Raw genomic sequence first — 60,948 nt, 5'->3', positions numbered from 1 at the left:
AAATGAATTTCTTACCTCGCTTTCCCAATATACATGGAGTGCATAGATTAGACTTTTGGTATGATAAATTGGGTAGACCACGAACAAGCTGCTTTGATGAGATTTTGGCTAATCTTCATATTAACGTGACCAAGCTTTCGTGCCACAAGCTTGCTTCGTCTTGAATTGAAATTAAGCATTGCGAGTTCATCCGGTTTCACATCCGTAAGATAGATATTTCCATACCTTCGACCCATGAAAGACTCGAGTAGAGTCTTTCTCGGTTCCGTAACATATTTCTTCTTGAAAGAAGATCTTAAAACCAAGATCACATGGTTGGTGATCCGAGAAGATTGTAATTGAGTCATTCTACTAGGGAAACATTACTTATTGTGAGATTTCCAATTTTCACAGTTCCAAATCCCACAATCCTTCCTTTGTCAAGTTTCCTCAAAATGAGACTTTTCCACCATTTACTTGAACGAGCTTTATAAAGCAATTTGAGTCTCTTGTCATATGTCTTGAGCATCCACTGCCCGTATACCACTTTACCTTTTCTTTAACGGAGACTCCGCATTTAAAAGAGAGTCTCAAGCTTTCTTTGGTACCCATATTTTTGGGTCCATTGGTGTTAGTAAGATAAACAGTATTAGCCCATGTTTTCTTAACAGGTTTCCAAACCATAGGGCACTCTTTTTCAAAATGATCCAGGCTATTGCACTTTGAACACTTGAGAGCATTTCGACCTACAGCCTTTACAAAGACCTTCTTAAAATGATTTTTGTAGGCCTCTCTTGAGGGTATTTGCTTAATTCTTTCTTTTACTTTAGGAAAATCAATCAAGGGAATAGTTTCCGCAGTCATACCTAAACCAGATTTATTGAAATAAGGTCTTTGAGCTGAAAGAATTTTTTCAAGTTTCTCAAACCCTATTGAAAATTTCTTTGAAATATTTGATGAGTCAATTTTTAAAAGAGCATTTTCTTTCAAAAGATTTTCCTCACTTTCTTTAAGAGTAGAAACATTCATGTCTAAACATTTAACTTTTTCCTTCAACACATTTTCCTGTTGTTTTAGAACAGTATTTTCCTTTTTAAGTTCGGAAATCCTTTTAAGAGAAGTCTTAAGGCTAAAACACAGCTCATCAATATACTTAGAAACCTTGACAGGAATTTTAAAATTACTTACCTCAAATTCACTATCCGAGTCCGATTCGAGTTTGAATCTGAGTCTGATTGCGCTATTAGACACAAATTGGCATATTCATCATCACTTCTTCGCACTTTGTATCACTCCGTGTTTTGGCTTTGAGAGCCTTTCGAGACTTTTCAGCTTTTCCTTTCTTCTTCTTTAGAAGAGGACGGTTGGTCCGATGTGTCCTTTTTCTTACATTCAAAGCAAACTATATCTTTGTTTGATTCATCATCATCAATAGACTTGGTCATTTGTCTTTGAAAACTTTGTTTCTTTGAGTTGAATCTTCTTCCTTTTCTATTCAGCTTTCGAATCTTCTTATCATGAGAGCAAGCTCCTCATCGTCCATATCATCTTCGGTAATCAGAACATCGAATCATCATTTGATTTTAATGCAATGGATTTTTACCTTTTGGATCTTCGTCTTCGTTAATTCGTTCCACTTCATAAGACTCGAAGAGTTCCAACCAGCTCATCGACGATAATGGCATGATTCTTTGTGTCTCTCTTATTGAAGTATTTATGTGATTCCAATTCTTGGAGAGTCCACGCAAAGAGCTTGTTTACCTTCATGGGATCAGAAATTGGTTGTCCTTGATTTTCAAGACCATTTACAATTTCTGTAAAACGGCTAAACATATCAGTTATAGATTCTCTAGGTCTCATTTTGAAAGCTTCATATTGACCGAGAAGGATGTTGATTCTGGTCTCTTTTACTCGATCAGTTCCTTCATAGGTAATATGTAACCTATCCCGAACTTCTTTTTTGTAACACAAGAAGATATTTTGTAATATTCAAGTAGGTGACAAGGCACAATATAAAGAATATATATCTTTTGCATCAAGAGTTTGTCTCTTGATTATCTCTTCCCGAGACATTCTCATTGGTCTCAACAGATTATTTCCTCTTTCGAGACGGATGCAACTTTAGGAGTGATTCTTTTTCTACAACGTCCCATTCCGAGGATCCTTTGATCGAAGAAATGCTTTCATTTTGTTTTTCCAGATGTTGTAGTCATTTCCATCAAAGTAAGGAGGTCTCGGTATTGCTTTGACCTTCCACCACCCGGAGCTAGTATACTAGCCATGGATCTTTTACTCTGAAGTAAAACACTTCAAATAAAGTGAGTACACGAGCTCTGATACCAATTGATATAGCTAGTATAAGTACCTAGAGGGGGGGGTGAATAGGTATAACGAGTAATTTCTAATGATTATCGCACAATACTAGACAATTGATAGAAATGAGACAACTTTTCCTCATCAACAAACAACGATCAAAGTAAGATTGAGAATAGGGAAGAGAAAATTGAACACGAGATTTATAGTGGTTCGGCTTATTTCAAGCCTACGTCCACTCTTCTGCATTGACAGCCCACTGGCTGGATTCCACTATGAACAAAGAGATATTACAGCACTGTTCTTCCTTGATTTTTTGGTGTAGAAGATCTACCACACTCTCTCAAGGTATCACTAAATATAAACTCTCTTTATGTGTACAGTTTCGCTCAATATGAATTGACTAATAATCAAGGAGTTTCAGACTCTGGAATTTTTCTATCGAGTACTTACTAGAATAACTGGAACGTCTTCTTTTTATACTCCTTTATGCCATCATACCCGTTGGCACTTACCAAAGGAATTCTTCCAATCTTCCCGTTGGACAGAATCAATTAAGAAGGTCATTCGAGCTATTAAAGGAACATGTTGATAGCCCATCAATCCTGTTCGCCTATACAATCAGGATCTTGGTTTCCAAGAATAGAACATTCCAAGAATATTTCGTCAATCATCGGATCTTCAAACGATCTTGATTTCAAATAAATAATCCTTTGTATCAAATCCAGCCAAGAGATATTCTCCAGTCGATAAGACCAAATCCTTAACCAAACACTTTAGCTCTGGATTGTCTTCGTCGCTAGATTAGAAACTGTCAAGGAGAATAATCTTGAGTCTTGAGTCTTGTGTGCTGAGTCTGGTGATCTGAAAGTCTTCAGACTCAAAGTACAAGGGTCTGCATAGCTTCTAGACTAGACTGATAGAAACGTTTTGTCAGCTTCAAAACACTCTAGAGAGATTTCTCCAACAGATTACAAGTCCTACACTTTGGGTATAGGAAAGTTACTCATAGATGTAAATGCTTATACCAACGCCATAGATGATTCGTCTTGTTACTAAGCTCTGTCTTTATATAAGTTTGCACCCCTTCATGCCCTGTAGCAGTTCGGTTATGGTCAAGGAAGCACCTGCACTTGGCCCCTTACTTTTGCCTTAGCCTCCGGTGACAATGAAAAACATTTCGACGGAGCAAAATGGAGCATATAACTATAATTTCATTGAGTAATATATCCGGAACTTACTTCGCAAGCTCATCTCTAACCCCCTCAAACTATATAATCTGCTATTTCCATGAGAAACCCCTCGCTGGCATTTCTTCAAACAACTCGCAAGCAAACCGAAAGAACTACACGAATTCCAATCTCAATACCTCCGAAACACCAAAAACCAGAGCAATCTCAGCGGACAACCCAAACTACGACGAGAACCGCGCTTACCCAAGCGATTCAAGAGCCTACCAGTTCACCCATCAACCAATCGAAACACCCAAAAATGCTAAACCAAGAAGACCATGGAACGTGCTACGGATCAGCAAAGATCCCGGGCAAGAAGACCGCGGAATCAAGAACCCATTTGCAAATGCGAACGTATCTCACCAGAAGGAGATGAGCGGCGGCAACAGCGGACCGAGAGAGGCAGCAGCCCGGTCCTTCACCGCCGAGATCAGATCGAGAGGAACCCTAGAATGCGAGGAGCAAGAAGAGAGCGGCGGCGGAATCGACGAGACGGCGTAGTCATCGACGGCGGCAGCGGCGGCGGAGTCGACGACTGGAGAAGTGAAGAATGTTTGGGTTTGGGTGAAGACTGAAGAGTTGAAACTTTAAAGTGTTTGGGTTTGGGACTTTAGGTGAGAGTCTTGTTTTGCTTGTGTTGTGTTCACCCTAGCCTGACCCAAAATATATTTGTTTTCTTATTTCATTATAATTACCTGAATAATTTTAAGACCCGAAACATGTACTCAACTTATTTCGTGTTTGGGTTAGGTCGGGACAGGTTGCGTTTTTGGACACCCCTAATATAAGCCATCTTTTCACGGGAGCTTTGCTAGCATTGCTGCTTATAATCAATGACAGTTACTCAAGGCTCAAGCTCATGTGCTAAAACTACTCACAAGCAGATTACATATACTGAGCCATTCTAACAATTCAATTCTAAAACAGGAGGAGAAACAGTGGCGATATCATAAAAGCTTGTCCTTCCTCATTCCAATTGCCCTATTCATAGATTTGCTAGAATGTCATTGTTCCCTCAATTCAGGTTGAATAACTAAGGTTTTGATGGTATTTCCAATACTCATTCGCTTATTTTATTAAATTGACTACTTAATACACATTTTATAGGTCAGTTCCCTTGCTGGGCATTGAGATTTTTAAATGCGACACAGAACTTTTTGTTATCTTCAATAGAATAACAGGAGAGCGAGAAAAAGATCAAACACCTGTGCCGGTCTAGCGTGATGCTTCTTCAGCCACGACCACTCATTAACACGTGTTTGGGCTAGTAATACCTGCAGAAGGATGTTGAGACTTATTGATCCTCACAAATTCACAATCGTCAGAAATTGATGGAGAATGGTAAAATCCGGCGAACCTGCTTATCCCAATCAGTTTTGCAGGTAATAACAATCAATACTACAGTCTGAACAAAAGTTCCGAACAGCATTCCAATCCACACGCCCTGCAAGATAAATGATCAAGTGTTAGGAATTTCAATTTTACAGGTGCAGGTCAAGAACTTCAGCCCATTTTGACATGTCTCACTCATTGACATGCAAATTCGCCAATGCAGACGGTCTTAGAAAAGATACTAGCAGCTCACCTTCACTTGCATATTTAGAAAATAGGCAAGCGCCACTCCCACGGGAATCCCCACTAGATAATAGCTAATGATGTTGACATAGGCTACAATGCTTTGCCAACCAGCTCCAACGGCTACTCCTGATAAACATATGTTGAGACTATTGTTCAATCACCATCGGGTACTAATGATTTGATATTAATTCGCCACATGTTGCTCATGTAATACAATGGATCACCATATTTCTCAAATTACGGGACCTCAATGAATCCCACAAAAGAAAAATATGATTGCCATGTGAATCCTATGTATTGATTGATCAGGTTTATGTCCACTCATGTCAGTGATAAATGAAAGCCATGAATAACTTCTTTGAGGAATATTGTACTTTTATTCATTTGATTAGGAGGGAATAGTGGAGAAGAAGTACCAGAAAGCACCAGTTGGACGCTATTCAAAAGTATGGAAATAGCCAGAAGAGGAAATAAATCAGTCACGGCATTGGCGACTTCATTGCTCTCAGTGAAAATATAAGCCAGACGCCCCCTGAAGAAGAGGAAGAACACAAAGAGAACAAATCCAATGGCGAAGGATGTGAGCACTACGATCATGATTGAGAACTTTGCTGATCTTGCGCTCCCTCTTCCAAGTTCATTAGATACTCGAACACTGAAAATACGTACAAAATTCAGAATTGATGGTAAAGTGCAAGTCCAGAGGAGGAATTTAAAGTCGATAGGTGTCATGACTCATTTAATCATACCTTGCTGCAGCCAAGAAACTGAAAGAGATCATCATTTCCCAACCACTAACGTGGAGGCTGTAAGTAATGAAATTTTGCTTTCATTTTAGTGAACAGGCCTTTGACAGGATTTCTTTATAACTCAAGGCATTTCCCCAACACTGAAGAGCAGAAGGAGCAGAAGTGCATGAAATTTACCAGATGGCGAGCGCATCGAGGGAAACCTCCGCATTTTCCATGTTGCCTGTTAGAAGAACCAACACAGTGTTGTACCACAGCTCGAGACTGACAATTAGCAAAGAATAGGAGTTAAGTGAATATCTTGTATGTAAAGGAAAGGACGTGCTGCTATCCACTTCTGATGCGAGATTACTAGTTATTGCTGGTATTCAGAGTTTGCCATTTATTTGACAACAAAAGATGATCGACTTCTAAATCACACAATAGAGCATGCAGATACCAAATGGCTCCACCAACTAAACTAATGCTGATTCACATAGAAATTTAGCAATTAGTCTGATTTCAAGAATGAAATCTCATGTCCCAGTGATGAAATGCTGCCGTACCATAGCATGTGCCGGATGATAGTGAGAGCTTGATCACTGGCCATAGGTCCTTAAATGCCAAACTCGATAGACCCTTCCATGTATCTCGGCAACCTCCACAAATCACGAACACGGGTTGTCCTATATTAGGAATCCAATATGCCAAAATGGTGGAAGTCATAGCACCCAGAATTCCAAACTTGTATTTCACAATCAATAGCCACGAGTGGCACAAATGAACCACCACTGATAATGCCGATGTGTATGCAATGATCATGTTCTTACTCTGCACTTGGAGAAACATTTGGCAGGTGAAAGATATGACGAAGGCAAGGAGGATCGGGATCAACCCAAGTGAAATTTCTCCAGCGACCTCTGCAAGTTTATCTGCCTCCTAGGGCCCTTAAAAGTGGCGCAGTGAAGATGAACAGAGGAACTAGAAAGATGGAGCAGATTGTTAGGACAATCCATGATCTCTGAAGGTACACTCCAAGCATGTGGTATTGTTTTGCACCGTAGGCCTGGCCACATAGGGTCTCTAAAGCACTTGCCATGCCGAGCTGCAAGTTCCATTAAACAGAAGCATGTTTTAAATAATTCCAACACAAATTTCTGAACAACATCACGAGTTACATGACAAAAGGTTCCGCTAACAGGTGATAAAAAGCTATGCATGGAGATGTTTTTAGTAAATTCACTCAAAGTCTTTTTTTTTTTTTTTTTTTTTGGGTAAAGGTAAGAATATATTGAGCTTTAACCAAACTATACAAGAGGGTATGGTGCCAAAAACTTACACTCATAATGACAACAAGTCAGAATGAGTGGAAGGGAGCCGAAAGAACACTCAAAGTCTTGTTGGTCTTGCTCTTTTTCAACAATAGCATAGTATTGTTTCATTCAAAGCCATAGCCACAATTCAAATGGCCTAGGGCAATGCCAAACTCATTTTTCTTTTTGCTCTTTCGATTTCTGTATACCTCGTTTTTCATTACAATTTCACTGGCTCCAACTATTCAGAAAGTTGATCGAAAGTTGACTAGCTGCTCCCATGAGAAGCTGGTACTGGTGTAGTGCTTTGCAGCAGCTATTTTATGTCTTTGAGCATTATTACTTCAGGGACGCAAGACTACTTCCATAAAAATATTGTCATTTATCATTCAGTGTTGGGCTCAATGGCACCACATGCTTGAGATGCATCTGTAAACAATAGGCACAAACAAAGATGCAATGTTTTGCAAATTAGAAATGTTGATGTAAGATGAACAGCAGCAAGATACCATACCACATGATTAAATGATATGAAAAATTCCACAACTAAAGTCATGGAAAACACGCTGAAACATACCAAGATGCCATTTGCGAATCTCAGGAGGACAGTGAAGACAAGAGAATAGGCATCCAGCTCAGTGGACCCAACGTGGCCGATAAATGATTGGCTGATGACACAAATCCCAAAGGTGGAGAATCTAGTGAATATTACAGGTGCCGCGACATTCCATATCTTCTTGTTCTCGCTCCATATCCTGTCCTTCAATGGCTCATCATTACCACCATCACCAACTTCCACTGCTGCCGATTTTTTCAGCAGTTTCTGGGTGGCCTCTCCCCCGAGTGCCATGGCTAGTAATTTGATCTATGTTCAGTTATAGGACCAAGACAATGTCGCCTATTCCAATAAGCTGTAAACCAGGAACACAGTTTGAATCAAAGCAGTGAGGGAGTGGATTTCCCAGTGAAAGAGTTGCTTCAGGTGTAGAAATGCCAAGAATTATGGCTTGTGATGATGAGAACTTGCAGAACTCGCAGTAAATCAATTGATAGTGAGCTTGTGCTTATGTCAAATGTCACAGTAATCAGACTCTCATAGCTTGGTTCAGCAAAAAATTAAGAAGACCCTCTTAGCTTGGACAGATTGTACGAACTTATAAAGGAGTAATAGCACCCAAAACTCAACTGCAGATACACCAACATTCAAGAGTCACGAGCCTTAAGTTTGTGGAGTGCAGATCTAAAATGGCATGAATAAGACAAACCTGTGCTAGTACAGAGGCAATCATGCCCAGCTCTATATATCAACAAATCATCACCAAAATTTGGTATGGTGAAACATATGGTTGATGACCTTCCGTATTTTGTTCAGTTATCTCTAGAACAGCGTAAATTTCAATATCTGCAAGCAATGTTCATGTCGAGACATTGTGGCATGACATTTTTAATAGTGAAGATGAAGCGAATCTAATGCTAGTGATGGACATGAGGACAAGCATAGGTATTTTGCACGAATCTAAAGCGAAGTTTTTCTAACAATTAAACTCAGATTTGACTCACTGAAAAGCCAGATTCCACCGAAAGTGGCAGAGGGAGAGTTGTGTTATGTTCTTTGTTGGCATGTTTATGCATGTAATGGCCAAAAGACATCAGGAATCTTGACTCACCCCACGACAACAATCATACCTGTTTCCACTTTACTTCCCATCCATGACTTCTGAAACACAAACTTGCTTGATGATTCGTTCGTTGAAAAAACTCTCGTCCTCTCTGGTCGAATGGGTGAGTTTTGCGTCGAGAACGACAAAAAACGTCATGGTGGAAGAAATTGTCCGTAGTTGTGAATTGATTTAAGAATAGGTTTACGTCCTTTTATATGTAAATTATACTGTCACTTCCAAGCTTCCATATTTGAATATCGATACACGTTATATGATGTTACATATGCCAACTGAGAATGTGGATTTTCTTTTGGTCCAAGAGCTGTTGAAAGAGAAATTTAAAAATTAAAGGGAGAAAAGGCTGTCGGGAAAAAGGCATCGGATCCTATGAGAGCTCAGTTGTGGTTTAGACAAAACTCACTAGCATTAAAGAAATCATTTGTGTTTCACGTCATTTCAATAAAGTCAAGCTTTGCATCTTGTAAAAAAATAGAGAATTAAAATCCTTTTGTTTGTTTTATGGGCTAATATCATGAAAAATTCTAAACTGTTACACTCGCGATAAATTTATCTTAAATTAATTTTTCAATCACCAAAAATTCAAAAGTGGTACATCTATTATAAATTTACCTATTATTCATTTCTGTTATAATTTACCGTCAAATAGCCGAGGTGAATGACACATGATAGTTAAACGATATACCAGTTTGTTGTTTTACTCTCCGTTTTGTCACGAATGTACTAGCTTGTCATTTTTGTGATATTAATCTAATTTAATGGACTAACTGAGGATAACTTCGTCATAGATGTATAGTTTAGGATTTTTTGATAGTCAAAAAATTAATTTTGAGCAAATTTATTATAAGTGTAATAGTATGAGATTTTTTACGGTAAAAAAATTAGTTTGAGATTTTTGTATTAACCTTGTTTTATTTAGAAATCAATCCAACTTGAACAGGGACTGATTTTTGTCACACAAAACAGGTGGTAGGGAAAATGGCCAAGCGGAACGAGGTGAGTGTAGGCCCACTCCGCTCTGCCACCTCCCTGATCTCATTTATCGAACCCTCAACGAGTTGAACCGTATGGGCACGCAGAGACCATAAGTAATATCAAAGTTTTATACGTATCAGAAATACTTACTTCATCAGTAATATCAAAGCGAATACAAATGATCCAATCCTTTTATCAATCTTATCATTTCATATATCAATTGTCTATTCCATTGATTCATCTCATCAAATCATATATCAACGGTCCATTATATTGACCAATTTATTGCTCAATATCAAACTATAGACATGATACTATGTAAAAGTGATCAAGATTCCCCACTTGATGATGTCTTAAATTATTATCAAGCGGTGGCTCGGCCTAGAATAATAGCCTAAAATCAATATGGTTCATAGTGCCAAAACTACTCGCAAGCAGAATACATATATTGAGCAATTACATTTCCTACATGAAATTAGGGAAGAGGAGGAGAAACAATGCATGGAAATACGTCTTTTCTCATTTCAATTGCCCCTTTAATAGATTTGTTATCTAGTCATCTTTTGAAAGGATTTCCACTGATCTGAAGTCCCTCTTTTGAAAGTACCTGTAAGCTTACCTTATCAAAATGACAATTTGATACGCATTTTACAGGACGTTATATGATTATTAAGGCGCTGAAACTGTAATCAATCAAATCAGTTCCCTTGCTAGGAATTGGAGATATTCAGATGCGACAGAGAATTCTTCGTTATCTCCACAATAATAAGAGGAGAACGAGAAAAAGATTGAATCATACACCCGTTCTGGCCTTGCGTGATCCTTCTTCAGCCACGAACCACTTGTTACCGCGTGTTCGAGCTAGTAATACCTGCAGAAGGACATTGAGACTTATTGACCCTCACAATCATCAGGAATTGACGAGAATAGTAAAATCCAGCGCACCTGCTTATCCCAATCAGTTCTGAAGGTAATAACGATCAGTACTACTGTATGAACGAAGGTTCCGAACAGCATTCCAACCCACACGCCCTACAAGACAGATGATCGAGTGTTAGGAATTTCAATTTTGCAGGTGCAGATCAAGAGCTTCAGCCCATTTTGACATGTTTCGCTCATTGACATGCAAATTCGTCTACGCAGACTGTCTTCGAAAGGAAATTAGTAGCTCACCTTCACTTGCATACTTAGAATATAGGCAAGCACGACTCCCACCGGAATCCCAACTAGGTAATAGCTCAAGATGTTGACATAGGCTACTGTGCTCTGCCAACCAGCTCCAATAGCGACTCCTGATAAATAAATGCCAAGAGTAATGTTCGATCACAATGGATAGCCATATTTCTCAAATTGTATGGGATCTCACTAAATCCCATGAAAGATAAATATGAATCCCATGAAAATTATATGTATTGATCTATCAAGTTTATGTTGTTAAATATGACTCGAGTTTGATTGCAAAACGTGATTTGCTGGAATAAAAAAAAAAAGAAAAAGAAAAAGAGAGAACAACATAAGCCTGCATAAGCACGGAAGGAAGTGATCTTCGTGGGGCCCACTTTTGGACACACATGAAAAACAAAAGCTTCGAAGGAAGCAACGTCCAAGACGTCACTGGAGAAAGGAATCAATTGGTGTGGGGCCCAGAGTCAAAGTTTGACTCTGGGCACATTTATATAAGAAAGAATACAAGTTTCCTTCCTTGGCGTGTGCGTGTATCGATCCCCTGCGTAAGAAGGAGCCGCCGAATCCTACGTAGAAAACCCTACGAAGTCTCACACGTATAAAAACAGTAGTGTTTTACGCAGGGTTTCTCTTCTTTTTTCGGGGTGTTGCTGTTGCACCCGTATGAGAGAAAAAGGAGGAGCCGCATATCTTCAAGCTGAAGCGTGATCAAAAAAATGAGTTCTTTTTCAGCGTTTGTTTTTGAGCTTGTGTGATAATTTTGTGCCGAGACTTGGGTTTGAGTTAAATTAGGGTTTGGGAAACACTGAGAGAGTGTTTGAGTGACTTGAGTGTGTAATCTCCTTATATCGCTTGATCTATAGTGAAATTCGCCGCTGCTCTCCCCGTGAACGTAGGTCTTTACAACTGAACCACGTAAATCCGGTGTCTGATTTATTTTCTTTTTCCGTCTATATTTTGTTCGATCGCTCGCCCTATGGCAACATATGTCTTCTCATAGTCAGTGATAATTGAAAACCATCAAGAACCTCTCTAAGGAACATTGCACTTTTATTCATCTGATCAGGGGGAATAGTGGAGAAGAAGTACCAGAAAGCACCGGTTGGACGCTATTCAGAAGTACGGAAATAGCCAGAAGAGGGGACAAATCAGCCACGGCATCGGCAACCTCATTGCTCTCAGTGAAAATATAAGCCAGACGCCGCCTGAAGAAGAGGAATAACACAAAGAAAGCAAATCCAATGCCGAATGATGTGAGCACCATCATTGTGATTGAGAACTTTGCTGATCTTAAGCTCCCTCTTCCTAGTTCATTAGATACTCGAACGCTGGAAAGATATGCAAAATTCAGAAATTTTCTAGTAAAGCGCAAGTCTAGAGTTGTGACTTGTGGGGTTATACCTTGCTGCAGCCAAGAGAAATCATCATTTCCCAACCATTGATGTTGAGGCTGCAAGTAATGGAATTAAGTTATTTCATTTTAAAGAACAAGCCTTTGATAAAAGTTCCTTGTAACCCAAGGCATTTCCCTAATGTAATATATAACACCCAAGAGCAGAAAGAGTGGAAGTGCAAAACAAATGCCAGATAGCGAGCGCATCGATGGAAACCTCCGCATTTTCCATGTTGCCTGTTAGAAGAACCAGCATCGTGTTGTACCACAGCTCGAGACTGACAATTAGAAAAAATGATAGGAATTCAGTGAAAGAAAGGACGTGCTGCTATCTGATATTGCTAATATGAGTACCTAGAGGGGGGTGAATAGGTGCCTAAACAATTTATCGATATATGGAAGCGATTCTTAACATATGATAGAAAGTAAATTCTCTCTTAATTAACAAAATGAAATACGATTGAGGTAGAGAGAGTGAGGAAGAGAAAATTGAACACGGGATTTATAGTGGTTCGGCTTATTCCAAGCCTACGTCCACTCTTCCGCACCGACCCCACCGGCTGGATTTCACTATGATCAAAAGAGAAGTTACAGCACAGCTTTGCCTTGATTCCACAGTGTAGATGTTCTACCACACCTCCTCAAGGTCTCTCACAAATATAGACTCTCTTTTGTATACAAGTATTCGCTCAAAGGATTTATCTAAACAAATAGGAGCTTCGGACTTTGGAATTCTTCTATCGCGCACACCTCGAACAACTAAGAACGTCTTCCTTATATACTCCTTTATGCCATCATACCCGTTGGCACTTACCAAAGGAATTCCTCCAATCTACCCGTTGGACGGAATCAATTAGGAAGATTGTTCGAGCTATTAAAGGAACGTGTTGATAGCCCATCAATCCTGTTCGCCCATACAATCAGGATCTCGGTTTCCATAAGTAGAACCTTCCAATAATATTTAGATAATCATCGAATCTTCATTCATTGAATCAAACTTGATTAATCAAAGGATTCTGATATGTTTTCTCCAGCCACGAGATCTTCTCCGATGATAAGGTTAAATCTGAACAAAACATCCAGTTCGGATAACCTTTCTTCAACGGATTAGAGAGACTGTCAATGAGGATAGACTTTGAGTCTTGGGTCCGGCTGTCCGGAAGTCTTCGGACTTTAACCAAGAGTCCGCAGACCTTCGACTAGATCGATGGAAACGTTTTGTCAACTTCAAAACACTTCACGAAGATTTCTCCAACAATCTCCCCATTTTGATGGTGACAAAACCTTCCCCGCAGATTTGGATAACTTTGACCCGCAAAACATTTCTCAAACACATATGCATATCTTATAGAGATGAATGGCTAAAAGATTAACACTAGAATCTGCAACCACAGAAAATAGGTTAGTCTAGTATATAATAAAACCATCCATAAGATATCAATGGAAGCAGTCAAGTCCAAGTCTAGTTCAGTTCTCATCCAGACACAAAACAAAGTCAAAGTCTGTCAAAAACAGTTAAACAACAACACAATCCAACAAACAGTTAAAAAATGATTGAAAGTTTTTGATCAAATCATGCATCAATCTCTCCCCCTTTTTGTCATCATTAAAAAGGATGAGATGAAGACTTGGGAATGCGGACAAGCTGGAAATCTTCCATAGACTGAACGATGCTTTCCAGCCTTTTAAAGTCTTCCTTCAGCTGTATAACCTCCTTACTCTTGGCATTGGCCGGATTCTGAATAGAGAGGGCTTGCATCTTATCATTCAATGAACAGGAAGAAGCTTGACTTTCATTCTTCAAACTTTGAACTTCGCATCCCAAGGCATAAATTTGACCTCGCATTTCCAAGAGAATATCCATGATTCTCGCGAAAATCTGCTCCATTATCGGCCCGAGTACTTGCTTCGGCTCGATCGCGTAAGATGGTAGATCGCATAATCTTGCAGATTTGGCGATGACACTTCATAACCTTCTTCCGGAAACCGAGATGCATAAACATTTTCTCGGGTCCGCGGGCGAGCAAGCGACTCCTTCACTTGCATCAGGATATGAAGACGTCACTCCTTTTCTCCCGATCTCCCCGTTTCCATGCCTACTGGTGGAGAAGAGATTTCCTCGGGTTCTCCTTCTTCTCTTCTTTCTTCTTCAGGTCTTTCTTCCTCTGCTTCTTGCTCTGCTTCTCTTTCTTCTTCTTCTTCCTTCTCCTCTGCTTCTTTTTCTTCTTCTTCCTTCTCCTCTGCTTCTTTTTCTTCTTCTTCCTTCTCCTCTGCTTCTTTCGTCTTTTGTTCCGATTCTTTCTGTGGAACAGGACGACCTAAATTCTTCAAAGCCATTGCAGAGATGGTGATGTCTTCGTCATCATCTTCATCCTCAACGAGGAGAGCTCTTCTTCTCTTTGATGGAGCAGCCATGGGCTCCTTCCCTTTTCTCTTAGCAGCAGAAAGAGAATTGATGAGATTTGGCAGAGTCTTCTCCTTGAATTTCTCCAATTCCTTGCTCGGTTCCTTCGACGCATTTTTGTTACCATTTTCAGTCCTACCACCATATGATCGCATGATCGAACACAAAAGATTTGCGGAGGCTGAATATTCGATGTTCGAATAACTTCGTAACAAGGCTTGGGTAAGGGAGTTGACCTCTGTCATTCATCACTGCTCTATACATGTGAAACATAACAGAATGAGGAGAGAAAACTTCTTTCCACAGAGGATGGCATACATCAACTTTGCCTCGAGCTTGAAACATCGGTTTGGAAGTTGATTTCGGCCGAAGACAATTAATCACAATCTTGTGAAGCAAGATGTTGAATGCATTCATCCTTGAGTAGGTGATCTTCTCATCTGTTCTCCCGTCCTTCACCGGTTCAAGTGTGGCCCGAGCAATGGAAACTTTGATTGGTTGATATCCGCCTCTCAACTTCTAACACATCTCGCCAAAGATATTCATATCCACAACATAGTCTTGTTCTTTAACGCTAAAGGAGAATCTATTCGCATCTAAAAAGCTAAGATTTGAATAGAAATATGCAGTCAATTCAAGCATAAGCCTCGGTTGAGTCGAGAGAACTTTTCAAGTTGAAGATAACCGAACTTTTCCCTCGAGTTCACTTTCACAAAGATCTAGAAAATCAAAGTCCACACTCTTAGGGTTTATTACCCCACGCTTCAGCAATTTCGAGTACATATCCTTTTGTTCCTTTGATCTAAACAAATCTCCCATTTTTCCTTGAATTTCAGCCGCAATACCCATTTTCGGTTGAAATAGACTCGAACAGATTGTCATCGTCATTCCCATCTCTGATTCGGCCCCGATCACGAGGATCACTTGGGATATTCGCAAGGGTTTCCTTAGCCACCCCTTTACGAGCGATTCCCAAACTTTCCATTTTTCGCAGAAAGATATATTCGTTCATATATCCTTTGTCTTTAAGAAACTCATCAACATAGTTCAAAGGAGTACGAATTCCTTTTAAGGCACGATATAGCTTGTAAATAAAAGCGGGCTTTTGAACTCTTACGGGGTCTGCATCCTCAATGATTTCTTCTTGATGCTGATGAACAACGCCTTGAGGACTAGATGGAGGAGACCGACGCCGCGAGAATGTTGTGGGCTCGGTTGCGATCCGGGAGTAACTTCATCTTCAGTAAGATCGAAGTGCGTAGGCCCCTCACTCATTCTCTCGTGGTCCCCTCGCTTGCGATTCTTGAGGACTTTCGTGAAGATGACATCTTTCTCAGTGTTTGGAAGATTCCTTGCTTGACTTTCCAGAAAAGATGACAACTTTTTGAAGATTGAGCGAAGAAGACAAACGGGAATTGAGGATCGATGCTTTCTAGGGTTTTTTAGAGAAAAGTGAATAGAAAAGTGAAGAGAAATCGACAAAGGCAATAATCGGTTAAAAAGAAGAGTAAACGAACCGTCACAAAGGAAATAAAAATATGCCTTTTCAAAATAATCTGTCTTTATCCGCAAAAATAGTTATTTCAAAAATAACTTCCTTTTTGAAAATGAATCGATGCAATATTTACGTTAATTAAATATAGCAACAATTTAAACACAAACGATGATCGTACCTTTTCAAGATAAGATTTGAGAGAGAAAGACTTACAGTCTGAAGGTCGAGCCAAGACAGTAGATAAAGTCTTGTTAGCCTGAGTCTGAAAGTCTTTAGACTTTGATATCCTCATACCTCAAAATGTTGAGTCTGGACCGTATAGACTCAAATTGATTTTTCTCCAAAGGCTTTGTGAGTATATCAGCCGGTTGATTCTTTGAGTTAACAAATTGAATTGAAACATCTCCATTTTGAACATGATCTCTAATAAAGTGATGTCGAATCTCTATATGCTTTGCTCTTGAGTGGAGAATTGGATTTTTGGTGAGGTTGATAGCGCTGGTGTTGTCGCAATTAATCTCCGTGCATGAGTCTTCAATTTCAAAATCTCTTAGTTGTTGTTTTATCCATAGAATTTGCGAACAACAGCTTCCAAGAGCTACATACTGCTTCGTTGTTGAAAGAGACACAAAGTGCTTTGTTTCCTTGAAAACCAAGACACCGTCCCCGTTTCCAAGCAATTGGCAAGTTCTGAAGTGCTCTTTCTATCAACTCGCAACCGGCTAGATCTCGCGTCCGAATATGCCGGAAGATTAAAGTCTCCCTTCTTAGGATACCAAAGCCCGATGCTTGATGATGAAGCAACGTATTTAATGATGCGTTTCGCAAAGACTTGTGAGATGAGATTCTCTAGGATCGATTGAAACCTAGCACAGATGCAAACACTCAACAAAATATCGGGTCTAGAGGGTAAGATAAAGAAGTGATCCAATAATGCTCCCTGCATGCTTTTGATCAACTTTCTTCCTTCTTCATCTTTGTCTATCTTTAAAGAACTTGACATTGGTATGTCGACCTTTTTGCACTTTTCCAGTCCAAACCTTTTGACAAGATCATTAACATATTTTTCTTGATAAATAAAAGTTCCTTCCTTCAATTGTTTTACTTGAAGACCAAGAAAGAATGTTAACTCTCCCATCATACTCATTTCAAACTCATCCTGCATAGACTTTGAAAATTTCTTGCAAAGACTTTCATTAGAGGATCCAAAAATAATATCATCCACATATATTTGAACAAGTAAGAAACTTTTGTTTTCCTTCTTGATAAATAAAGTCGTATCTACTTTACCTTTGACAAAACCATTTTGTATTAGGAACTTACTTAATCTATCGTACCAAGCCCGAGGTGCTTGCTTTAAACCATACAAAGCCTTTTTTCAGTCCAAGACCGAGTCCGGCTTCTTTGGGTCTTCAAACCCGGTGGTTGTTCCACATAAACTTCCTCATGGATAAATCCATTTAGGAAGGTGCTTTTGACGTCCATTTGGAATAACCTGAAATTCTTATAACAAGCAAACGCAAGTAATAGTCGAATAACTTCTAACCTTGCCCTTTGGAGCGTAAGTCTCATCATAGTCTATTCCTTCTTCTTGCGTATATCCCTTGGCCATGAGTCTTGCTTTATTTCGTACGACTTTTCCTTTCTCGTTCATCTTGTTTCGAACACCCATTTAGCTCCAATAACGGTTTTACCTTTTGGTTTGGATGTTAATTCCCAGACATCATTTATCCGAACCTGTCGAGCTCTTCTTGCATAGCTTCAATCCAGCTTTCATCGATAAAGCTTCTTCTATGCTCTTTGGTTCCATTTCGAAACGAGTGCCACGGCCCACTAGACTCTTCTCGCCTTTTGGATCTGGTGTGAATTCCTTCATTCATTTCGCCGATTATAAGATCTTTGGGATGACTGGACTTATGCTTCCAGTTACTTGTTGATTTGTCTGATTGATGATCTCTCTCTTTGATTGAATCTTCACGAACATCCTTATTCGGTTTTCAGTCCGAGATGCTTCTTGAGTTGTAAGCTTTGGAAGATTGGAGGCGGAGTTCGAGACTCTTCTTGATGAGTCGACTTGATTCATCTTGTGTTGAGTCTTGAAATTTGACATTCATTGACTCCTCCATAGACGGCTCTTCTTGTTATAGACTCTTGAAGGCTTTGCTTGATGTAGAATATCCAAGGAAGATACCTTCATCTGATCTTTCTTCAAACTTACCAACTCGATCTTTTGCATTTTTCAGTATAAAACATTTGCAACCAAATACATGAAAGTATGAAACAATAGGCTTCTTTTCTTTGAATAACTCATAAGGGGTTTTCTGAAGAATAGATCTTAAGAAGACTCTATTGATGATATAGCATCTTTGTTGAAACAGCTTCAGCCCAAAATCGAGAAGAAATTTTACTTTCAATTAAAAGAGTTCTAGCCATTTCTTGAAGAGATCTGTTCTTTCTTTCCACAACTCCATTTTGCTGAGGAGTATATGGAGAGGAAAACACATGCTTACAGCCAGATTCATCACAGAATTTTGTAAAATCTTGATTTTCAAATTCACCTCCATGATCTGTTCTTATACTAGAGATAACACATCCTTTTTCATTTTGAACCATTTTAGCAAATTTTTCAAAATACGAAAAGGTTTCGGACTTACTTGCAAGGAAATATACCCAAGTAAAACGGGAGTAATCATCAACAATTACTAGGTAATACTTCTTACGCCCAATACTTTGAGTTCTGGTTGGTCCGAAGAGATCCATATGCAGCAATCGTAGTACATGATTAGTAGAGACATAATTAATTGGCTTAAAAGAATTTCTTACCTACTTTCCGAGAATACATGGAGTGCATGAATCGGTCTTTTGGTATGGCAATTTGGGTAGACCTCGAGCAAGCTGCTTTGATGAGATTTTGGCTAATTGCTTCATGTTGACATGACCAAGCTTTTTGTGCCATAAGCTTGCTTCGTCTTGAATTGAGATAAGGCATTGCGATTCATTTGGTTTCACATCCGTAAGATAGATATTTCCATGTCTTCGACCCATGAAAGACTCGAGTAGAGTCTTTACCGATTCCGAGAACATGTTCCTTCTTGAAAGAAGATCTTGAAACCAAGATCACACAATTGACTAATGCTGAGAAGATTGTAATTGAGTCCTTCCACTAAGGAAACATTACTTATTGTGAGAGTTCCAATTTTCACGGTTCCAAATCCCACAATACTTCCTTTTGTTTCCTCCAAATGAAACTTTTCCACCATTTACTTGAGCAAGCTTTATAAAGCAATTTGAGTCTCTGTCATGTGTCTTGAGCATCCACTTTGTCAAGATACCACTTTACCTGTTTCTTGACGGAGACCCGCATTAAAATAAAGTCTCAAGCTTTCTTTGGTACCCAAATTTTCTTGGGTCCTTTGGTGTTAGTAAAATAAACAAGATTAGCCCATACTTTCTTAACAGGTTTCCATACCATAGGACACTCTTTTCAAAGTGATCCGGACTGTTGTACTTAGAACATCGAGAGCATTTCTACCTACGGGTTTTTACAAAAACTTTCTTGAAGTGATTTTTGTAAACCTCACTCGAAAGCCTTTTCTTAATTCTTTCTTTTACTTTAGGAAAATCAATCAAGGGAATTGTTTCTTGTCATACCTAGACCAGACTTATTGAAGTAAGGTCTTTGTCTTTGAAAGAATTTTCTCAAGTTTTTCAGACCCTATAGAAAATTTCTTTGATATATTTGATAAGTCTGTTTTTAAAAAAGCATTTTCTTTTAAAAGATTTTCTTCATTTTCTTTAAGATTGGAAACAGAGACAAGTCTAGACTTTTAACTCTTCTCGCTAAAACATTTTCCTTTTGTTTTAGAGCTGAGTTTTCTTTTTTCAGTTTGGAAATTCTTTTGAGAGAAGTCTTAAGACTAAAGCATAGTTCATCAATATATTTAGAAACTTTGACAGGAATTTTAAAATTACTTGCCTCAAATTCACCGTCTCGAGTCGATCCCGAGTCCGAGTCCGATTGTGCCATCGATATAGATTGGCATATTCATTATCACTTTCTTCACACTCGTATCACCCAGGTTTCAGCTTTGAGAGATTTTCGAAATTTTTCAGCTTTTCCTCTCTTCTTCTTCGAAGAGGACAGTTGGGTCGATGTGTCCCTTTTTCTTGCATTCAAAGCGAGACTTTTGGATCTTCATCTTCATTGATCCTTTCCACTTCATAGGACTGAAGAGTTCCAATCGCTCGTCAACGAGATAGTGGCATAATTTCTGCGTCTCTCTTATCGAAGTCTTTATGTGATTCCAATCCTCGGAGAGTCCACGCAAGTAGCTTGTTTACCTTCATGGGATCGAAGTTGGTTGACCTTGATTTTCAAGACCATTCACAATATTTGTAAAATGACTAAACATGTCAGATATTGATTCTCCTGATTTCATTATGAAGGCTTCATATTGACCAAGAAGAATGTTGATTCTTGTTTCCTTCACTGACTGTTCCTTCATAGGTGATATGCAATCTGTCCCAAACTTCTTTGCTGTACCACAAGAAGATATTCTATTATATTCAGTTGGTGATAAAGCACAATATAAGGAGTAAATTGCTTTTGCATCGAGTGTTTGTCTCTTGATTAATTCTTCCCGAGACATTCCGCTGGTTTCTTCAGATTTCTTTTCCTCTTTCGAGACCGATGCAAATGGTAGGAGTAATTCCTTTTTCTACAACGTCCCATTCCAGAGGATCCTTTGATCGTAGGAAAGCTTTCATCTTGTTCTTCCGGATGTTGTAATCCTTTCCATCAAAGTAGGGTAGTCCGGTATTGCTTTGCCCTTCCATCAGCCCCCGGGTGCTAGCATACTAGCCATGGATCTTTTACTATGAAGTAAAACACTTCAAATAAAGTAAGTACACAGGCTCTGATACCAATTGATATTGCTAGTATGAGTACCTAGAGGGGGGTGAATAGGTGCCTAAACAATTTATCGATATACGGAAGCGATTCTTAACATATGATAGAAAGTAAATTCTCTCTTAATTAACAAAATGAAATACGATTGAGGTAGAGAGAGTGAGGAAGAGAAAATTGAACACGGGATTTATAGTGGTTCAGCTTATTCCAAGCCTACGTCCACTCTTCCGCATTGTGACCCACCGGCTGGATTTCACTATGATCAAAGAGAAGTTACAGCACTGCCTTTGCCTTGATTCCACAAAGTGTAGATGTTCTACCACACCTCCTCAAGGTCTCTCACAAATATAGACTCTCTTTTGAATACAAGTATTCGCTCAAAGGATTTATCTAAACAAATAGGAGCTTCGACTTTGGAATTCTTCTATCGCGCACACCTCGAACAACTAAGAACGTCTTCCTTATATACTCCTTTATGCCATCATACCTGTTGGCACTTACCAAAGGAATTCCTCCAATCTACCCGTTGACGGAATCAATTAGGAAGATTGTTCGAGCTATTAAAGGAACGTGTTGATAGCTCATCAATCTCGTTCGCCCATACAATCGGGATCTCGGTTTCCATAAGTAGAACCTTCCAATAATATTTAGATAATCATCGAATCTTCATTCATTGAATCAAACTTGATTAATCAAAGGATTACGATACGTCTTCTCCAGCCACGAGATCTTCTCCGGATGATAAGGTTAAATCCGAACAAAACATCCGATTCTGGATAACCTTTCTTCAACGGATTAGAGATTTGTCAATGAGGATAGACTTTGAGTCTTGGGTCGGCTGTCAGGAAGTCTTCAGACTTTAACCAACGAGTCGAGACCTTCGAGACTAGACTGATGGAAACGTTTTGTCAACTTCAAAACACTTCACGAAGATTTCTCCAACACTATCCGCTTCAAATGCAAGATTGCCAGTTTCCAGATTTCCCCATTTATTTGATAACAAAAGATTGCCCATCTTCCAAATCGCACATCAGAGCATGTAGATAATGCATAATTTGACCAATAAAACTAATGCTGATCCACACAGAAATTTCGCAATTAGTTTGACTTCAAGAACGAAATCTCATTTCGTGGCGATGAAATGCTGCCTTACCATAGCATGGCGCCAAATGATAGCGAGAGCTTGATCATTGGCCACAAGTCCTTGAAGGCCGAACTGGAGAAACCATTCCATGTATCTCGGCAACCTCCTGTTGTAATTATGATTATAATTATGGTTAATGGATCAACAGAAGCCAATAAATTAAGATACGCTTTTTCTATTTATGTATCTCTTTTGGATTCATGAATTCCTAAATTTTTCTATTCATGTATCTATTGAATTCATGAATTTCTTAGATTCATGTATATTTTAGTTCATGTATTTATTGAGTTCATGAATCTCTTGAATTCATGTATCTTTGGATACCTGAATCTCTTGGATTTACGTATCTCTTTATTCATGAATCTCATGGATACACGCGTCTATTTAATTCATATATCTCTGTAGTACATGAACTAAAAAGCTCTATAAATAAATATGAGCATAGAGCTTCATAAGAGTTTTTTGGTTTTGGTTTTTCCGACTCGATTCCAAAAAGGCTTTGATATACTTTTCTACTCTTCTGTTTTATCTGGGTGTGTTGGTTCAATTGAACGGTTCGACAGAGTCCTATTTGCATAGTGCTAATCCAAACAGGTTCAAGGTGTTGTATCTTGGGAGGCATAGTTCGAGAATCTGCGGAGCACCATTGGCAGGAACTAATCGCCTTAAGGAGATTGGGTTATCCATATCTCACCTCCAAATTTTATGTTATTTTTCAATGATATCTTATTTTATTCTTCTCCAAGAGTTGTAAGTTTACATAAAAAGAAGAATATTATATAGCTGTTATCGTATTCTTTACATTGATGTTCTGACTACAACAAATAGTGTGTTTTCTCTGGATTAATTTCCAACAATCTTAAGGCAATTATATCACTCACTGTTTGTTGTTCTTGTCAGATTATTGAGATGGCTGAAAACAATCAAGTGCCCTTCAATGTCCCGAATGTTTTAGGAGATGTTCCTATGGTCAATTTGACCATTGCTATGGAAGATGTTCAACCCTCAGGGTCTAAATTTGTAGCAGCTAATGCTACGGGCCCTTGGGCTAATGCCAATTTTGGTGGTGTTGGTACAAGTCATACGACTGGTATGCCTGGGACTGTTTTTCAAAACAGTACAAGCCAAATGGCTTTTGGTTCCGTTTCTGGAGGAATAGTTCAACGAACTTTGCCTACTGTGATGGCAACGCCTCGAGTTACAACTAATGAGAAACCGAAGAAATTTACCGGAGTGGGCTTTAAACAATGGCAGCAGAAGATGTTCTTCTATCGACCATGCTCAATCTCGATTTAAATATTTATCGGAGGTGCGCCCGATAATTAGTCTAAACGAGCAAGATGTCACGATGCTCGGTGCATTGGAGGCTTGGAAGCATGGGGACTTCTTATGCCGAAATTATATCCTTAAATGTTTAGCAAATTCTTTTTATAATGTTTATTGTAATATTGAATTTGCTAAACAGTTATGGAAGTCCTTAGAGAAAAAAAATACAAAACTAAGGATGTTAGCACCAAGAAATTTGTGGTTGCCAAATTCTTGGACTACAAGATGGTGGATTCTAAATTTGTCATGAGTCGGTTCAAGAATTGCAATTAATTCTCGAGTGACATATCAGTTGAGAGAATGATACTTAGTGAATCATTCCAAGTGATAGCCATGATTGAGAAACTACCTCCAGACTGGTCAGATTTCAAAAATTATTTGAAGCATAAATAGAAGGAAATGAGCCTTGAATATCTCATTCCGCGCCTCATAATCGAGGAGGACAATAGAAGGAGTGTGAATCCTTTTTCTGAGCCAAAGGCCAACGTTGTTGAATCTTCCAAATCCAAGCAAGATAGAAAAAGGAAGATGTCTTTTCAAGGAAAAGGCAAGTAGAAGGAACAGTTCCAGAAATTCCAAGGCACGCGTTTTATATGCAACAAGCCTAGCCATCGTGCTAAGGATTGCAAGAAGTGCCTGAAAAAGGGCAAGAACGATGGTGCAGCCCGGCAATTGAATTTGACAGAACATGAAAACATTGAGAGACTGTCTGCTGTGGTAATGTCTGAAGCATCTCTGATGTTGAACACTAATGGCTGGTGGCTAGACACGGGTGCCACAAATCACATATGTGTAGATAAACACATATTCTCATCTGATGAGAAGGCTGAAAAAGATGAAAAGCTTTATATGGCTAACTCTGCATCAGCAAAAATTGCCGGAAGAGGAAAGGTGATTATGAAGTTTACATTTGGCAAGGAGGTTGCCTTGTTGAATGTGCTGCATGTACCGGAAATTCGGAAAAATCTAATTGCTAGCCCTATACTTGTCAAGAAGGGTTTTAAAGTTGTATTTGAATTTGACAAGTTTGTACTTTCAAAAGGAGGGATGTATGTGGGGAAATGGTACTTGTGTAATGACCTATTTAAGGCCAATGTGGCTGTCATTGATGTAAACTCAAAGTATGTGTACCCAAAGACTATTAATAAACAAAAGTCTTCAGTTTACATTATTGTGTCTCCTTATCTACGGCATGGTAGATTAGGAAATGTAAACTATGGTGCAATGAAGAGAATAACAAACTTGAGGTTAATTCCAAGATTTGAGTTGGATACCCGTTACAAGTGTGAGACTTGTGTTGAGGCCAAGTTTGCCAAGAAATCTTTCAAACCCATTAAAAGAACAAGTGAACCTCTACAATTAATCCATAGTGATCTATGTGATTCAAATTTTGTAGAAAGTAGAGCTGGAAAGAAGTATTCATCACATTTGTGGATGACCGTACTAGATTTTGCTATGTTTATTTACAAACTAGCAAAGATGAGACTATGAGCATGTTTGTCAAGTATAAAAATAAAGTTGAAAACCAACTTGATAAACGAATCAAAGTGCTTAGGTCTGATAGAGGAGGAAAATATAGTTCAATCAATTTCAAAGAGTTTTGTGTTAGTTTTGGAATAATTCTTCAAAATGACTGCACCTTATACTCCACAACAAAATGGAGTTGCTGAACAATTGAACATGACACTAAAGGAGATGGCTAAATCCATACTTTGAGTTCGGGGTTTACCTCGAACTTGTGGGGGCAGTTTTAACTACAAATTTTATTCTTAATAAAATACTCCACAAAAAGACAGGTAAAATTCCATACGAATTATGAAATGGAAAGTTGACATCCTACAATTTTCTAAAAGTGTGGGGGTGCATAATATGATCTATAACGGTAAGTCTAGACATAGTCGTCGTAGACACAATACCGTAAGACAGTTGCTCTCAAATGAAACCATTTCTTTTGACTTTGTAAAGTTAAAGGAAAATATTGCGGATCCGCTGACAAAATGTTTGTCAAGAGAGCATATAAACTGCGCATCGAGGGGAATGGGTTTAAGAGCCTTAACCCAATAAAGAGATTCCAGGGTGGAAATCTAACTTATGCGATTGAAGATCCCATGGTCTAGGTTCAATAGGATAACACAAAGTTTGGAAACTCTAGTATAAGCACTGTCTACCATTCCTATGATGCAACAATGCTTTCCTACAGCGTTATTATAACTTAGAATATAACATCCAAGTGAGATATGGTAGGATATCTTTAATAGGAATGCACTTATATGCATGGAGCTGGCCGACTCTATGAAAATCTTTAAAGGCTAGATTTTCTAAAGCACGCATGAATCCCGAGAGGTTCAGGGTTGAAAGAACGAACATAACCGAGAACCAATCTTGAATTGGAAATACTCCGTGTGAAGTTTATTGTCTAGGCTTACACAAACAACTGGTGATTCAAGGCTTAGTCCATCGACTAGTTAAGTAAGTCTGATAGACTTTCACTAAAGAAGCTTCAAAGCGAAAGCTACCTATCTTGATGCGGTTTATTTCAACGGGCATGCTCAAATTCCTCCGAGTAAAAAATGTTTTGTTGATCCATTAATGTGAGGGATTGTTGTAATTATGGCTATAATTATGGTTAATGGATCAACGGAAGCCAATAAATTAAGATACGTTTTTTCTATTCACATATCTCTTTTGAATTCATGAATTTCTAAATTTTTCTGTTCATGTATCTATTAAATTCATGAATTTCCTTGATTCATGTATCTTCTAGTTCATGTATTTATTGAGTTCATGAATTTCTTGAATTCACGTATCTTTGGATACCTGAATCTCTTGGATTCACGTATCTCTTTATTCATGAATCTCGTGAATACATGCGTCTATTTAATTCATATATCTCTGTAGTACATGAACTAAAAAGCTCTATAAATAGATATGAGCATAGAACTTCATAAGAGTTTTTTGGTTTTGGTTTTTCCGACTCGATTCCAAAAAGGCTTTGATATACTTTTCTACTCTTCTGTTTTATCTGGGTGTGCTGGTTCAATTGAACGGTTCAATAGAGTCTTTTTTTGCATAGTGCTAATCCAAACAGGTTCGAGGTGTTGTATCTTGGGAGGCATAGTTCGTGAATCCGCGGAGCACCATTGGCAGGAACTTATTGCCTTAAGGAGATTCGGTTATCCGTATCTCACCTCTAATTTTATGTTATTTTTCAATGATATCTATTTTGTTCTTCTTCAAGAGTTGTAAGTTTATATAAAAAGAAGAATATTATATAGCTGTTATCATATTCTTTACATTGATGTTCTGACTACAACAAATAGTGTGTTTTCTTTGGATTAATTTCCAACACCTCCGCACATCACAAACATTGTCCAATATTAAGGAGCCAATATGCCAAAATGGTGGAAGCCATAGCGCCTTGAATTCCAAACTTGTATTTCGTGGTCCATAGCCATGAGACATAGATGAACCACCACCAAGGGCGCTGCTATGTAAGCAATGATCATGTTCTTACTCTGCGCTTGGAGAAACATTTGACAGGTGAAAGACATGACGAAGGCGAAGAGAATCGAGATCAACCAGGGGGAGATTTCTCCAGCAGCATCTGCAATTTTGTCTTCCTGACCTAAGGCTGCGTTTCGTGGTTCGGATTTGAGTATGGATAGGATAACAAATTATCCTATCCAATGTTTGGGAATGTCCACCGGATCGGACAAACCCGGATACATCCGGATAAAATGCCGGATAAAAAATCCGGGGGAGGGGGTGGGATAAGCCCGGATTGGATAAGAATTTTTTTTAAGGAAAGAAAGAACTTAACAAAAAGAGAAGATATCATAAGCATCTACGTCAAATGGATGCCTCCGTCTCTCCGATTCATTGTCAGCCCTCTTCTTCCACTTCTTCTCCCATCTTCGCATCTTGTCGTTTTCAATGGTGGCCACAATTCCTAGATCTAGGGCTTTTCCATGGCATTTAATTAATTGAATTTTCTATTTTTAAATTTTATAATTTAATTGAATATTATATTTATTTTTTAATCTTATCCTGAAGTGCGCCAAACACTTGATAGGATTAGATATGTCCGCCTTTATTATCCAGAGGATTTAATATCCTACTTTATCCTATCCTATCCCGATTATTATCCTGACGACCAAACGTAGCATAAGGCCTTTAAAAGTGGTGCAGTGAAGATGAACAGAGGAACTAGAAAGATGGAGCATATTGTTAGGACAATCCACGATCTCTAGAGGTACACTCCGAGCATGTGGTATTGCTTCGCACCATAGGCCTGGCCACATAGGGTCTCTAGAGCACTTGCCATGCCGAGCTGCAAGTTCCATGGACAGAAGCATGTTTTAAATCATTTCAGAACTCAAATTTCTGAACAGCATCACATCAATGACACTATTAAAGGGTCCTCCAACAGGTGATGAAAAGCTATGCGTGGAGACGTTCTTAGCGAATTTACTCAATGTCTTGGCAGTCATGCTCTTCTTCATTCAAAGCGATAGCCGCAACGCAAAATGGCTAAGGTTCAACTCCAACCTCAATTTCCTTTTTGCTCTTTCATTTCTGCATGCCTCGTTTACATAACAATTTCTTTGGCTCCAACATATTCTAAAAATCAATCAAAAGCTGACGAGCTGCTTCCGTGAGAAGCCGGTATTGGTGTGGTGCTTTGGGGAAGCTATTTTACGTCTTTGAGCATTATATTTTGAGGGACATAAGATTGCTTCTCTGCAGAAAACTATCATTCCTTATTCAGTGCTGGGCTCAGCGGCCCACTATGTGCTTAAGAAGCATCTATAAGCAATAAGTACAGAGATAGAAGTACTCTTTTGCAAATTAAATAGGTTGATTTAAGAAGCATGATTATATGATGTGCAAAAAATGGACAACTAGGTAATTGAAACATGATGAAACATACCAGGGTGCCATTTGCGAATCTGAGGAGGACGTTGCAGACGAGAGAATAGGCAGCCAATTCAGTGGAGCCGAGGTGGCCGATAAAAGATACTGATGATATAGATCCCGAAGTTCGAGAATCTGGTGAATATTGCAGGCGCTGCGATAATCCACATCTTCTTGGTCTCACTCCATATCCTGTCCTTCAGTGGTTCATCCTCACCACCATCACCAACTTCCACTGCTACTGATTTCTACTGATTTTTTCAGTAGCTTCTTGGTGGCCTCTCCCTCCATTGCCATAGCTAGTAATTAGATCCATGTTCACTTTATAGGCCCAAGACAACGTCCCCTATTCGAATCAGCGGTAAATTACAAACACAGTTTGAATCAAATTAAGCAGTGAGGGAGTGGATTTCCCAGTGAAAGAGTTGCCTCTGGTGTAGACATGGCAAGAATCTTGGCCTGTGATGGTGAGAACTCGCAATAAAACAGTTGATAGTGAGGTAGTGCGCTCATGTCACATGTTCAGAGTTGCGAAACGCATCACTGCTTTGCTAACTAAACTCTCTCAGCTTGATTCAGCGAAACTATGTGATGGATTTATGAGATGGGCTTAAGGCCCGTCCGCCCATGCTGGGCCCAAAAGGCCCGGCCCACGGGAATAAGGCCCGTGGATGGGGGAAGGTATAAAAGGGAGGAGAGAGAGGGAGAAGACAACTGTTGGAAACAGAAAAGAACGTACGTCTTCTCCAACGCTTTCTCTCCCTCCAAAAGAAACAGTAAGCGCAAAGGCCACTGTTTTCTTTCCTTCAAGCGTCATCGGATCGAACAAAGGACAAATTTCTCTTCCTCTATCGGCATTGGTGTCTAATCTGTGGCTAACAAGGTACGCTCGACTCTGTGGTGTGCTTTACGATCGGTGATACGTGTTTTTCCCGGGCTTCGTCTTCCGCATTGATTTAGGGATTAGATTGAGTGTCGAATCCGGTTTTCGGGGATCAGTTAATTCCCAACACTATGAAATGACCTTCTTAGCTTGGACAGAACTTACGAACTTATAAAGGAGTGACAACACCCAAACCTCAACTGCGGATACAACAACATTCAAGAGTCGCGAGTCTTAAGTTTGTGAAGTGCAGATTCTAAAATGGCATGAACAAGATGAACCTGTGCTAATATAGGGGCAATCGAGCCCAGCTCAATATATCAACAAATCATCACCAAAATTCGGTATGGCGAAACATATGATTGATGGCCTTCTTTCTTTTGTTCAGTTATATCTAGAACAGCGCAAATTTCAATATCCGCAAACATATGATTCCAAATGGCATCTGGAATCTTAATTCACTGTTTTCACTTGGTTTCCCATACATGAACTCTGAAACACTAACTCACATGATGAATTCGTTCATTGAAAAAACTATCTTGTCCTCTCTGGTCAAAAGGTCGTGTTCTGGTCCAGAAAGGCGAGAAATGCCATGGTGGAAGGAATCTTTCATAATTGCGAATTGATTTAAGAAGAGATTAACTTCCTCTCTATATGTAAATCATTCTATAACTTCCAAGCCGCCACGTTTGAATACTTATAAAAGTCACAAGATGTTACATATGCTAACTGAGGATGTGGATTTTCTTTTGGTCTAGGAGCTGTTCAAAGAGCAATTTAAAAATTAGGGAGAAAAGGCCATCAGAATATAAATTGTCGATATAACTCATGATATTAGAGTTGTCTATTTAAAATTACAATTTTTTTTTTTTTATATTTAAGGTGCATGTTGTTTTATTACGTGAATAATTTCCATTTAACTTTACATTATTTCAAATACCACAAAAATAACCAACCGTATAATTAAACTAATATATATATATATATATATATATATATCTACTATTAATTTATCTACATCTATACTACTATTTAATAGGATGAACAAATATAAATCTTGAGTTAATAACACAAAAAACATCAAACTAGTACACATGTACAAATTGGAATATTTATGACAAATTTACTATATGTTAGTTTCCATTAAATTGGATGAATACTTGTTAAAACTACAAATTGACATAATTGTGATAAATGAAAGAAAAACTCCAAACGGGTACTTTCGTCAATTGTCACGTGTCATTCAATTCAGAAATTTGACAATAAGATTTAACAGAGATTAACAAATGATAAATTTATCACTAGTATACCACTTTTTAATTTGAATAAATTTATCACATGTATACTACTTTGGAATTTTTTCAGGATATTGATCCAAAAATTTGAGACAATCTTGGCAAAATAAAGGACAACTAGTTGGCAATCACCTCTTTTAGTATTCAACTTAACTAAAGTACAACTAAATTGTATGGTTTTATGAAATTGCGTGCAAAAATTCTAAACCTAGCTGTTAAAATAGACTAAGTGGGCAAAAATATTAGCCAACTCGATTGTCTTTTTATAGTTCAATCTTAACCATGTACAAATTACAATTTAACTCTAAGTCCTTTAATTGTTCCAATAAAATCTTAAACTTTGAGGAAAATCTTAATGTAGTCATACTAGCATAAACTTACTCAAAATTGCTGATGTTGCGGTTTAATCATTGTTGATCGTCCTTGTGGCACCTCAGAGCTACACTGTAGATGAAAACATTGTTTTGATTAATTTTTTGAACTTTCAAATTTATTTTGTTCTTCTTTTCTTTCCTTTTGGTTACTGTTCATATTTTTCTTTTCAAAGGATCGTCTTCAACATCTGAGAACGCCGATCCGGAATTGAGAACACCGGCTGTCAACCTTTGAGGACAATGATGTGCTCGGAGCATCTAGTTCAGCTTGAATTCGAGAAGCATTGGACGATATCATCTCGGCCCTAATCGATGGCCGAGTGAAGCAATGTCTAGCCGTGCTCGGGTCAACTAAATCCTTGGGCTCCCAGTCTGGGTCGCTCCACTCTAGCACCTCCCTTGTCCCGTTCATCGAACCCTTGGGGACGAGTTGAACCATTTGGGCCTCAAGCTCTATGCCACGGCGAAGGTTAAGTCGCTAGATTTGGGGCTTGAGCTCAATGCTGCAACGGAGACCGAGCCTATTAGGAATCGTTGCACAATCACAAAAAAATAGAGAGTAAAAGTGAGAAAGAGAATTTGAAATGCAATGTTTTCCTTTGGTTCACCCTTAAATTAGCCTATGTCTAGAGCTAAGAATTCTACGCATTTTTTTTAATACATACATACATACATACATACATACATACATACATATCTAGTAGCTATTCAATGGGATTCTCGTGCTTTGACGGGGAGTATGAACCATACTCGAATAGAATCACCAATCAATTATATGGCAATTTGATACACATCTTATTAAATTGGCAATTTGATACACATCTTGACGGTTCCCTTGCTGGGAATTGAGATTTGTAAATCTGATACAGAACCTTTCGCTATCTTCAAGAGACGAACAGGAGAACAATAAAATAATTGAATCAAGCACTCGTGCCAGTCTTGTGTGACGCGTCTTCAGCCACGAACCACTCATTAACGCGTGTTCGAGCTTGTAATACCTGCAGAAGGACATTGAGACTTGTTCAAAATAATCAGGTATTAATGGAGAATAATAATTTCCGGCGCACCTGCTTATCCCAATCAGTTTTGTAGGTAATAAGGATCAGTACTACAGTCTGAACGAAAGTTCCGAACAGCATTCCGATCCACACGCCCTACAAGACAGGCGATTGAGTGTTAGGAATTTCAATTTTGCAAGTGCAAGCCAAGAGCTTCAGCCCATTTTGACATGCCTCACTCATTGACATGCAAATTCGCCAATGCAGACTGTCTTAGAAAAGAAATTAGCAGCTGACCTTCACTTGCATACTAAAGAAATAAGCAAGCGCGACTCCCATGGGAATCCCTACTAGGTAATAGCTTATGATGTTGACATAGGCTACTATGCTCTGCCAGCCAGCTCCAACGGCGACTCCTGATAAATATATGTCAATACTAATGTTCAATCACAATCAGGTACTAATAATTCAATATTAATCCATCACTTATTGCTCACATCATACAATAGATCGCCATATTTCTCAGATTGTATGGGACCTCACTGAATCCAACAACAGAAAAACATGAATCCCATGAAACTTTTGTGTATTGATCGATTAAGTTTATGTCCACTCATGCCAGTGACAATCGAAAACCTTCAGGAACTTCTTTAAGGAATATTGTAGTTTATTTGTCTGATCAAGAGAGAATAGTGGAGAAGAAGGTACCGGAGAGCACTGGTTGGATGCTGTTCAAAAGTATGGAAATAGCCAGAAGAGGTGACAAATCAGCCACGGCATCGGCAACCTCATCGTTCTCTGTGAAAAGATAAGCGACACGCCCCTTGAAGAAGAGGAAGAACACAAAGAGAACAAATCCAATGGCGAACGATGTGAGCACCGTAATCTTGATTGAGAACTTTGCTGCTCTTGAGCTCCCTCTTCCTAGTTCATTAGATACTCGAACGCTGGAAAAGCATATAAATTTCAGAAACTTGCTAGTAAAGTGTGTGTCCAAAGCGGGAATTAATGGTCAATAGGAGTCTTGACTCGTGATTATACCTTGCAGCAGCCAAGAAACCAAAAGAGATCATAATCTCCCAACCACTGATGTTGAGGCTGCAAGTAAAAAAATTATACTATTTCATCTCAGCGAAGTAGCCTTGGCTGAAGAAATTTGTGTAATCAAGGCATTTCCCAAATGTAATGGAAAACATCTAAGAGCAGAAAGAGCGGAAGTGCAAACACAATTACCAGATGGCGAGCGCATCGATAGAAACCTCCGCATTTTCCATGTTGCCTGTTAGAAGAACCAACACTGTGTTGTACCACAGCTCCAGACTGACAATTAGCGAAGAATAGGAATTCAGTGAAAATCTTGAATGAAAAGAAAGGATGCGCCACTATTCACTTCTGATGTGAGATTTCAAGAATCAGATTTCTCCATTTATTCGAGAACAAAAGATCGTCAATTTCTAAATTACCCATCGGGCACATAGATACCAAATGGTTAGGCCAACTAAACTAATGCTGATCCACCCAGAAACTTATCAATTAGTCTGAACTCAAGAACGAAATCTCATGTCTCGGCGATGAATGCTGACTTACCATAGCATGACGCCAGATGAAAGCGAGAGCTTGATCACTGGCCACAAGTCCTTGAAGGCCGAACTCGAGAAACCCTTCCATGTATCTCGGCAACCTCCGCACATCACGAACATTAGTTGTCCTATATTAGGAATCCAATATGCCAAAACGGTGGAAGCCATAGCGCCTAGAATTCCTAACTTGTATTTTGCAGTCAATAGCCATGAGAGGCATAGATGAACCACTGCCGATAATACCGCTACGTATGCAATGATCATGTTCTTACTTTGTGCTTGGAGAAACATTTGGCAGGAGAAAGATACGACCAAGGAAAAGAGGACCGGGATCAACCAGGGCGAGATGTCTCCAGCGACCTCCGCAATTTTATTTTCCTGGCCTAAGGCCTTTAAAATTGGCGGGGTGAAGATGAACAGCGGAACTTGAAAGATGGAGCAGATTGTTAGGACAATCCATGATCTCTGGAGGTACACACCGAGCATGTGGTATTGTTTCGCACCATAGGCCTGGCCACATAGGGTCTCTAGCGCGCTTGCCATACCGAGCTGCGAGTTCCACGAACAGAAGCTGTTGTAACTCATTTTAAAACTCAAATTTCTGGACAGCATCAAGCGAACTACATGACGAAAGGTTCCTGTGACTGGCGATATAAAAAGAGATGCAGGGAGATGTTTTTGGCGAATTCACTTATAAGTCTTGTAGGTCATGCTCTTTTTCGACTATAGCATAGTATTGTTTCGTTCGACGCCAAAGCCACAACGCAAATGACCTAGGTTCAATTCCAAACTCATTTTGCTTGTTGCTCTTTCGATTTCTATATGCCTTGTTCTCATCACTGGCTTCAACATATTCAGAAAGTCAACCAAAGCTGACGAGCTGCTTCCATGAGAAGCCAGTACCGGTATAGTGCTTCGGGGCGGCTATTCTATGTTTGAGCATTATTACTTAAGGGACATGAGACTGCTTTACGAAAAAAAATTTCATTCATTATTCACTGTTGGGCTCAGCGACTCGTGCTTAAGAAGCATCTATAAACAATACATAAAGAGATAAAAAAGCAATTTTTTGCAAATTAAAAATGTTGACGTAAGATGAACAACAGCGAGATACCATATTACATGATTATATTATATCAAAAATTGACACCAAAATAATGGAATACACGCTTAAACATACCAGGATGCCGTATGCGAATCTCGTTAGGACAGTGAAGACTAGAGAATAGGCAGCCAATTCGGTAGACCCGATATGGCCGACAAAAGCTTGGGTGATGACATAAATACCAAAGGTGGAGAGTCTGGTGAATATTGCAGGCACTGCGACAATCCACATCTTCTTGGTCTCACTCCATATCCTGTCCTTCAGCGGCTCATCCTCACCGCCATCACTGACTTCCGCTGCTACTGATTTTTTCAGCAGCTTCTGGTTTGCCTCTCCCTCCATTGCCATGGCTAGTTTTTAGATCTAATGTTCACCTTATATACCCAAGACAACGTCTCCTACTCCTGTAAACTACAAACACAGTTTGAATCAAATTAGGCAGTGAGGGAGTGGATTTCTAGTGAAAGAGTTGCTTCTGGTGTAGATATGCCAAGAATCATGGCTTGTGACGATGAGAACTGGCAATAAATCAGTTAATAGTGATGTTTGTGCGCTCACATCACATGTTCAGAGTTGCAGGGCGCATCTCTGCTTGGATAACTAGACTCTCTTAGCTTGGTTCAGCCAAAAAAATGAAAAAGAAAAAGAAAAGAATAAGACCCTCTTAGCTTGGACAAAGCAAACGTACTTATAAAGAAGTAATAGCACTCAAAACTCGAACTGCAGATACACCAACAGTCAAGAGTCAAGATATAAAAATGGCATGAATAAGACAAACCTGTACAATTATTTCCAGCTCAATATATCAACCAATCATCACCAAAATTTGGTATGGGAAATAACATGATTGATGGCACTTCCTTCTTTTGCTCATGTCGAGAGACGCACGCACTAGAAATTTATCAATGCAGTGTGGCCATGTCATTCTTATAAATGCAAAGTTGTTTTGCGCGAACCTAAAGCCAAGCTTTTCCAACAGTTATACCTCAGATTTGACTATTCTACAAAGTGGCAGAGCGAGAGTTGTATTATTTTTCATTTGTTGGCATGTTCATATGTGTAGTGGCCTGAAGGCATCAGGAATCTTGATCGGCCCCACGACAACAACCATGTCCTCGATTGTCTCTTTGTCCATCATATATCAAATGGTTCCCATCAGTCACTCCACTGTTTTCTCTTGGCTTCACATACATGAATTCTGAAGCAGAAACGTGATGAATTTGTTCATTATAAAAAAATCTCCCTCTCTTGTCCTCTCTAGTTGAACGATTATGATGACAAACGTCATTGTAACGATCCAATCCAATGACGGGCAGGGAGTGGCTGTCAGTGCTAGAAGAGTCTGGACAAGAAGTGGCTCTTGATAGACTTCTAGGATGGTGAAGGGTGGTAGGAATACTAGACTATGTATCGAACATGAAGGAGCAATTATGGAATATATATGTGAAACCTAAATTAATTATGGAGGTGTCTTTTGATGTAATAACAATCTTTCGTTTGATTACCAGGATGGGCGACCTTATGGGAAACCTTATGGGAAAGTGCCTACCTATAGGCCAAAAGACAAAATCATGAGGCTCCGTTGGTTCACGTCCTTTCTATATGCAATTTATATTCTGTCTTCCAACCTGCCACATTTGAATACTCATACTACACGATGTTGCATATGCCGACTGAGGATGTGGGTTTTTTCCCTTTTGGTTGTAAAACGGACCAGATCTTTGCAAATATATCGGGACACACGATTGTCGTCTTTTACAGCAATGAAGAAAGGAAGTCTCCCTCAACTTGTGCAGCTCGTAGCCCCACTCCTTATTTAATGTTGCAGCTGCGCGTGCAGGGAAAACGAAGGCAGCTCCTCCTGATGCAGCCAGCGCATGGAGAAAAGTTGAAGATTCCATTTCCCTCTAGTTAAAAAAAAAAAAAGAAAAAAAAGAAGAAGAAGAAAAAAAGGTGCCGTCTAACAGAAGAGAACAAATCTCTCTCATATGAGATCCATGTCCAGCCTATAATAATTGCAGCTCATGCGCCTCCGAACATTAAACTATTTTAGATCTGGCAACGCTGGATGGATGGATCAAATTTGAGACACAATTTAACACTTTTGGTCCAAGAGCTGCTTGAAGAGCTATTTAAAAATTAGAGGGAGAAAATACTATATTGAGGCATGGACATAACTCGCCGGTATAAAAGAATCCGTTTATATTTGATGTCTCTCTGATCAAGTCAAGCTTCGCATCTTATAAAGAATTAGAGCCAAAAATATTGGTCAACTCGATTGTCCTTTTATAGTTCAATATTAACCATGTATAGATTACAATTTAACCCTAAGCCTTTCAATTGTTCTAATATAATCTTAAGAGGAAAATTTCAATGTAGTCCTCCTAACATAAATTTACATGAAATTGCGGATGTGGCAGTTTAGTCATCCTTGACCGTTCTTGTGGCACCTCAAAGATATGATGTGGACAAAAAATATTGTTTTGCTTAATTTTTTGAATTTTCAAATTTATTTTTCTTTTTCTTTTCTTATGGTTACTATTCATATTTTTCTTTTCAAGAGATCCTCTTCAACATCTGAGAATGCCAATCCGGAATTGAGAACACCGGTCGTCAACCTTTTGAGAACAATGATGTGCTCGGAGCATCTAGTTCAGCTTGAATTCGAGAAGCATTGGACGATATCATCTTGGCCCTAATCGATGGCATGGTGAAGCAATGTCTAGCTGTGCTCGTGTCAACTGAATCCTAGGGCTCCCAATATGGGTCGCGCCGCTCTAGCACCTCCTAATCTCTTTCATCGAACCCTCCGCAACAAGTTGAACCATTTGGGCCTTAAGCTCCATGCCACGGCAAAGGTCAAGTCACTAGATTTGGGGCTCGAGCTCAATGCTGTGACGGAGCTCAAGCTTGTTAGGAATCATTGCACAATCATAAAGAAAATAGATAGTAAAAGCAAGAAAGAGGATTTGAGACACAAGGCTTTGTTCTGGCTCACCTTTAAACTAGCCTACGTCAAGAGTCGAGAATTCTATGAACTTCTTTGTTGCATTCCTCAATTACAAGAAAAATAGAATATATATTTAAATTCAGTAGCTATTCAGTGGGACCCTTGTGCTTTGACGAGAAGTGTGAACCACACCCCAATAGAATCACCAATCAATTACACACATCTTGTTAAATTGACAACTTGATACACATCTTGACAGTTCCTTTGCTGGGAATTGAGATTTGTAAATCTGATACAGAACTTTTCGCTATCTTCAAAAGAACGGGAGAACGAGAAAAAGATTGAATCAAGCACCCATGCCGGTATTGTGTGATGCTTCTTCAGCCACAAACCACTTATTAACACGTGTTTGAGCTAGGAGTACCTGCAGAAGGACATTGAGACTTCTTCACAATAATCAGGAATTATTGGAGAATAGTAATATCTGGCGCACTTGCTTATCCCAGTCAGTTTTGTAGGTAATAACGATCAGTACAACAGTCTGAACCAAAGTTCCGAACAGCATTCCAATCCACACGCCCTACAAGACAGACGATTGAGTGTTTGGAATTTCAATTTTGCAGGCGCAAGTCAAGAGCTTCAGCCCATTTTGACATGCCTCACTCATTGACGTGCAAATTCGCCAATGCAAACCGCCTTAGAAAGGAAATTAGCAGCTGACCTTCACTTGCATACTAAAGAAATAAGCAAGCACACCTCCCACGGCCTACTAGGTAATAGCCATACAATAGATCGCCATATTTCTCAGATTGTATGGGATCTCACTGAATCCCACAACAGAAAAACATGAATCCCATGTTTTTTTTGTGTATTGATCGATTAAGTTTATGTCCACTCATGCCAATGACAATCGAAAACCATCTGGAACTTCTTCAAGGGATATTGTAGTTTATTTGTCTGATCATGAGAGAATAGTGGAGGAGATACCGGAAAGCACTGGTTGGATGCTGTTCAAAAGTATGGAAATAGCCAGAAGAGGTGACAAATCAGCCACGGCATCGGCGACCTCATCGTTCTCTGTGAAAAGATAAGTGACACGCCCCTTGAAGAAGAGGAAGAACACAAAGAGAACAGATCCAATGGCAAACGATGTGAGCACCGTAATCTTGATTGAGAACTTTGCTGCTCTTGAGCTCCCTCTTCCTAGTTCATTAGCTACTCGAACGCTGGAAAGCATACAAAATTCAGAAAGTTGCTAGTAAAGTGTGTGTCCAAAGCGGGAATTAATGGTCAATAGGAGTCGTGACTCATGATTACACCTTTGTTAAAAAATTTTAAATGTTGTGCGGAAGCATGGTATAGTTTATATTTGATAGAGAATGGACAAGGATAGGAAAATATAAGAAGGTTTATGGGACAAAAATAGTTTCACTAGTTTATGAAAATAATTTTACAATAGTTGATGGAGGTGTTGGTGAGGGAGCTACATGATGTGGTTTTTATGGTTAGTTCCCCTCACTCTTTTACATTGGTTGTTTTGCTATGCTTTCCCTCTTTCCTATTTATAGAGACTAAATACAACATTCTAGAATAATGTGGAATGTTGTCCACTTAGGCTTATTTTAGGAAATTCTAGATTGTAGTTCTTCTAGAGACTTCTCTTACATGTTGGACATTTTCCTCTTTCTTCCAGAAACTTCATTTAGGGAATTCTAGAATTTTAGCAACTATAGGAAATTTTAGAAAATGGATCACCATTTCCAACACTCCCCCTTGATCCGTTTTCGAGATATTTCAGATATTGTAGTTTGTCCCATGTCTTTTAATCCGTCTTTGTTCCATGATCCCTTGTATCCTTTTGTTGGCATACTCGCACCTGCTTTTGAATATCCATGTCTTTTCTTTAATGATGTCCCATATGTCTCGCATCAAAATGCTCTTAGTTGTAGTTGTTAGCTCGAGCTCTGGCTCTGGCTCTGGCTCTCGTAGGCTTTGGCTCTGGCTCTGACTCTAGTTCTGTTGGCTCTCGCTTGGGCTCTGGACTTTGATTCTAGCTCTGGCTCCGGTTCTGGCTCTGTTGGCTCTCGCTTGGGCTTTGGCCTTTTTAGTTGAGGATGGTGAGGACAAACGCCCAACACCAACCAAAGACGTCGCTCTGATACCGTGTTAAAAATTTTTGGATTTGTGTAATGCGGAAGTATGATTTTGGTATTAGTTATAGTTTTTGGTTAGTGACGTTGTGTGCAAGTATATGATATAGTTTGTAGAGGATGGACAAGGGACAAGATAGTTCAAGGATAAACATAAATTTTTATGGGACGTTTTACTAGTTTATGAAAATAATTTTACAATAGTTGAAGGAGGTGTTTGTGAGGGAGCTTCATAATGTGGTTTTTATGGTTAGCTCCCCTCACTCTTTTACATTTGTTGTTTTGCTATGCTCTCCCTCTTTCCTATTTATAGAGACTAAATACAACATTCTAGAATAATGTGGAATGTTATCCACTTAGGCTTATTCTAGGAAATTCTAGATTGTAGTTCTAGAGACTTCTCTTACATGTTGGACATTTTCCTCTTTCTTCCAGAAACTTCATCTAGGGAATTCTAGAATTTTAGCAACTCTAGGAAATTCTAGAAAATGGATCACCATTTCCAACAACCATGAAGCAACCAAGAAGCCGAAAGAGATCATAATCTCCCAACCACTGATGTTGAGGCTGCAAGTAACAAAATTATACTATTCATTTCAGTGAAATAGCCTTGGCTGAAGAAATATTTGTAGTCAAGGCATTTCCCAAATGTAATGGACAACATCTAAGAGCAGAAAGAGCGGAAGTGCAAACACAATTACCAGATGGCGAGCGCATCGATAGAAACCTCCGCATTTTCCATGTTGCTGTTAGAAGAACCAACACTGTGTTGTACCACAGCTCCAGACTGACAATTAGCGAAGAATAGGAATTCAGTGAAAATCTTGAATGGAAAAGAAAGGATGCGCCACTTTTTTACTTCTGATGTGAGATTTCAAGTTTCAGATTTCTCCATTTAGTCGAGAACAAAAGATCGTCAATTTCTAAATTACCCATCGGGCACATAGATACCAAATGGTTAGGCCAACTAAACTAATGCTGATCCACCCAGAAGTCTGAATTCAAGAACGAAATCTCATGTCTCGGCGATGAATGCTGACTTACCATAGCATGACGCCAGATGAAAGCGAGAGCTTGATCACTGGCCACAAGTCCTTGAAGGCCGAACTCGAGAAACCCTTCCATGTATCTCGGCAACCTCCGCACATCACGAACATTAGTTGTCCTGTATTAGGAATCCAATATGCCAAAACGGTGGAAGCCATAGTGCCTAGAATTCCTAACTTGTATTTCGCGGTCAATAGCCATGAGAGGCATAGATGAACCACTGCCGAGAATACCGCTACGTATGCAATGATCATGTTCTTACTTTGCGCTTGGAGAAACATTTGGCAGGAGAAAGATACGACCAAGGAAAAGAGGACCGGGATCAACCAGGGCGAGATGTCTCCAGCGACCTCCGCAATTTTATTTTCCTGGCCTAAGGCCTTTAAAATTGGCGGGGTGAAGATGAACAGCGGAACTAGAAAGATGGAGCAGATTGTTAGGACAATCCATGATCTCTGGAGGTACACTCCAAGCATGTGGTATTGTTTCGCACCATAGGCCTGGCCACATAGGGTCTCTAGCGCGCTTGCCATACCGAGCTGCGAGTTCCACAAACAGAAGCTGTTGTAACTCATTTTAAAACTCAAATTTCTGGACAGCATCAAGCGAACTACATGACGAAAGGTTCCTGTGACTGGCGATATAAAAAGAGATGCAGGGAGATGTTTTTGGCGAATTCACTTATAAGTCTTGGAGGTCATGCTCTTTTTCGACTATAGCATAGTATTGTTTCGTTCAACGCCAAAGCCACAAAGCAAATGACCTAGGTTCAACTCCAAACTCATTTTGCTTGTCGCTCTTTCGATTTCTATATGCCTTGTTCTCATAACAATTTCACTGGCTTCAACATATTCAGAAAGTCAACCGAAGCTGACGATCTGCTTCCATGAGAAGCCAGTACCGGTATAGTGCTTCGGGGCGGCTATTCTATGTTTGAGCATTATTACTTAAGGGACATGAGACTGCTTTATGAAAAAAAATTTCATTCATTATTCACTGTTGGGTTCGGTGACACGTGCTTAAGAAGCATCTATAAACAATATATAAAGCGATAAAAAAAGCAATTTTTTGCAAATTAAAAATGTTAACGTAAGATGAACAACAGCGAGATACCATATTACATGATTATATTATATCAAAAAATTGACACCTAAAATAATGGAATACACGCTTAAACATACCAGGATGCCTAATGCGAATCTCACGAGGACAGTGAAGACTAGAGAATAGGCAGCCAATTCGGTAGACCCGATATGGCCGACAAAAGCTTGGGTGATGACATAAATACCAAAGGTGGAGAGTCTGGTGAATATTGCAGGCACTGCGACAATCCACATCTTCTCGGACTCACTCCATATCCTGTCCTTCAGCGGCTCATCCTCACCGCCATCACCGACTTCCGCTGCTACCGATTTTTTCAGCAGCTTCTGGTTTGCCTCTCCCTCCATTGCCAAGGCTAGTTATTAGATCTATGTTCACCTTATATACCCAAGACAACGTCTCCTACTCCTTTAAACCACAAACACAATTTGAATCAAATTAGGTAGAGAGGGAGTGGATTTCTAGTGAAAGAGTTGCTTCTGGTGTGGATATGCCAAGAATCACGGCTTGTGACGATGAGAACTCGCAATAAATCAGTTAATAGTGAGCTTTATGCGCTCACATCCTGTGTTGAGAGTTGCGGACTGCATCTCAGCTGTGATAACTAGACTCTCTTAGCTCGGTTCAGCCAAATAAAAAAAAAAAAAAATCAACAACAAAAAGATAAGACCCTCTTAGATTGGGCAAAGCATACTGTTGGTATTTGCAGAAACGTGTGTTCGATGTGTGTGCAAGTGTGTTTTGTGTGTGAACTATCAAGAGAGCAAAAGAACTAAGAACAATGTGGGTAAGAAATAGTTGGATAAAGTAATAATATGAATGTGTAAAAGAGAGTGGGGCAAGGGAGCACGAGGGAACAAAAGAAAACTTTTTTATTTAGTTATTGTAGTACAAAGGGAAGGGGAGGAGCTTACCTTTCCTTTTTCACTTTGTTCCCCACCCCCCCGGCCTATTTATAAGGGTGCTCCACCGGCTTATGACCCATCATTTTTTACTTCTAGCATTACAATTTTTTTCTAGAACAATAGACTCTTTAAGGTAAATATCTCTGCCATTTGCAGATATAATTTTGTAGACTCTTCTAGGATTTTTCTTGAATTTTCTAGCTCAAATCTATCTTGAAGTTTCTAGAAATTGGATCAATAATTTAACACATACGAACTTATAAAGAAGTAATGGCACCCAAACTTCAACTGCAGATACACCAACATTCAAGGAGTCATGAGCCTTAATAGGACAAACCTGTGCTAATACAGGGGCAACCATGCCTAAGTCATTATATCCACCAGTCATCACCAAAATTTCGTATGGTGAAGCACAGGATCGACTGCTTTCCTACTTTTGATCAGTTATGTCTAGACCGTGTAAACCTTGAGAGTTACGAGCAGTGTTCATGTGGACACGTGCACGCACTTGAAATTTCTTAATGCAGTCTGGCATGACATTCTTAATGGTGAGTATGAAGTGTCCCTAAAACTAGTGATGGACATGAAACGAGGATAAGCAAAGGCGTTTGTACGAACCCAGAGCGAAGTTTTTGTTGGGATGGTTATGTACGTAATGTCCCAAAAGCATGGAATCTTGATTCACCCCACGACAACAATCATGTCTTTGATTGTCTGCTGGTCCATGAGATATCAAATGGTTCACGTAAGTCACTCCACTGTTTTCACTTGGCTTCACATACATGAATTCTAAAACGCAAACTCACGTGACTAATTCGTTCATTGAGAACTCTCTTTCTTATCCTCTCTAGAAAACGGGTGAGTTCACGTCGAGGACGAGGAGAAACATCATGGTGAAAGGAATTGTCCATAGTTGCAAATTAATTTAAGAAGAGGCTATTGTCTGTAGTTGCAAATTGATTATAAAGAAGCTATTTCCGATTTGCTTATGAATTATACCGTCACTTCCAAGCTGCTATATTTGAATAGTTATCAGTATCAGTATTAGAGTAACAAGCTTAAGGATTATAAGCTTCAGTGTTACGAGCTTTATGTTACAAGTACAACTACAAAAGATATTGTCTCTATATATGATAGGAGTCTAGAGTATACATAATTATGATGGAAATTACATATATACCATTACTAGTAAAAGTTTTAAGCTTTCATATTATTTTTCTCTGTCAGACTCCGCAACCCCAATCTCTTACTCGGAAGCTGATCTTCAAAACAACAATAGTCCTTCAAAACAGGGGAGCGCATCTCTGCTGCGATAACTAGACTCTCTTAGCTCGGTTCAGCCGAAAATAAAAATAAAAATAAAAATAACATCTTCTTGGCTTGGACAAAGTATACGAACTTATAAAGGAGTAACAGCACCCAAAACTCAACTAAAAAAATATAGGGGCAATCACGCCTGTCCCTGTATGTCGACCAATCATCACTAAAATTTGGTATGGTGAATTGCAGGATCAATAGCTTTCCCACTTTTGTTCAGCTACGTCTCGATCCAACTTTGCTAGTTGCAAGCAGTGTTCATGTCGACATGTGCACACGCCTGAAATTTCTTAATGCAGTCTGGCACGACACTCTCACTGGTGAGGACGAAGTGACCCTAAAACTAGTGATGGACGTGAAATGAGGATAAGCAAAGGTGTTTGTGCGAACCTAGAGCGAAGCTTTTCTAAACGTCCAAAGTCAATGAAAATCCAGCTTCCACCGAAAGTGACATCGAGAGTTGCATTATTTGTTGGTTGGCATGTTTATGAATGTAATGTCCGGAAAGCGTCAGGAATCTTGACTCGCCACAAGACGACAACCGTGTCTTTGATCGTCCCGGAGTTCATGAGACATCAAAAATGGTTTGCATCGGTGTCACCTCACTGTTTTCACTTCGGCTTCACATACTTGAACTATGAAACGCGAACTCACGTGACGAATTTCCTTCTTTGGGAAAAGCTCTCTTTCTTCCTCTGTGGTCGACTGGTACAACCTACACAATGATACATAAAAATGCCAACTGAGGACATAAATTTTCTTTTGGTCCAAGAGCTGTTCCAAGGGCAATTTAAAAATTAGAGGAAGAACAGACTATCGGGAACAAAAAATTGTATTCTGAGTATTATTGGTTGACGTTAAAGCATATACAACTGAAGAAGACAGTCCTTAGTTTTATATGCTTTTAACTTCTTTACAAAAACTCACCAGTCAAAAAGAAATTAGGGCTAATATAATACCATGAAAAATACTAAATTGATACATTTATGATAAGTTTACACTAAAATTTTAAATTGATATATTTGTGATAAATTTATCTTTCATTAATTTCTGTTAAATTTTACCATCAAATTATTAAGTGGGATGACATGTGGTAGTTAACGGATGTACCGGTTAGATAGCTGTATCGATTTGTAATTTTCATGGTATTATCTAATTTAGCGAGAACTAACGAATGGCAAATTTTTGACAAATTTATAAATTTGGAGTTTTTTGTGATAAAAATTAACTTAATATAAATTTATTACACATGTATTAATTTGAAGTTTTTTTGTTGATATTAATTCGAAAAATTATTTGTGTTTGATGTCTCTTCGATCACGACAAGCGTCGCATTTTGCGCAGAAGTTGGACAATCGAAATCTTTTTGCTTCTGTTTATTCTGGTGTCAGTCCATGATGATAAGTAAAGATTCCCCCATGAATAGGAGTGGGGAGCGCGGGTATTGGGGGCCGACCCAAACGGTACGTATTTTCCCTTTACAAATCGGGCGGCGGAGAAAATGGCGGGGCATGGGGCCAGGATTTAGGTGGGGTTAGTACTCTAAGGTTAATTATTGAAAGAGCTTAATTATTCAAGTGGTCCTGGTCCTACACACACGGGAAGAAAATGGCGGGGCGTGGGGCCAGGAGTCAGGTGGGGCTAGCACTTTAGCTTAATTATTGAAAGAGGACTTCATCGAGCGGTCCTGGTCCTATACACACACGAGTATATATATATAATAAATATTTGATAAGATTGTTTGAAGAGTTATTCACATTATTTTGCAGGTTTTTTTTTCTTCCTAATTATTTCTTCCAATTATAAATGGATATATGCAAACAAGACTTGATAGATAGCTCTTTTGACTAATGTTGCGTATGGTAACATTTATATTCGGAAAAATTTCTATTTTGAAATATATAATATTTTATTTTTATTCCCTAAATGAGTTTACGTGAAAAACGCGTTTGGAAGCGTACAAAATTTCAATTCTCAAAATAGAAATGTATTTAATACGATCCTCAAATGACTAAGAATTTCTTTTAATTTTTAAATAATTCTATTACATTTTGTCTTTTTTCTTTTCTTTTTTCCTTTTCTTCTTCTTCTTCCTCTAGTTGGTCGCTTGCCTCAGCCATGGCCAACAACCAACCAAATGAGAGCCAATAACCTTGCTAGCCCCTAACGAGGCTGAGCCTCACCGTGGTTGGGCAAGGCTTGGTTTCGCTAGATCGAGGCGAGCCTCTTAAGTTGTTCTTGGTTACAAAAAATCAACTTTTTTTTTTTTTTAACTTTTTACTTTTGTTTCAAATTTATTCTTGGGAACAAAATTGTTCCTTGAAACAAAAACATTTATAGATGGATTTTTGTTTTTTTATTCTTAAAAAAGAAAAAGAAAAAGAAAAAGGGAATTGTTACCAAACGTGCCCTAATTAACCAATGCCATGTATCGTTAAGGGATAAATTTACATTTAGCTTTGAGCAGTGTTTTTTCCACTCCTCTTTTGGTTTAAACTTTTGTTTTTGTTTTGACCATATTATCCTTTGTAGGGTCCACAACTTCTAATAAAACCTTATAAAAGTTATCTTTATTTTCTATTTGATTCACATTTTTTATTTTGTTTCTTTTTTTTTCCTTACGTCTTTTATTTTGCAAATCGTTTCAATGTTATCTCGCATCATTATTTCCAACAAGTCAATTAATTAAAAGCAACACAACGACCCAAAACTGATGATGAAGAACTTATGCAAACAATAGTAACAAACTAAACCTAGAGGAAGCAACAGTCTATCTAGAGGAAGTAATAGTCTATAGGACGCAAGTATGTTGTAGACCACAAAGGAACTGTGCAATTAGTTCATTCAAAAACACTGTTTTGATGCATGTTATACTCTAATCATAAGATCGAAACACAAGATCAAGCATTTTTACGATCCAAAACTCAAATTTCCCTTTTAAGAAAGATATCAAGAAACACTCAATAGCGATTGGAATGAGCATGATTTGAGACCAAGAAAACTAAAAAGGAAAAAAAATAAAAAAGCTTTCCTTAGAACCATACTTTTGGTAGTGAATGAGGAGGGCGTGAATTGTTGAAGTAATCGTTTTTATTGGGATCGCAAATGCTAGAGAGATTTGTGGAAGAAGAAGAAGGAGAATAAGAAATGGGAGGTTTACAAAGAAGAGAATTGCTTGCAAGAAAGACGATTTGCAAAATTGGAGAGTGAACTAAGACATCAAAGGCGTGTAAAGAAAGAAAAAGAAGAAGAAGAAAAGTGGGGTCTGCAAGGAAAAAAAAAAAGAAGAAACAAAATAAAAAACATTGACCAAATAATAACAAAAAAAATCACTTTTATAGATTTATACGAGAATTAGTGAGCTTCACAAGGGATGGTACGGTGAAAACACAAAAGAAATTAGGGTCTATTCGAAAAGAAGAGTGGAAAAAACGCAGCCTTTAGTTTTACGTACATTAAATTACAAAATAATTATAACTATTATTGATAGTTGGACATAATTATCCAAAAAGTTATAAATCAATTATAGGGTAATTTTAACTATGTCAATTTAGTTTTATATCTTTTGAAGTTATTTAGTCAAAAGTTTTAAACCAGCGATGGAATCAGAGGACATAGGTTAAAAACTATGGTCAGTATGAAAACTCGGTATCACGTCCATGTAACTGTATCGCTTTCTAAACTCTGGCAAGATGGATATAGTTGCAAGTGTTCGCGCTTGCCTCGCCTGGCCGAACACTGTGTGAGCAGACAAGAGAGCTTAGACACCGACTCGTCCACTTCCTCGCAGCTTGCGGACACCCCCGGCGTATTTGCTAGCTACAGAGTAAGGCGTGGAACCGCGCAGATCAGACCGAAGCATGTGGTCGTGACTTGGATGGCGAATTTCGAAACATGGGTATTTCCTCTCCTCCAGCTCATTTGAGACACCCTCGAAAACAGGGTCGCGGCCCGTAAAGACCTGAGAAATTTGATAGCAGAAGAATGCAGATCCTTCTTGCTGTCAAGGGAAAAAAACTACTTGCACTTTGAATATCAGAAGTTGTAAACTTTTATGGGAAATTCTAATATCATGAGTTATGTTGAAAATTTAAATTCAGAAGTATTATTTGTAACTATGGATTACCATCTATATCAAATTACCTAAATATATATACTATTCTAAATTTAACTCTAATTCACTAGACTTAATTCTAATGATAGTTATGATGTACTTTTCTAATTTAATATCTGTGAAAACCTACGTATGATACCACGTTGATTACATTGTCAAATTAACGAAAATATCTCTAAGTCTCATTTATATATATCCCTCCGTAATTTATAAAATTAGTTTGGAAGAACGAATTAAACGAACTCAATGAAATACTCTAGATGATCGTTAAAATAATCCAAATATAATTATCTTTTTGAGTCTCATTCACATATATTTGTTATAATATAAAAAATGTTGATTTGGAAGAACAAATAAAACCATTTTAGCAAAACACGGTCCGTGACTTGTTAATTAAAGCAACCTAAATACGGAATAACATTTGCTAAGAAGTAAAATATAAATATTAATATAAGTCATTTTGCTTTCTTTATTTTGCGGGTTGGGCCGGATCGGATCGGATCGAGTGATCGAATGATTCGGTTCGTTTCAAGCAATTACTTTTCTCTCGGTCAATTTGGGCCGGGTCGGATCTTCAATATCGGGCCAATCATCTGGGGCTCCTCCATGTGCTTCCGAATCTTTTATGGTCTCACTCAGTTTCTCCGCGCTCCTCCTCCCCCTTCCCTTTTCCCCTTGTCTCGCATCTCGCTGTCTGAAGACGTCGTTGGTTGGATTTCGCAGCTCGGTCGTGCATTCGCCGGCGTGATACTTCCTGTCAAAAGGGTCTGTCACTGGTGCTCTCTTCTCTTCGAGTGGATGTGCAATTGTGCATTGTGAGGGTCAGAGTTACACCCACTTGTTCTGCATTTTCTGATTGACTCCATGGAAAATTCTGGACAAATTTGTGTTCTTTCGGTTCCGTTTCGCATGATATCGATTCGCTCGTGTTTCCTTCTTTGTTGGCCGCTTAAAAGCTGTGTCTTACGGCTTTCCGGGATGCTTGGTTGTGGTCTTTCGAAAATTGAACGCTGAGAGTTTGATGGAAGTTGTGAAAGAGGAGACAAATGTAGAAGAGAACTATCTTTGCTTGTTTGACACATGGTATGCCGTTGAAACGTGGAATGGAGAAAAGCCAATCGAAACTGAGTATGGTTTTGGTCAAGTATGGTTTTCTCTATTTATCCCATGTATCAGTTGTATGACTGCTTCACGAGATGCTTTATCAGCAGTCAGGGTCAATATAGTCTCTCTCAGCTGTTAATGTTCTTCATTGTTCTAGTGCAATGGTGTGGGAACCAAGGTTGTGTTTGTTTCACGGAAAACATTTTCCAAAAGATGATTGGTTGTATCACTTAGAAAAATTAGTCAAGGAAAAATGTTTGCACTATCGACCACAATTTATGGCTATTTCGTAGATGATGGAAATATTTCTCATTCAATCTTGAGCTTTCTGTGAAATAAATGCACCCTAAGTTACTTACTTACAAAGATCTTATTTCCAGTATGGTTCTATTACAGTCTACTATGCTGCAAGCTTAAGGCTTGTGTTTATACTTCTCTTCTTTTGTAATGGAAAAGGTGACTTCTATATAACTAAAACAAAATACTGGGCCTTGAGATAAAGAGGGAATGGAAAAGATGAACATTCTAATTTTCTGATTATTTTCCCTTTTATCTGATTTTTGTGCCTTCGTTGTAGCAATTTGAAGTTTGTTACATTGATTCCCCAACTCAGAGATGGTTATCCTACCGCCAGCTAAGCCACCGAGAATAATAAACTTTCTCAAGCCTTATGTTCTGAAGATGCACTTCACTAACAAGTTTGTAAGTGCCCAAGTCATCCATTCCCCAACTGCTACTGTGGCGTCTTCGGCAAGCTCGCAGGAGAAGGCTTTGAGACCAAGCATGGACTCGACTCGAGACGTGGCTGCAGCTGCGAAGATAGGAAAGATACTGGGAGAGAGGCTGCTGCTCAAGGGCATCCCTGCTGTCGCCGTCCACTTGAAAAGAGAACAAAAGTATCATGGCAAAGTCAAGGCGGTTATCGATTCTGTGAGAGAAGCAGGTGTGAAGTTGCTTTGAAAACTCCTGAACTTATTGGTTGTATTTGTTTTAAGACTTGTGACCTCTGTTCGAAGTGATCTTCACTTGAGAAAGATGGCATTTAAAGAGAGTGCATGAGATTTTTATGTTGGGGGCTGCTTATATTGATTTCTTCTTAGTAAGGATATAAGCACATTGAATGTTTGTGCATGTATGTATCCAAGCATGTGTATTGGCATTTTTGGATAGATTATCAAGGTGAGAAATGATTGAAAATGATGAGCCTGCCACTCAACTCTTAAATACCGAAGTCATTGCATCCATACAAGTTGGTTCAGAGTTCAATCATTATTGCTCGCATTGGGTGCTTTTGGTTTCTACTGGAGCCTTTTGATATTGAAAGAAAACAGCTGCCTGGGACTCCCGACTTGCAAAGATTTAGCAATCTTTGTAGCTCCAGTAAATGTTCAATTTATATTTACCATATTAACATTGTAAGGCTATGGGGGAGAAGGCACAGGAAGCTATATGCATGAGTTAACGGATGATCGGGTTGATGAACCGTGGCCTAATCATGAAGTTGCTCTATCTGTCCTCCACATAGAGATGGTGACTTGACACTTGCCTATGAAGCCAGAAGGGGCTCGGGGTTGAAGCTTTGTTACTCATAGCATAAATGAAAATCCCATGCTAGCCGTAATTTCAGCCAAAGAGAGGAAGTTTAAGACAAATTGTGTTGACTTTATAAACCGTAACGAGTCATTTTAGCAATATAGCAATCATAATCACGTTCAGGAAACTGCAGTGCATTGGACGTTCCTGAACTTATGTGCTTCCCAAGAGATTCACCACCTAATCTGTTGGTGCATGCTGTAATTCCAAAGGATGAGGCAATAAAACTGAACTCCTTTGTAAATACCTGAGAAGCTCCTAAAAGCTATTCATCCCCCAAGAGTTGCCCAGACAATTGCTTCAATCCTTTCTATTTCTCTACAAGAATACAGGTTCAATCTCGAAATCTGCACTGAAAGACATGCGGTTTGCGTCTTTCTCAAGTAGCACGATGTGGGGTTCCGCGTGGAAGGCGCTGAAAAAATGGAGCCACAAAGATTCAAATGTGTGTGTTTTTGCCAAAAAATTTTCGGGGATTGAAATTTGGAATGATATCAACCCCCTTTTCTTTGTGGCCGGTAGGATGAGCAAAGCGCCTAGATTTGTGCAACTTCATTCTAATGGACAGAACTTTATGTGCAACTTCATCCTTACGTCCCGAAACTAGAGAAATTCTCAATCTCTTTTGACCTTTGCGACACTCGGGTCCATCATCCTTTCCCATGCTCCGAATGAAGTTTATGAGGAATTTTTCTTTTACAGCATCTGAAGTGCGAACAAACATGCAGAATTGGGAATAATCGTGGACACCCTTGTATGTAACCTCAATATCATCACTTGTGTTGTAAGTTATTGTAATAGTAACATACTCGACAAGCCTTTTATAGAACTCAAAAGATATTTCATCAGTTTATCTTAATTGAGAATTATAATTGGAATCTCCATACCATCAATTTCATGTGAAACTAGAAGAACCAAATGGCTTGCAAAAATTGCGAAAATGATGGAGAAAAGGGAAGCCGGATGGATAAAGAAGCCAAAGCAAAAGGCATCAAATTTCATGGACCATAAAATTGTTGAGAAGATGTTCAATTTAACTGTGCGCCATGTAGATCAAGGAATGCAAAAGCTGTTGGCTTGAAATGCCATTCGGAGATTGCATCTTTTACCTTGTGGTGAATAGTAGATCTTGGACTTGTACCTATCATCTCACTTGTTTGCAATAATAAACAGGGGTATTAGAGATTTAACCTATCATCTCACTTGTTTGCAATAATAAACAGGGGTATTAGAGATTTAAGGCTATTTCACCGGAAAATGTTCATAAATAGTTGTTACTTTCATTATGAATTATTGAAATTCATATACTAGATAGTAATGACCAAAGCCACGCGTTTCTATGAAATGATAATTGCTGCCGTAGACTTGACTAATACGCCTTACAAGAAAAGCGGAGAAAGCTTCCGCATTGTGTACATGTAGAAAAATCTTATTCCATGCTTGGCATGACATTACAAGTAAAAATAATTAATAAAGTTCAACTTTCTAGCACTACTTTGTGAATACCTTGAAAACTCCCACACCGTCCTCTGTGCGTTCAACCAAGGAAGAAATTCTATGGCACTTAGAATTTTCCACACCCAAGTAAACCCCACCACTGAAGACTTTGACCCCATTAACCACTTCTCAAGAAGACTTTGACTTCTGTAAGATTATAATTAAGTGCATTGCTGTCTTGGAGGCATTGTGCTCAACCAAAAACATGAAATTCTATTGGTCCCTCTGTTTTCTCTTTTGTCTTTTTGGGCAATTGTTATTAAACCTTCCTTTCTCCACAACACAATTATGTCATTCGGTCCAAAGTGATGCCTTACTTCAGTTCAACGATTCCCTCATAGTCAAAACTAATACGGACTTAGATTGTAAAGTAACGTTTTGTGCTAATGTGAGATGAATCACATCCAAAGTTTGCTATCTAACAATTTCCACTTTGTTTGCTTCATCGAATTCAGTTTTTCTATCGATAGAGGCTGATGCAAGTTCCTGTGATACAACAAATCCTCGATTTGCATCTTCAAAAAACCAAAGTTCTTACCATCAAACTGATTGATCTTCACCTTCTCTTCATTCATATTCATCACTTCCACTATTTTGCCAAACTAGGCTTTGGTACAGTTATTAAGAGTGTGAATATTTGAAGAGAAAAAAAATAAAATAAAGAAGAAGGCGAGGGAATTCTTATATGGAAAGCCTTTTAAAATCAAAAAGGAAAAAATCACGTTGCCGCACTAGGCAATCTCTTTACTATTGGTATCAGAGTTACAAGTTTTAAAGGTACAAGCTTTAGGATTACAACTACAAAAAATATGCCCCAATATTTATCAGAAGTTTAGGGTATACATAGTTTCGATGGAAATTACATGTATGTCGTTAGTAGTAAAAACTTTGAGCTTTAATATTATTCTTCTCTGTTAGATTTCACAACTCCATTAAGACAGCTCTTTGATCAGGACAAGCATTTTGCAAAGAAGTTGGAGAATCAAAGTCTTTTTGTTTGTTCTATTTTGGTATCAATCCATAATGTTAAGTAAAGATCCATATATGGACGGGCGTGGGGTGCAGGGGGCCCCGACCCAAACGATACGTATTTTCCCCTAACAAAACTGGTGGTCGAAGAAAACGGCAGGGCATGGAGCCAAAATTCAGGTGGGGTGGGTATGCTACTGGAGTCGACAAAGGTAATCAGAAAAGGAAAGTCGACCATGGACTTTTCGCATTGTTGCCGCTTATAAATCAAGGACAATTACTCAAGGCTCTAGCTTGTGTGCTAAAACTACTCGCAGGCAGATTCCATATATTGAGCAATTAGCATTTCCTAACATTCAATAAGAAAGGGAACTGAAAATCTAGTCCTGGAAGAACAACATATTGAAACTCAGAATGTTTACTAGAAGAAAGATGTTCGATAAGATAGGAAATTACTTGCTTTGACGAAATAACGCAGGATTACAGGAGGAGAAACAGTGTTGAAGTTCTCATTTCAATTGCCCTCTTCATGGATTTGCCAGAATGTCATTCTTCATTTAATTTAGGTTACATAACTGATGGTTTGACAGGATTTCGACTGCTCGTGCGCTAATCTTATTAAATTAACAATTTGATACACATCTTGCAGGACAGTTCCCTTGCTGGGAATTCAGTTTTTAAGATCTGATAAAGAACTTTTCGCTATCTTCAAAAGAATAACAGGAGAACGAGAAAAAGATTGAATCAGACGCTCGTGCTGGTCTTGTGCGATGCTTCTTCAGCCACGAACCATTCATTAACGCGTGTTCGAGCTAGTAATACCTGCAGAAGGACATTGAGACTTGTTGACCCTTAATATAATCAGGAATCAATGGAGAATTGTAATATCTGACGCACCTGCTTGTCCCAATCAGTTTTGTAGGTAATAACGATCAGTACTATAGTCTGAACGAAAGTTCCAAACAGCATTCCAACCCACACGCCCTACAAAGCATATGATCAAGATATAGGAATCTCAATTTTACAGGTGCAGGACAAGAGCTTCAGCCCATTTTGACATGTCTCACTCATTGATATGCAAATTTGCCAATGCAACTCGTCTTGGAAAGGAAATTAGTAGCTTACCTTCACTTGCATACCTAAGAAATAAGCAAGCGCGACTCCCACGGGAATCCCTACTAGGTAATAGCTTATGATGTTGACATAGGCTACTATGCTCTGCCAACCAGCTCCTACGGCGACTCCTGATAAATATATGTTGAGACTAATGTTCAATCACAATCAGGTACTCATAATTTGATATTAATCCACCACTTTATTGCTCACATCATACAATGGATGGACATATTTCTCAAAATTTTGTGTATTGATCGATTAAGTTTGTAGCCACTCATGTCAATGATAATGAAAAACCATCAAGTTTTTTAAGGGGGAAAAGTACCAAAAAAGTTCTAAACCTTTTTACATTAATAACAATTTAGTCCATTCGGCCAATTTTGACCAGCTAATGCTAATGTAGACGCTGGCAGTAGAACGCTAATGTGGCAATTTTTTTAATAATTTTTAATTTTTGATTATTTTTTAATTTTGTTATTTTTCTTTTTATTTTTCCTTTTTTTTCCTCTTCTTCCTCCTCGGACTTTCCCCATTGTGGCTGACGAGGCTCCAATGAGTGTCGCGGCCCTTGGCTGGGTGAAGGCAGCCTCTACGTAGATCTAGGCGAAGTCGCATCGCCTATGGCCCCTAGACCTTGCTCGCAACCCGGGCGAGGTTGGGAGAGGCCAAGACCCTCCCTAGCTATAGATGAGGGCTTTGTGGCCCTCTCCCATGGTTGATGAGCCTCGCCAGAGTCTCATTGGCACTGTAGGGAAAGTTCAAGGAGGAAGAAGAGAAAAAGAAAAGGAAAAAGGAAAAAAAATAAAAATAAAAACAAAAATATATTTAAAAATTGCCACGTCAGCATTCTATTAGCTGGCATTCACGTCAGTGTTGACCGACCAAAATTGGTTATATGGACTGAATTAGTACTAATGTGAAAATGTTTATGACTGAATTTGTCTAATTGAAAAGTTTATGACTGAATTAGTATTAATGCAATAGGTTTAAGACTTTTTAAGACTTTTTCCTTCTTTAAGGAATATTGTATTTTCATTCATGTGATCAGGAGGGAATAGTGGAGAAGAATTACCGGAAAGGACTGGTTGGACGCTGTTCAAAAGTATGGATATAGCCAGAAGAGGTGATAAATCAGCCACAGCATTAGCGACCTCATCGCTCTCCGTGAAAATATAAGCTAGACGCCCCCTGAAGAAGAGGAAGAACACAAAGAGAACAAATCCAATGCCGAACGACATGAGCACCGTAACCATGATTGAGAGCTTTGCTGATCTTGAGCTCCCTCTTCCTAGTTCATTAGATACTCGAACGCTGAAAAAGCATACAAAATTTTTGCTAGTAAATTGCAAGTCTAGAGAAGGAGTTAACGGTCAATAGGAGTCATGAATCATGTGATTACACCTTGCTGCAGCCAAGAAACCGAAGGATATCATCATCTCCCAACCATTGATGTTGAGGCTGCAAGTAATGAAATTATGCTATTTCATTTTCGTGAACTAGCCTTTGCTGAAGGAATTTTTGTAATCTAGGCATTTCCCAAATGTAATTGAAAACAGCTAGGAGCAGAAAGATTGGAAGTGCAAACACAATTACCAGATGGCGAGTGCATCAATAGAAACTTCCGCATTTTCCATGTTGCCCGTTAGAAGAACCAGCACCGTGTTGTACCACAGCTCGAGACTGACAGTTAGCAAAGAATAGGAATTGAAAATCTTGAATGAAAAAGAAAGGACGTGCCGCTGTCCACTTCTGATCTGAGAGATTTCGCGTGTCCAGATTTCACCATTTATTCGACAACAAAACATTGGCGACTTCTACTTTACCAAAAAAAAAACATTGGCGACTTCTAAATCACCCATCGGGCTTGAAGATACCAAATGGTTAGATCAACTAAACGAATGCTGATTTACACATAAACTTATCAATTAGTCTGAATTCAAGGACAAAATCTTATGTCTTGGTGATGAAATCCTGACTTACCATAGCATGGCGCCAGATGAAAGCGAGAGCTTAATCACAGGCCACAAGTCCTTAAAGGCCGAACTCGAGAAACCCTTCCATGTATCTCGGCAACCTCCGCACAACACGAACATTAGTTGTCCTATATTAGGAATCCAATATGCCAAAATTGTGGAAGCCATAGCACCTAAAATTCCAAACTTGTATTTTGCGGTCAATAGCCACGATAGACATAGATGAGCCACCGCTGAGAATGCTGCTATGTATGCAATGATCATGTTCTTACTCTGTGCTTGGAGAAACATTTGGCAGGTAAAAGATACGACGAAGGCGAAGAGGATCGGGATCAACCCGAGGGAGATTTCTCCAGCGACCTTTGCAATTTTGTCTTCCTGGCCTAAGGCCTTTAGAAGTGGCGTGGTGAAGATGAACAGAGGAAGTAGAAAGATGGAGCAGATTGTTAGGACAATCCATGATCTCTGGAGGTACACTCCAAGCATGTGGTATTGTTTCGCACCGTAGGCCTGGCCACATAGGGTCTCAAGCGCACTTGCCATGCCGAGCTGAAAGTTCCATGAACAGAAGCTGTTGTAACTCATTTCATGACTCAAATTTCAAGACAACGTCACATGAACGACATGAGGAAAGGTTCCTCTGACAGGCGATAAAAAAAGACATGCGTGGAGATGTTTTTGGCGAATTCTCTCATAAGTCTTGTTGGTCACGCCCTTTTTCAACAGTAACATAGTGTTGTTTCGTTCAAAGCCACATCCACAATGCAAACGACCTTGGTTCAACTCCAAACTCATTTTCCTTGGTGCTCTTTCGATTTCTATATGCCTTGTTCTCATAACATTTCACTGGCTTCAACATATTCAGAAAGTCAATCAAAGCTGACAAGCTGCATCCATGAGAAGCCAGTACTGGTATAGTGCTTCGCAGTGGCTATTCTATGTTTGAGCATTGTTCCTTAAGGGACATGAGACTGTTCTATGAAAAAAAATTTCGTTCATTATTCACTGTTGGGCTCAGTGACAGATGTGCTTAAGAAGCATCTATAAACAATATATAAAGAGACAAAAAACAAATTTTTTGCAAATTAAAAATGTTGATGTAAGATGAACAACAGCAAGATAGCATATTACATGAGTCTAGTACATGAAAAAATCGACATCTAAAGTAATGGAAAACATGCTAAAACATACCAGGACACCATTTGCAAATCTCAGGAGGACAGTGAAGACGAGAGAATAGGCAGCCAATTCGGTGGACCCGATGTGGCCGATAAAAGCTTGGCTGATGACATAAATCCCAAAGGTAGAGAGTCTGGTGAATATTGCAGGTGCAGCAACAATCCACATCTTCTTGGTCTCACTCCATATCCTGTCCTTCAGGGGCTCATCCTCACCAACATCACCGACTTCCACTGCTACCGGTTTTTTCAGCAGCTTTTGGTTTGCCTCTCCCTCTATTGCCATGGCCAGTAAGTAGATCTATGTTCACCTCATATGCTCAAGACAACGTCTCCTTCTCCTATCAGCTGTAAACCACAAACAAAGTTTGAATAAAATTAGGCAGTGAGGGAGTGGATTTCCTCGTGAAAGAATTGCTTCTGGTGTAGACATGCCAAGAATCATGGCTTTTGACGATGAGAACTCACAATAAGTCAGTTGATAGTGAGGTTTATGCGCTCACATCACATGTTCAGAGTTGCAGAGCGCATCTCTGCTGTGATAACTAGACTTTCTTACATCAGTTCAGCAAAATTATATAAATAAGACCCTCTTAGCTTGGACAAATCATACGAACTTATAAAGGAGTAACAGCACCCAAAACTCAACTGCAGATACACCAATATTCAAGAGTCATGAGCCTTTGTAAAATAAACCTGTGCTAATATAGGGGCAATCATGCCCAGCTCAATATATCCACCAATTATCACCAAAATTTGGTAGGGTGAAGCCGAGGATCGATGGCTTTCCTTCTTTTGTTCAGTTACGTCTAGATTGGCGTAAACTTTGATAGTTGCAAGCAGTGTTCATGTCGACACGTGCACGCACTTGAAATATCTTGATGCAGTCTGGCATGACTTTCTAAACGGTGAGGATGAAGTGTTCCTAAAACTAGTGATGGACATGAAACGAGGATAAGCAAAGGTGTTTGTACGAACCTAGAGAGAAGTTTTTGTTGACATGTTTGTGTATGTAATGTCCAAAAAGCATAGAATCTTGATTCACACCACGACAACAATCATTCTTTGGTTGTCTGTCAGTCCATGAGATATCAAATGGTTCACATCAGTCCCTCCACTGTTTTCCCTTGGCTTCCCATACATGAACTCTGAAACACGAACTCTTGTGACGAATTCGTTCATTGAAAAAGCTCTCTTTCTTGTCCTCTCTGGTCGAATGGGCGGGTTCTTGTCAACGACAAGGGGAAACGTCATGGTGGGAGATATTGTCTGTAGTTGCAAATTGACTCTAAAAGAAGCTATAGTCCCTTCCACACATAAATTATACTGTCACTTCCAAGCTGCCACATTTGAATAGTTATACAAATTACACAATGGTACACATGCCGACTGAGGATATAGATTTGTTTTTTGTCTAAGAGCAATTCTAAGGAGAAAAGACTAACGGGAAAAAAATAAAAAATTGTAACTTCTGAGAGTTCAATTGAAGGGTGGACAATACTCACTAGTGTTAAGGAAATCTTTTTGTTCGTTCTATTCGGGCGACAATCCATGATGTCAGGTAAAAATCAAATATAAATGGGTGCGGGGCCGTTGACCCACCTATTTATATATCTTTTGAAATATATATTGTATATCCAATTATTTAAATATATATATGGAAATTACAAATAATATGCAAATTACATATTTAAATATAGATAATTACAGATACTTTATTTAGTTAAATCAATAAATATGGTATTCTGGTAGCTACAAATGATGCTTTAGAATATGAAAATATCAATGTAACTCGTGATTATCCATTTATATTTACACTTTTTCATTTTTAAAGTACATCTATATATTACGTGAATAAATTTACATTTGACTTTATGTTATTTTACGTATCGCGATAAATAGACTGCCCAAGGAATGAAAAATATATGTCTACTATCAAGTTATCTATATCTAAACTGCTATTAGCTAAGAAGAAGAAACAAATAAAAAAATTAACAAAAAAATTGGAAAGATATTACAAAACATTTAGAAAAAAAGTACGATTACTTGATAATCATCTCTTCCTATAACTAACTTAACGATAATACAACTTCATCAATTAAAATAAAATTGTGGACCAAACTATTAAAATAGACTCGATGTGCAACAACATCAATCAACTTGATTGTTAGTGATCGTTGCAACATTCTTTTGTAATTTAAAATTTGTAAAGACCTACACTTGTCCCATGATGGATATCCGTTAATTAATATTGTCAAATTAATAGAAATAATTTTCAAGTCTCGTTTGCACGTATCTATTTATAATATGAAACAACAATTTGGAATGATAATTAAAACAAACTTAGCCCAATAATATGAATAATTGTTTAAACGATCTCAGTGAATAATAATGCACAACTAATTGACACTCACCTGTTTCTACAATTAACTTAAGTAAAATACAACTACATCTTTTTAAACTAATTTAAAGAAATAATTAGGAATAAAAAAAGAACCCCAGCGAAATAATGTGAATAACTCTTCAAACAATCTTAGCAAAAGAAAACATATACATACCACTTGATGATTACCTCTTTCAATAATCAACTTAACTAAAGTACTACTATATTTTTCAAAAAGTAAATTTTAAATCTAGCTATTAAACCAAACTTAATGCGCAAAATCTTTCAATCGACTTGACTGCTAATGATAGTTACATACTTTTTTTTTTTTTTGGTAAAGATAGTTACATACTTTTCTAATTCTAATATAAGCAAAAGCAAAAGTCATTTTGCTAATGATGTTACATTAGTTAAGATCGTCAAATTATTAGAAATATATCACTAAGTCTCAATTGCATAACTCTGTCTACAGTAAAAAAAGTAATGTGGAAAAGCAAATACAATAACTTTAGTAAAATAATGTAAATAATTTTTAAACAACGGTAGCAAAAAACAAAAACCTTCTCAATAGTCACCTCTTTCTACGTTACTAAAGTACAATTATATTTATTAAAAGTAATTGCAAGTCTGGCTATTAAAATAGACTCAACGACCAAAGAGCATTAGTCAACTTGACTGCTAATGATAGTTACAATGCTCATTTGTAATTTGATATTTGTGAAAACCTACATTTGTCCTGTGATTATATT

At 38.6% G+C, this 60,948-nt stretch overlaps 4 protein-coding genes and 2 pseudogenes across 7 annotated transcripts; 1 reads left to right on the top strand and 5 right to left on the bottom strand.

Moving 5' to 3' along the window:
* Positions 1 to 4,771: 4,771 nt before the first annotated feature.
* LOC104451242 (protein DETOXIFICATION 21) lies at positions 4,772 to 6,935 on the bottom strand. The gene is given in 8 exon segments (XM_039314928.1): positions 4,772 to 4,968; positions 5,110 to 5,228; positions 5,519 to 5,757; positions 5,852 to 5,908; positions 6,029 to 6,115; positions 6,291 to 6,297; positions 6,403 to 6,767; positions 6,769 to 6,935. Coding segments are annotated over 8 exon segments (1,158 nt in total). The 5' UTR covers positions 6,930 to 6,935; the 3' UTR covers positions 4,772 to 4,845.
* Positions 6,936 to 7,521: 586 nt separating this feature from the next.
* LOC104451164 lies at positions 7,522 to 28,761 on the bottom strand (annotated as a pseudogene).
* A 3,048-nt stretch (positions 28,762 to 31,809) lies between these two features.
* On the bottom strand, positions 31,810 to 35,816 carry LOC120286221 (protein DETOXIFICATION 21-like). Of its 4 annotated transcripts, none has more exons than XM_039316228.1 (9): positions 35,581 to 35,816; positions 34,878 to 35,206; positions 33,705 to 34,246; positions 33,351 to 33,437; positions 33,159 to 33,215; positions 32,826 to 33,064; positions 32,415 to 32,533; positions 32,187 to 32,273; positions 31,810 to 32,117 (listed from the first exon to the last, which is right to left on the bottom strand). In XM_039316228.1, the coding sequence occupies exons 2-9, from the start codon at positions 35,148 to 35,150 to the stop codon at positions 32,040 to 32,042; spliced, it is 1,482 nt and encodes a 493-aa protein (XP_039172162.1). In that variant the 5' UTR covers positions 35,151 to 35,206; positions 35,581 to 35,816; the 3' UTR covers positions 31,810 to 32,039. The 4 variants fall into 4 exon arrangements, with proteins under 4 accessions (XP_039172162.1, XP_039172159.1, XP_039172161.1 ...); XM_039316225.1 differs by having other exon boundaries at positions 34,878 to 35,213; positions 35,581 to 35,787; XM_039316227.1 differs by lacking the exon at positions 35,581 to 35,816 and adding an exon at positions 35,491 to 35,547 and having other exon boundaries at positions 34,878 to 35,213.
* Positions 35,817 to 38,098: 2,282 nt separating this feature from the next.
* Positions 38,099 to 42,397, bottom strand: LOC104451166 (annotated as a pseudogene).
* Positions 42,398 to 50,048: 7,651 nt separating this feature from the next.
* LOC120295011 (50S ribosomal protein L18-like) lies at positions 50,049 to 50,621 on the top strand. Its single transcript, XM_039316230.1, has one exon. The coding sequence runs from the start codon at positions 50,106 to 50,108 to the stop codon at positions 50,448 to 50,450; it is 345 nt and encodes a 114-aa protein (XP_039172164.1). The 5' UTR covers positions 50,049 to 50,105; the 3' UTR covers positions 50,451 to 50,621.
* A 3,462-nt stretch (positions 50,622 to 54,083) lies between these two features.
* LOC104448084 (protein DETOXIFICATION 21-like) lies at positions 54,084 to 58,781 on the bottom strand. Its single transcript, XM_039316229.1, has 9 exons — positions 58,513 to 58,781; positions 57,830 to 58,164; positions 56,646 to 57,187; positions 56,259 to 56,345; positions 56,067 to 56,123; positions 55,738 to 55,976; positions 54,675 to 54,793; positions 54,447 to 54,533; positions 54,084 to 54,371 (listed from the first exon to the last, which is right to left on the bottom strand). The coding sequence occupies exons 2-9, from the start codon at positions 58,100 to 58,102 to the stop codon at positions 54,294 to 54,296; spliced, it is 1,482 nt and encodes a 493-aa protein (XP_039172163.1). The 5' UTR covers positions 58,103 to 58,164; positions 58,513 to 58,781; the 3' UTR covers positions 54,084 to 54,293.
* Positions 58,782 to 60,948: the final 2,167 nt, after the last annotated feature.

Source organism: Eucalyptus grandis, chromosome 6, assembly GCF_016545825.1.
Source record: "Eucalyptus grandis isolate ANBG69807.140 chromosome 6, ASM1654582v1, whole genome shotgun sequence".
Classification (NCBI taxonomy): Eukaryota; Viridiplantae; Streptophyta; class Magnoliopsida; order Myrtales; family Myrtaceae; genus Eucalyptus; species Eucalyptus grandis.
This window is presented reverse-complemented; position numbering and strand designations above follow the sequence as displayed.

Excerpts from the sequence above, each read along its gene's own strand:
- LOC104448084 (XM_039316229.1), bottom strand. The coding sequence starts at position 58,102 with ATGGCAATAGAGGGAGAGGCAAACCAAAAGCTGCTGAAAAAACCGGTA. Across the intron at positions 56,346-56,645 it reads TCATCTGGCGCCATGCTATG|TCTCGAGCTGTGGTACAACA; the intron begins GTAAGTCAGGAT and ends GCTAACTGTCAG. Across the intron at positions 56,124-56,258 it reads ATTGATGCACTCGCCATCTG|CCTCAACATCAATGGTTGGG; the intron begins GTAATTGTGTTT and ends CATTACTTGCAG.
- LOC120286221 (XM_039316228.1), bottom strand. The coding sequence starts at position 35,150 with ATGGCAATGGAGGGAGAGGCAAACCAGAAGCTGCTGAAAAAATCAGTA. Across the intron at positions 33,438-33,704 it reads TCATCTGGCGTCATGCTATG|TCTGGAGCTGTGGTACAACA; the intron begins GTAAGTCAGCAT and ends GCTAATTGTCAG. Across the intron at positions 32,118-32,186 it reads AAACTGATTGGGATAAGCAG|GTATTACAAGCTCGAACACG; the intron begins GTGCGCCGGAAA and ends GTCCTTCTGCAG.
- LOC120295011 (XM_039316230.1), top strand. The coding sequence starts at position 50,106 with ATGGTTATCCTACCGCCAGCTAAGCCACCGAGAATAATAAACTTTCTC.